The sequence below is a fragment of the Alnus glutinosa genome, chromosome 13, assembly GCF_958979055.1.
Source record: "Alnus glutinosa chromosome 13, dhAlnGlut1.1, whole genome shotgun sequence".
Taxonomy (NCBI): Eukaryota; Viridiplantae; Streptophyta; class Magnoliopsida; order Fagales; family Betulaceae; genus Alnus; species Alnus glutinosa.
Window position 1 is genome coordinate 19,277,359 of NC_084898.1, and position 72,089 is coordinate 19,349,447.

The 72,089-nt window shown below is 35.6% G+C and overlaps 2 protein-coding genes across 6 annotated transcripts; one reads left to right on the plus strand and one right to left on the minus strand.

Moving 5' to 3' along the window:
• The first annotated feature begins 12,423 nt into the window (after positions 1-12,423).
• On the plus strand, positions 12,424-27,485 carry LOC133854347 (beta-amylase 8-like). The gene is made up of 10 exons (XM_062290502.1): positions 12,424-12,997; positions 13,896-14,120; positions 17,252-17,332; positions 17,625-17,828; positions 19,836-20,030; positions 20,312-20,476; positions 21,080-21,340; positions 25,542-25,754; positions 25,974-26,193; positions 26,963-27,485. Exons 1-10 carry the CDS (start codon positions 12,596-12,598, stop codon positions 26,989-26,991), a joined length of 1,995 nt encoding a protein of 664 aa, XP_062146486.1. The 5' UTR covers positions 12,424-12,595; the 3' UTR covers positions 26,992-27,485.
• Positions 27,486-28,440: 955 nt separating this feature from the next.
• LOC133853647 (alkylated DNA repair protein ALKBH8 homolog) lies at positions 28,441-39,259 on the minus strand. Of its 5 annotated transcripts, XR_009896695.1 has the most exons (9): positions 39,137-39,259; positions 38,054-38,385; positions 37,475-37,576; positions 37,242-37,328; positions 35,465-35,590; positions 34,968-35,258; positions 33,689-33,754; positions 28,956-29,369; positions 28,441-28,727 (listed from the first exon to the last, which is right to left on the minus strand). XR_009896695.1 is itself a non-coding variant. In XM_062289641.1 (8 exons), the coding sequence occupies exons 2-8, from the start codon at positions 38,354-38,356 to the stop codon at positions 29,313-29,315; spliced, it is 1,032 nt and encodes a 343-aa protein (XP_062145625.1). In that variant the 5' UTR covers positions 38,357-38,385; positions 39,137-39,259; the 3' UTR covers positions 28,763-29,312. The 5 variants fall into 5 exon arrangements, 4 of the variants coding, with proteins under 4 accessions (XP_062145625.1, XP_062145626.1, XP_062145628.1 ...); XM_062289641.1 differs by lacking the exon at positions 28,441-28,727 and having other exon boundaries at positions 28,763-29,369; XM_062289642.1 differs by lacking the exon at positions 28,441-28,727 and having other exon boundaries at positions 28,763-29,369; positions 39,186-39,253.
• Positions 39,260-72,089: the final 32,830 nt, after the last annotated feature.

Consider the following 72,089-nt stretch of genomic DNA (forward strand, 5'->3'; position numbering starts at 1 on the left):
CTCACAAAAAGAATAAACAAACATTAAAATTACTCTTTTCTCTCTCCTCTCTCTCCACTCACACCACTCACTGCACGTAGTCTTCTTGATTGATTCACTATTCCCTTGTGTTTTCCTTGTATTCTTCATTTTTTATAAAATATTTTGACGAGCTCTCCACGTAGACCAAGTCAAAGCCTTGTTTAACACTTTCTAAACAACAAATCCCAAAACCAAGACATGCCAAATTTTGAAATAGAAATACCTTAACATAAGACAAAAATTTAAACAAAAATTTAAAAATATGATCATTAGAGTAAGACAAATATTTAAAAATATTACTGTTAGAAAATTACAAACATTCAAAAAAATAAAGAGATAATTGCACCATTAGTCCCTGTGGTATACCATAATTACAAATCACTCTCTATGGTTTAAAAAGTTTATGGGAGGTTCTTGTGGTAAACTATAATTACAAATCGATCCATGGAGTCAAATCCGTTAAAATTTTTAACAGATTCTGTTAAATGCCACATCAGCGCCACGTCAAACCAATAAAATGGCGACATGTGTCCATCTTAATAAAAAAAATAAATTTATTAAAAAAATAAATAAATATACTTATTTAAAAAAAAAAAAAGAAAAAAAGAAAAAAGGGAAGGGCAAAGTGGTGGCTGGGCCACCCCTGGACCTTCATCGGGCCACCCCCAGCCTCTAGGGCGGCCGCGGCCCACCCCCAGAGGTGGTCGGGGGTGGTGCACGACAGCCATCGGGTCACCCCTAGTAGGTCCTTCGGGCCACCCCTCCCCATTTTTGTTTTTTGTTTTGTTTTGTTTTTTTTAAAAAAATAAGTTTATTTATTTATTTTTTAATAAATTTATATTTTTTTATTCAGATAAACACGTGTCGCCATCTTATTGGTTTAACGTGGTGCTGATGTGGCATTAACAAAATCTGTCAAAAATTTTAACGAAATTTGACTCTAGGAATCAATTTGTAATTATTACTTACCACAAGGACCTCCCATGAACTTTTTGAACCATAGGGAGTGAAAAATAATTATGGCACACCACAAGGACCAATGATGCAATTATCCAAAAAATAAATGTTATCATAGGGAAAGAATAAATAAATATTTGAAAAATATTATTTAAATGAGATAGTGATAGTGGATAGCTAAAATGGTGAGGCTACTAGGGGTGTTTTAAAAAAGTGGGTGGCTAAAATAGAGAAAAGTGATTTTAGCTATTTTGGCTAGTAAAATTTGGTGAGGCTATTAGGAATGCTATGAGAAAAAAAATTTTAATTTTTTTTTTTGAGCATAAGTCATGAGGTATTAGTATAGTAAGTGCATATGAATCCAAACTAGTAAGTCAAGTGGTCTTTTGTCTTATATGTGCCTGAGACATAGACATACATTGACAACATAACATAGATGCAACAAAAGTAAATTAAGTGAATGTCATGATTCCTCTAGAAAACCTAGCATCCTGGACACCTATATCAACTGTCTTGAGACCTGGAAAGGGGAAGAAAGTAAGGGGTGAGCGAAAAACTCAGTAAGTAATATTCCCAACCAAATTAAAATTGTTGAGGTTGGGACCTTTTGAAATAAAGTAACATTAAGATTGAAGTTAAGACTTAAGCATATAACATAAAGCAATTACTTGAGTTAAACTCAATTTTCTGCCCTCAAAACATTTTTCTTAATCTTACTAAGCAATACATATATTCAAAAATATTTCATAATCCAACTTCTTTCATCAAACTTGATATAAAGACGTGATTCCTGAACGAGTAAGAGATTCACTTTTCATTTGTTATTTATGGCCTCACATACTATTACACCCTATATACATGGGGTTGTGCGATCCAACCTTTGAGGATCTGGCAACACCCGTGGCCGCGGATGTGCCATGGCCAGCTGATTAACTTCTTGGTGCACTTAGCACGCCAATTTAGTGATGGTCACACCTTCACGTAACCGTAACTTCAGTTTGGTGCACTCTATCCTAGCCCCGTACCGTGCTACTAGTTTTTCCTTAGGCCAAACGTCTTAAAACCTTCATTTACATAGTATGATTCCACCGCACACATACTTATTCTTTGTTTTCTTAAAATTTCAATAATCATATAAATTAGCATGTGTAGAGGGGTACCATTTCCTTACATGAAACTTTCCTTAAATTGAAACTTTTCTTACTTTGGAAAATTTCCTAAAATAGAAGCTTTCTTGATTTTTGGAAACCTCATTTCATAAACGAACATTTGTACCCATGTTTGAGTATTGTAAAACATTTTGGTACTTTGAGCTTTTAAATAAAGTTGTAACATTTTTTTTTTTAAAAAAATGAAGTGTTGACAACATGTAATAAAAAAAATGACAATATGTAACATTTAAGCATTTTAAGACAAAACATGTTATCATAATCATTGAGAATTAAATACATCACAGGAGATAGAAATTACTACTTATTATAGTAAACAATATTTTTCAAGATAATTAAAACGCTAAAGGAAATTTTACCATAAGTTGCATAATATAAAAGTGTTAATTATTTAAATTGAAATGCCCTTAGAATGTGCAATGAGTACCACTTACATCAATACTGCACTAAAAGATACGTTGCAACTGCTAAAACCTGGACAATAAGGTTCAGCTAAGTTAGCCCTATGCTAGGCACACAAATTTAGATTAGAAGTCGGTGTTAATTTACCTGACATTTTTCTAACTAGGTTATCAAACGAAGACCCACAACTCACTAAATGGGCCTAACTAGAGCTTTACACCTAGTCACTTGGCCCATTCTCCAAAACACATTCACTTAATAAATTTTGGATCAAACACTCACTCAAACATGCCATGGAAATAAAATTTTCAGATTTAAATCAAAGTCTTTCTTGATTCCGTATATGAGAAATAATATATTTTTAAAAAAATAATTTTAACATCACTTTAAATATTAATGTTTATAAATATTTTATCATTCAAAAGAACCATACTACATGATCTTTTTGTTATAGAAGTTTATGACATAGTCTAAAATTCATACTCATTACTTATTTTTAAAATCAATTTTCACATCATTATACAACTATGGACTTTTGATATGAGATCCTAGGTCATTTTCATGAAGAACATTATTAAATGATCATTATAAAGTTTTCATTTTTAAGAAAAATTATTTTCTACAAAGAGAGAAACATATTTTGTAAACATAAACTTAAGAAATTTCTTTTTAGGTTATAAACTCACATCTTACAAAATCATGTATTTTGGTTACTAAGTACTTCACAAGTTTTTATAAGAAAATTGTGCAGTTTATGAACACTTACTTTTGGCAACCTAACAAAACATATGATTATTTAATAAAAACATCCAAGTCATACTTTTATGGCTCACATGGATTTCTTTCAATACTTATGTAAAAGTATCACATATAGGTTAAAGCATAGTTTGTTGTAATATGTGTGCTACAAACGTTATTTCATTTTTAGCCATCTTTAAATGTTTTACCATTTGGTATTAAAATATATTCATGAGTTTTGATGGCAAAGAAAAAAAATTGATTTATTAAAATATATATTTATGAGTTTTTATTCTGTAACCGTTGGTTATTAAAAGTTGTTTTTATGGCTTTTTGATCTTCAAACATTTTGTCATTATTAAAGTTTATTATTTGATTTGTAGCGGTTAATAATTATGAGTCTTATGACCGTTTGTCATTCACGAGCCTTAAAAGAAAAATCTGTAGTGTTTACATTTTTTGACTGTTTATATAAATTGAGTTCCCAATGCATTTGAGAACTATCTTCTTCTTTGGCTAAAACCTCTAACATATTTTTCTAGCGTGCATTCATATATTCTAATGTGAATTTGGTTTTTAAGCCATAAAACTATTTGTTATACTATTAGCTATTTTAAAAGAAAAATTATTCTCAAGTCCCCTATCTACTTTGATCAAAGGGTTGTTCTATTTGATCTTCATTCTTGGAAGTATGTCCTTAAAGAAGATAGACGCTATTGTCTAATCCTGGGAGGTTGCGTGTCAAGAGATTCGATCACACCGAGTTATACACTCCGGGAGGCACGAATCAACCTTTAAGGACAACGCTCTTGCGTGATTCTATAGCATTGTGAGATATTTCCTTACTTTAATTTTAATCTCTTGTACTATGTTAATTTTATTATTATTACTTCAGATTAATATGGTCTAGTATCAACAATAATATTTTCAACCCATTATTTGTGTAACAATTATTAATTTAATTGTTAATTTTCATATTTGTATTATTTTATTTCAACAATAATTTTGTGCACCATGCAAAATTATTTCCAACATAGTTTACATGTTTTCCATGGAATAGGTTAGTACCTAATATCATGAGTTTCTATAGATTTAATGTTACATGAAATTATTAGCCTATTTAGTAATAACAACAAAATCATTATCTTATGTGTTTAAATTGATTCTGCAATATTTAAATAAAACTTTCATAAAACGTTTTAAGCATATCATATAATGGAGATTTCAAAAGAGAAAAAATTGATGATTTACTTACAATGATGTGATTTTAAGAAATATGAGAACTTGATGAAGACCCCCCCTTGTAAAGTAGTGTGGTAAATTACGGAGAAATGAGTTGGTAATATGTGTTTTTGCCCCATAATTTTTTTTTTTCAATTTACCCCCGCCCCCCTCCCAATTTATCAATATTGAGTCCGCCACTGCCTAAAAGTTATAGTGTTTGAAGGGGTTTAGAAAAAGTTTGAGAGGAATTAGGAGAAGAAATGAGAAATGGAAGAATGAATGGTTGGTCGTGCATATGGGGTAATTGGAGAATAATAGATAAGGTTGCTTTCTTGAGGAGCAAAGAAAGCAACCATGGCCCTCCCAAAAAGGAAAAGTCCCATCTATTAGCTAGTTCTTAGTGTGAAAGGTTTGCTTTTTTCCTTACCAAGGTGGTCTTAAAATGCATGGATTTATGTTTTCAAAGCTAATTAATTAGCAAGAGCTCTACTTACTACTTATGATTAAAGTCCTGTTTAGTAATCCTTTCCCCCTCCCCCTCCCCCTTCTTTGACGCGCACTGGCTTTTGGCAGGAGGGCTGAAAAAATTCAACCATTTTCCAAGATGGGACTGCCCCCCCCCTTTTTTTTTTTTTCTTTTTTTCTTTTTTTTTTTTCCTTTTTTTTCCCATTTTACCCCTGGCATGGAAAAAAATTCAGCAGCTTAAACAGTCGTATACAGGGGTTGAATGGGTAAAAAAAAGCCTGTTTTGTTTTACCCATTCTACCCCTGGCAGGAAAAAAAATTGTGCAATATAAACGGTTGTGTACAGGGGTAAAACGGGAAAAAAGCTTGTCCTATCATGAAAAAGTTGGCTGAATTTTTTCAGCCCTCCTACCAAAAGCCTGTCTTGTCAGTGCGCGTCAGGGAAGGGATTACTAAACAGGGCCTAAGAATGGGTAAAATACCTAACTAATAAAATTTATGCTAATTTAAAAATCATAAGGTTCTATTGCCCATTATCTTATAAAACATGTGCTATGAATGAAATATTAAATCCTGTACACCATTAGGGATAAGGCTATGCCATGAATTAGACCATTATATTAATCAATTAATTGTCCCTTATAATCTCTTTTAGGGGCTTTAATCCATTTTTACTAAGTTCACTAGGTCCATATACATTGGTTCACATATCTAACCCCAAGACTTTGGGATAGAACTCACACTAACTTATATCAAATACGAGGGTATTACAAAATGTGTCACATACAACACATGAACATAAGCAAAAGTGCTACACAAGAAGAGGACTATCAACAAGTCCAACACAAATAGCCTCAATGGTAATAAGATCATCCTTCATTTAGTGAGTTGTCTTTCCTAAGTTGGTGCATACGTTGCTTTTGATAGAGGATTGTTGCTTAACATTGGATTTCTCTTTTGGACGTATGCTTCATGTAAGGCTATTTTTGGGATGGCGATCCAATGGGCTAGTGGGAGTGTGGGCTTTCATTCTAGTAGTCTCCCATTCCCTTGGGCTACGTGTGTAGGCCAATGAGAATTAAGTTGAAGATAATAGCTTCCATTTTAGTAGTCTCCCGTTCCCTCGAGCTACTTGTGTAGGCAAATGTGAATTTAGTTTGAGATTCCTCCATTCCAATACTAATTGAGCAAATTAATCTTTGAGTCCCTTTAGATATCTTGGGGGAGGATTCAATCTTTATAGGCTTGAGCTTTTTGGGAAACCTTATTGGCGGGAGAGTGGATGAAGTTGTATAAATTTGTGCACTAGATGAGGAACCAAGAGATGGCCTCATAGATTATTTGCCATGGGCACGGCAATGCTGAATGCAATGAGAAAGAGAAGACAACAATAATGTTTAAAAAAGAAGAAGAATAGAAATAAGAAATGCTTTGATCATGTTTATGTCAATTATTTCAAGAATTTAGAGGAATGAACCTGAAGTAGTAATCATGTTTACTTTTCCTTTTTACTTTCTTTGTTTTCTTTTATTTTTTTGGAAAACTACTGGCTCCTTAATGTACCACCCTATTTATAATATTTTTTAATTTAATTAATGTACCTTACTAATCTACCGTGAGATTGCAATGTTCTCCTTTACCCAAAAAAAAAAAAAAAAAACTAATGTTATTTAGTGGATTATTATACGACTGTCAAATAACTAAGATGATGTGAGTCGAAAATCAGTCTTTTATTTTTTTATAATTGGCGATCTAATGGTTGATTTTCATTGCTACATCATCAAGTTGTATGCAGTGGTATAATAATCTATTAAAAGTATTATTCAAACAAAAATACTCATAATTTTTTTTTAATAGTTTTTAAATATTTTAGTTTTTTTTTTTCTTTTTGTTTTGATTTTTAGAAGTATTTTTTTTTGCCTTTAATGAGTAGGGCATATTAACCAAATTAAAAAATTGAGGCGACATTACAATATGGGTGTAATACCCCAAATTTTTATTAGACAACATATTTTTTTAAAACCAATAAAAATACCTATGTTTATTAATTAGTTTTTATTAAAAAGTAACTCTAGTTAATTTAACTAGATAAAAGTTAACTATGGGTTAACTAGATTTTTTTTAAAAGATTAACTTAGGTTAATCTAACTAGGATAAAAAGTAACCTTAGTTAAAAAAAAAAAATAATAATAAAAATGAAAGAAGAACTTGCATGGCAAGTTGTTCTTTTCCTTTAATAATTCTTCTCCTCTTTCTTTTCGTCAACTTCTCCCTTCTTCATTACTTTTTCTTTTTATTCTTCTTCTTTTCTCTCTTCTTCCTTCTTCGTTTCTGTACCCGACGAGGCAGAGAGAAAAAGAGAGTGAGACTGAGAGAGAGATCAGAGAGAACTGAGAGATCGGGAGAGATAGAAAGAGAGACCGAGATGCAGAGAGGGAGAGATGGGAGTCGGGAGTAGCGTTGTTCGGAGCCGGGGCCAGAGCTGGAGAACCGGGGAAGATCCGACCAACCGGAGTCCGTTTTTCCGGTGGGTTACTGGGGGTCGTTGTCGGTGAGCCCTGCAGCTGATGACATGTTAGCCTCGATCGTGCGACCCGCAACCCGCATCATCTTCTTCTCCTTCCTCTAAATTCTCTCGATATGCAGCACCCCTTATCTTCTCTACAGAAAATCTTTATGTTTCCTCAGTTCTTCTTTCATTCCAGAAAATACCCACAAAAAAATAGAAGTCCTCTTCCTCTTTCGTTTTCGACTAACAGCAAAGGCAAGAAGAAGATAGCACTCAAACCATTTCCTTCCCATTCGGACAGCAGCAAAGCTGCAGTACGACTTTCCATTCCTTACCGCCTCTTCATCTTCTTCTGCAGAAAAACAGAACAGAAAAGGGGAAGAAAATCCCTTCTCTCTGCCACGGCCAGTAGCCATAGAAGCCTCTCTCCTTTTCTTTCTCAGTCGGTCTACACCCAAAATAGAGCAACAGCTCCTTCCTTCTTGAAGCTGCAGAAAAATCCTCAAAGCAAAATCAAACCTTTTGCTCTCTCTCTCACACCGTAAATCTCTCCCTCAAGTCCCTTGTTTTCCTTTCCCTGGGTGTGTGCGTGTATGTGTAAGAAAACAAAAGAAAGGAGAAGAAGTGTGTGTTCGGTGGGTGTAAGGAAAAGATAAAAGAAAAGAGACTAAGGCCTTGTTTGATTCCCACCTTCCCCCTCCCCCCAAATTTTCCCCCCACCCCCGGGCCCACACTCAGCAGACCAAAGGACAAGGCAAATGACCAAAGGACCCCAAATTTTAAAAGCCCCTGCATCGTTCATCACTTCATCCAGCTTTTCTTGAAGACTTGTCCAATCCAACGCTGCCTTGTACAGGTGTGTCTAAAAGACCAATTTTCCCTCCATCTACATCGCATCCCCATACCAGCATTCCGGATGGGTTCGTCTTTCTCCAGATTTGAACCTTCTTCGTCTTTCTCCAGAAGAAATCATCCACCTTCATCTTTCCTCTTCCATTTTCACCCACCTGAACCTGTGCAACGGCCGTACTCCTTCCACTTTCAAGGAGACCCCGCGGCCACCGGCAACCACTGACGCCACCGACGGCCAACCGGACCCAGCAACGCCACCACCGAACGCTACCACCGGCTACAAAGGTAACTTTTCTCTCTTTTTTCCTTTTGATTTCTTCTGGTAGTGTGACCCACAGATTTGGCTTTTTCTTATTTTTAAAAAACATCTTATTTCTAAAAATGGTTTTCAGATTTGGATTTTTGTTGGTGAATCAGAATGGGTATGATTTTTTTTTTTTGGTTGGCTGTCTTTGTTGTTCTTGGCCGAATCAGAGTGGGTTTTCGGGTGATGGCCGTTTAGGTGCGAGTTCTTTGTAAGACTTAGATATTGATTCACGGTTGGGAGAAAGGCTCATATGGTTGTGATCTTGAAGTCTAGTTTTGGTTAAATCAATGATCAAACCATTATTCCAAGTTTTCCTTCATTTCCTTTTCATTCCCAGATTGTGTGAAGTTTTATTTCACTTGTGCCCTTCTCTCCCAATTCAACACACATTATCAATATTTTTAACCTGTATAGTTTTGTCCCTCATCCTATGCATATATCCTAATTTCAACGTGGCATGTGGTTTGCTTTGTGAAATAATATAACAAAATTTTCATCACTCACACACTTACAACCCGCATCATCTTCTTCTCCTTCCTCTAAATTCTCTCGATATGCAGCACCCCTTATCTTCTCTGCAGAAAATCTTTATGTTTCCTCAGTTCTTCTTTCATTCTAGCAAATACCCACAAAAAAATAGAAGTCCTCTTCCTCTTTCGTTTTCGGCTAACAGCAAAGGCAAGAAGAAGATAGCACTCAAACCATTTCCTTCCCATTCGGACAGCAGCAAAGCTGCAGTACGACTTTCCATTCCTTACCGCCTCTTCATCTTCTTCTGCAGAAAAACAGAACAGAAAAGGGGAAGAAAATCCCTTCTCTCTGCCACGGCCAGTAGCCATAGAAGCCTCTCTCCTTTTCTTTCTCAGTCGGTCTACACCCAAAATAGAGCAACAGCTCCTTCCTTCTTGAAGCTGCAGAAAAATCCTCAAAGCAAAATCAAACCTTTTGCTCTCTCTCTCACACCGTAAATCTCTCCCTCAAGTCCCTTGTTTTCCTTTCCCTGGGTGTGTGCGTGTATGTGTAAGAAAACAAAAGAAAGGAGAAGAAGTGTGTGTTCGGTGGGTGTAAGGAAAAGATAAAAGAAAAGAGACTAAAGGAGAAAAGAAAAAGACAAGAAGAAGAGCACTTTAGATGGACCCACTTTCCTCTCTCTCCCGTAAGTTACTTATGCTCCCCTTTTTGGTTTATTTCTTCTTTTAAGGCTCATGGTTTATATATATATATATGAGAGAAGAGAGAAAGAATAAAGAAAAGGTAGAAAAAGAAATAGGACTTAATGACCACTCACTGTCTATGGGTGTGTTTTACAAAATATTTCAATGATAATTTCTTTGTTAAGTTTTAAATAAACTTTGTTTTAATGTTTTAAGATTATTTGTTATCAAGTTATCTAACGCTTTTGATGTTGCTTGTTAAATATGGTTTTTCAAAGTGGGGTGTAAGATATATTGGTTAAATGTTTTAATCTTTAGATAGAAATTTTGGTTATAAATATATATAAGATAATTAATTTAAGTCTTAAAACTAAAATATCAGAACGCTCCTCTAAATTTATCTTTGTGTTTTAATTAGGTAAAAGCTCGACTCTGATACTAATGGAAAGTCCAGGTAAGGGGATACAACACCGAAAAACCCCCAACAAGATTTTGTTATAAATCTTTTGAAAAAGTGTTGAGGAATTTTACAAAGCGTTGCTCATGTGATTTTTAATGCCAAGCTTTATTTCTCATATGACATTGTTTAAGACTTTTGAGCATAAATCACAGTTTTGGTTAAGAGCATTTTTAAAGTTTTGATTTATGCATATATGATCAAAGGTAGTTCAAAGTTATGAATTATGCATACTTACAATGATGAAAAAGAGAGCATTTGAAAGATATGATTACAGAAAATTCCAAAGTATATGATTCTATTCAAGAATACAGTTTTGAAAGAAAAGAGATTCTAAAGTTAAATTCTGCACATGACTACAGTTATGAAAACGGCTCTTACAGTTTTGAAATAAAGTATACAGATAAAGCAGAGCCCACAGTATTACAGAAAATCGTTCATGTGCAGTAACTGTTTAACCCTGAGGCACTATTACAGCTAGGATTGGTACCCATAGGGTAGCATGGCAAGCATACCATGTGTTGGTGTGTGCTACCAGCCGATGTTGGCCTTCACCTAGGGAAGATCCCCAACTCGGAACCGGCTCTCCCCTGTGACGACAGGCTGAGTCCATAGGTCTGTGTGACAAAAGCCAACGTGCTCCGCTCACGGGTAACAGCGGTTTAGAGTCTATAAAGGGTTAAACCACAGAGAAAGGATTAAAGAGAAAACTGATAAAAAGAATATACTGGATCATAATAAACTGTCATTCTCATTTATAAACTGTCATTCTTATATCATTATTCATATTCTACAAATTCTTTTTAATTGTTCATATGCTATGCCACCTGTCCTAAAACAATACATTTCATTTATGAATCATGCTTTAATATGTGTTTTCTTATAAAACATAAACAGTCTAGCATATCACTTCTCAGACAATTTTTCATAACTTGAATCTCTAACTTATACTCAATCTAAAATCACATATTCATACTTCTAAACATCATCGTAATCTTAATATATTCAAAAACACTTAAATCATCTAAAATAAATTAAAATCAATATACTATTGGTTTAGGTTGTAATTCAATTTACTTTATGCAATTCATCATATGTGAAATTAATTCTTAATAGTGAGTAGAATAAATCTGTCATTATGAAAATGACTAAAGATTATGGCATAAAGGTTTATAGCATGTTTTATTTCCCCTGGTGTTGTATTTTCCTTACTGAGTTGTCGAACTCACCCCTTCTTCCTCCACCCCTCTCCAGATGACAACCGTAAGACGAAGTCTTTTTCTTGTAAGGGCGTAGACCTCGCTGAGAGCGATTGTTCGTGATGAACCAGCCAAACCCTAATATTGTATAGTATGATTTGTTCCTTTTGGAGTTCATGATTTTGTATAGATTTATAAATAGAAAGGTTTAAGAGAGTAGAAGTTTTAAATTTTTAGTTGTAAATGCACGCTTTTATTTAAAATGTTTGTTTTTAGCACTTAAACTCACGTTTCCCTTATATCCCAAAACGGGGGCGTGACAATGGGTGATACCGAGATAGACTGAGGAGGGCAAATATAGTTTATTATTATTATTATTAGAAAAAAATATAAAAAAGCCTCGTGAACTAGCAATCGATTTTAAAATAGTTTATTGAATTTCGAAGCGTACTAATGTGACCCATCAAACTAGCAAAGTATGCCAAAAATGCCACTTTTGTTGAAACATTCCTATAATACATCTATTATCTTAAAAACTAAGAAAAAAAAAACTTAACTAAACTATTTTTTTTTTTTTAAAAAAAAAAAACGTAAAAAAAGAAAAAATATAAAATCAATCCATGTGGTCGGCCTAAATTACAAATCGCTCACTGCGAAATAAAAAATAATTCAAAGGTCTTCATGGTAGGCAAAAAATAACAATTTAGTCATTGAAATCAAATTCCATTAAAATACTTGATGGATTATGTTATTGTCAACGTTAATACCAACAAAATAATGGCATGTGTCACTCTTACTAAAAGAATTTAATTAATTATTTTTAAAAAAATTAAAATCTTTTAATCTTTTAATTTATTTTAATTTTTTAGTTTTATATTAATAGTTTTTTAAATTTCTTTATTTTTTAAAAGTTTTTTTTATCACCCATACAACCATATATGCTAGTTACTTTTACAGGTTTGAGAAAAAAACCAAGTAGATAAGAGTAGAGGGTAGAGCCACCTTGCGGAAACGAAGAAATTGTGAATTGCTTGCTTCTATTGGTGCTACCAAAGTAAAGCAATCAGCAGTGTCAGTATGTATATCTCCAATGCAAATGCCAATGCAAATGTAAGAAAGTGACGACCACCAAAGAGCAAGATGAGCAGCATCAACAACAGCGTCGACGACGACCACCACGCCCTCAGACGACAACACCCCCGAGATCTCGACCCCGGCTCCGACTACCTCCCTACCCCTCAGCCTCAGCCGCGCAGGCCCCGCGGCTTCGCGGCCACGGCGGCGGCGGCCACAACGGGGCCCAGCGCAGGGGCAAAGGGGAAGAAGGAGAGGGAGAAGGAGAAGGAGCGGACGAAGCTCAGGGAGCGCCACCGCCGAGCTATCACCAGCCGGATGCTCGCCGGGCTCAGGCAATACGGTAATTTCCCTCTGCCCGCGCGTGCGGATATGAATGATGTACTCGCTGCCCTCGCGCGTGAGGCCGGCTGGATAGTCGATACCGACGGGTCCACCTACAGACAGTCGCCCCCTCCTTCACATTTGGTTTGTGTCACAAATTTCGGACTTGTATTCTCATTTTTCCTCTTAAGCTTTTTTCTTTGGCTCTGCTTCACCTGTGGCATGTTTGGTTGCCGAGAAAATGGAAAAAAGTTCCAAGTTTTTGAATTCCTTTTCCTACGGAAAAATGTTAAGTGGAGGGTCCAAGTTCTCAGCTCTAAAATCATGTTGTAATCATCATCTTGTTATCCGTAACCGATGATTCGGAAAAGAAAAGAACAAGGTAAATTAAACGAAAATGGTGTTGAGAGTATCTCTAAAATCAAGTTGCGGGCTTGAGTCGGTTGATTCCGGGTGTGAACACTTGGTTGTTGCTAAATTTTTGAGAAAGAGGAACGGGCAAATTTCTGTGAGAACGTTTAAGGGGAAGATTGTCAGGCAGCTAGCCGGTTATATTTTCGTTTTAAAAGATTATGTTCCTTTTTCTTTGTGAGAATTCGGTAAATGTTGGACCTGTCATATACTTCTTCACATAATTCTGGTTTCTTGTTATTCTGCAAATACCATTTAGTTGAATGATTTCCGAACGAGACTATATAAAACATGGACATGTAATGTTTTCTGCCTTGGTGTCTCCCAGTTTCTGGGCTACACCCAAAAAGTAAAGTTGTGTTGTCTTAAACAATCCCTGTTTTTTTTTTATTTTTCTGGAGAACCTTTTGTGCCTTGTGCGGGCCTGACACATATTGTTGATGTTGAAATGAGTTTGAGACGCTTGAAGACATCTTTTTTTCCCTTTGTTTGTAGGAAGTGAATTTGAAACTGACCCCCGAAGGAAGTTTGTAGGAAGTGCATGCATCATAATTATTATTTCTGTATCTACAAGTTAGATACATATTATTGTACATGATTGCATCATAAGTGAGTTTGTTTGCATTGGCAGGCGGCATTTCCTGTGAGGTCGGTTGAAAGCCCACTATCTGCTAGTTCTTTGAGAAATTGCTCTGTCAAAGCAACGATGGACTGTCAGCCATCAGTTCTTAGAATCGATGAGAGCTTGTCTCCGGCGTCTCTTGATTCTGTTGTACTTGCAGAGAGGGACACTAAGAGTGAGAAATATGCTAGTGCCAGTCCCATCAATTCAGTTGAATGCCTGGAGGCCGATCAGGTTAACTTATGAACTAATTCATGTGACTACGCATCGTTTAAGTAAAGTCCACCTTATTTAATAATGTGGTCTAAATACCTATACTTTTTTTTCTGCATGACTCAGTTGCACTTGAGTAATTGATTAGAGAGCATTAGCCTGAGTAAGGATCCTTAGTACTATTCTTGAATGTCATCCTTTTTGGTTTCACGGTGACTTGTCACTGCTCTCTTTCCATATATATATATATATATATATATATTTTAATAACATCTTTGCCTATAGTTAAATTTTTTGGTAGTTACCAAAGTACTGAGACTTATGCTTAATTAATTCAGCCTGTGAATGTTGCAACCTTTTCCTCATCTTTGCACTTGAATGAATTAGGTGGATACAAATGTGTATTTATCAAATCATTGATATGGAACTAAATATATGGGCCTTTATAAAAAAAAAATGTATCTGGGAGAGGTCAAAACCATTTCATTGTTATTTGTATTTCCTTTTGTAGTGAAAATGATAGAAATAGAGATGACTCTGCTAACCCTCTTCTTTTCCTCGATGCTTATCGATGGAAACGTGGAGGACTCTAGACGTGGGTAGTTGGACAACTGCAGTTCATGGCCACGTGAAGGACTATCTAGACATGGGTAGTGGTGTGCTGCAGTTATTCATGGGTAGTTATTTAGTGCATGGGTAGTTTAATATTTTAGCGGGTAGTTTTATTCTCAGTGACGTAGCTCTAGTATAAGATGGGTTCTAGAATGTGGAAAAGAGATATTGAATATTGTATTGACATTTGTCATTGTGGTTTATATCCAGCCCTAATTGGATTCATTTGTGGTTTCTCCTACCCGAAAGGAGTCATTATCTATCTATTCTATTCAATTAGTCGTGGGTTCCTATTAACTTGGTATCAGAGCTGTTCCACCATTTAGAGCATGGCTACCAACAAGGATTGCATTGAGAAATTGGAATTAGAAATTCAGGAGCTGAAAGAAGTAATGCAGAAGATGAATACAGAATCACAGTCCAAGTTTGCGGAGCTTAAGGAACTCTTCTTCAAGGTTTTTGAACATGGTGAATCATTTGCAAACAAAGGAAACAGATCATTTATGGGTCACAGAAATCATTCTTCCGGGCACTTGAATGGTTCTAAAGGATCGAGTAATTTCACTAAGTTGGAGTTTCCTCGGTACTCGGGAGACGACCCCAACGTGTGGCTGAACTGGGTAGTTCAGTACTTTAATTATAAGCAGATACCGGAGGAGCAAAAGATATCCCTGGTAGCCTTTCATCTCGAAAGTGAAGCCAATCAATGGTGGCAATGGGTTCAAAAGTTGTACAAGGAAGAACAAGTACCCATCACATGGGAAGGCTTCGAACAGGAGTTGCTGATTCGATTCGGTCCTACCGAAGTTGAAGATTATGACGAGGCACTTTCAAGAATCCAACAAGAAGGGACATTGCGGAATTATCAACAAGAATTTGAGCGTTTGGCAAATCGGGTGGTTGGGTGGCCTCAAAAGGCTCTCGTGGGAACATTCCTTGGAGGGTTGAAACAGGATATTGTATCTGCTGTGCGAATGTTCAAACCGAAGACCCTCCATGACGCCATTGAGCTAGCACGCATGAGAGATGATAATCTCTCTAGAGACTGGAAGATTGCAAGCGGTGAAGGGCGAACTGTGTCGACAAATTCAGCCGGGTACTCAATACACACTACACGCCCATATTCATCGGGTGCTGCCAAGAAACTGTCGTGGGAAGAGATGCAGAAAAGAAGGGAGAAAGGCCTGTGTTTCGGTTGCAATGAAAAGTTCACACCAGGACATCGTTGCCAAACACCTCAAGCACTCTCTATTGAGGTTTCTGCAACGGAGGAAAGGTTTGAGGAGTTCGAAAATGGCGACACCAAAATTGTGAGTGGTAAGCGCGGAACCGAAGAGGTTGAACCTCTCATCAATTTCTCCACATGAACCTTGAGGACAAGGTTCTTCTTCAAGGCGGGGCGATTGATGGAAACGTGGAGGACTCTAGATGTGGGTAGTTGGACAGCTGCAGTTCATGGCCACATGAAGGACTATCTAGACATGGGTAGTGGTGTGCTGCAGTTATTCATGGGTAGTTATTTAGTGCATGGGTAGTTTAATATGTTAGTGGGTAGTTTTATTCTCAGTTACGTAGCTCTAGTATAAGATGGGTTCTAGAATGTGGAGAAGAGATGTTGAATATTGTATTGACATTTGTCATTGTAGTTTCTATCCAGCCCTAATTGGATTCATTTGTGGTCTCTCCTGCCCGGAAGGAGTCATTATCTATCTATTTCTATTCAATTAGTCGTGGGTTCCTATCACTTACACTGGAAGTTACGGAATTGCCTGACTTAGATGGACTTCCTTTTATTTGTCAATTACAGCTAATGTAATTACAAGTCACGCACATGCACAGGATTGAATCCCTGACCTTACCCTCCACCCATTGTATATGTGGGGGAGGAGATGCCACTCGGTCCAATGACTGTTGGTGCCTGACTTAGCTGTACTTTCCGCTGCATAATTAGGTGCTAGTAATGTGATGGTAGCTAGGCAATGTTGAGTCAATGAAATTTGACTATCAAGAATGATAATGATATGCACGTACATGCGCACAAAAAAGGACACACTCACACGCATGCTTGTACATCCACACACCTGGAGTTGTATGGTGGCTGTGGACCTTGTCATCTACAATTTAGCCTCAGTATCAAATTGATCAGATGATAATAGGTGATACAATTTGCCAGGTTTGAGAAGCACTAGTAGTAAACACAAATTGAACTTCTTATCAAATAATATAAGGAAGTATTATATATTAGTAAATTGTTGTCCTTCTAAATAAACTCATGCAAAAAATTCTTAGTAAATCGTTATCCATTTTTTGGCAAAATACAATTATCCAAAAATGGGGACAATGCTAACTTTCATCTGGAAGTGGGGAGTTCAATATTACCCTGGTGTATGTGTCTGCATGTGCATCTGTTGCATGATTTTGGTTCATGTTCTACTGACTTTCTTGGGACGGTTGTTAAGTTCGGTGGCATTACTGTCTGGGGAGCTTCTTTGTGTTTTAAACTGTCAAGTATGGAAACGTCTGATTGTCTGGTTTTGCAGCTTATGCAAGATATTCGTTCTGGGGAGCATGAGAATGATTTTACTGGCACTCCAAAGGTCCCTGTTTATGTAAAACTTCCAGTAAGTATCTGCCATTTTGCTGCTATAATCTCTTGTATTGAGATTAATCTTCTGATAAGCAGTTATCAAAAAAAAAAAAAAAAAATCTTCTGATAAGCAGTTAGTTTTCTGCTTTGCTTTCAAAAAAAAGAATTTTGAAAAAAAGAAGAAGAAGTTTTCTGCTTTGCTTTCTTTCATCTTTTAGTTATGTTTTATATATTTTCTTCTACAGTCACAAGTTATATTATGAGTACTCTATTCAGATTTTGTAATTATTTCTATGAATTGTAAAATACTTAGACTTCTGTGGCAGGTTGGTTTTATCAACAATTTCTGCCAGTTGATTGATCCTGAAGGTGTTAGACAGGAGGTTAGTCATTTGAAGTCTCTAAACGTAGATGGCGTTGTAGTAGATTGTTGGTGGGGTATTATTGAAGGCTGGTCTCCACAGAAATACATGTGGTCTGGCTATAGGGAACTTTTTGGCATTGTCCGAGAATTCAAGCTGAAGTTGCAGGTAGCTTCTCTGGATTTATTTGAGCTGTACATATTTTTGTGTGTGTTTGCCATAAGTTCAAATGTTTTGTACTTGTAAAAATATGTGATATATGTATAGATACATGTATATACATATTTGATGATGAATTGTCACGGTAGATTGATAGGATTTCACCCATGTTTACATACAGTGTCTTTTTTCGTCCCATTTACAATATAGGGCTATGAACACCTTGTATCAGAAACATCAAGTAAAAAGATATAAATCTGATCATTATTTTCATAAAATGCCGACCACACTTCTTTGGTTCACAATTGGAATGCCATTTTTTTTGCTCCACTAATTCAGTCTAAATATAGAATATGTCCATCTTTGTTTTTTGTAGTTTAAGTTGAATGGTTTGGATCTATAAAATATTGCACTATTGCACCTATCAAAAAAAAATATTGCACTATTGTATGTGAAATGGGTGAGACCTCAGCCATATTTATCCCTATATATTTGTATGTATATGTTACGGACCTCCGTAACGGGGAATGAACGATGATGATTTGGATGGTGATGAGCGTGGGATAGTAGAGTATTCGAGGTACCCTGGGCCTCCTAAAATTAGGGTTATTCGAGAAACCCTAGAAAACTCCTAAAGCAACTACTAGAGTTGTTTTATAATTTTTCTTCTTGATATTATTCATTCTTCAATACCCCTATTTATAGGGTTACAAGCTAAGAATACGGAAACAATAAATAAATAAATATTACATAAATAATACTAAACCTAATGGGATAATTAATTCCCTTATTTCCTTCTTTAATAAAAAACCTAATATAATGGGATATAAATCCCTTAATCTTGGGATTCTTGCTTTATGAGCAAGACTCATTATTTTCCTAATTTATTATAAGAATAATACCATACTAATAAACCTATTATTCTCTTAAACGATAATACGACACTTACCTAATTTAAAACCTAATTCTAATTACCTTAGGTACGTAACAGTATATATATTGATGAATAAGTCATCACCTGAACATTTGGGTGTCTTGGATGTTTGGGGTTTTTGGGTGTTTTCTTTGCTTTTTTCAGCTTTTTCTGGTTTGGTTTCCTTTGTATACTTCCTGTATGCTTAGGGGCACCTTACACCTTTTTAATAATATTTCTATGCTTATCTTTAAAAAAAAAGTCATCACCAGATCCTTTTGTCAGAGTGATGCCTAGATCCAACATCTTCCTAGGTTATATGAAGCAAAATGATATGTATCTTTCTTGTTAACTCATTCTTTTTTATTTTGGTGAAATTGTGAGCGTCTTTAATGAGATAGAGCTATCAAAAGTCAAAAATATTTTAAAAATGTCTAGATGGCATAAACTCTAATGTCATCTATCAATTTAGTGGATGGAATTATGTAGGACTCATGATACACACTCCATTTGTTTTTTCATGATGTCTCCTCCATTAAGTGTCAGGTGGTGATGCTGATAAAGTGTACAATTTGCTTAATATGTTGTATATCACATCAATCAAGATTTTATGAAAGAAATGTAAGTCAATATTTAGAAGAGTTTCAGTTTATGGAATTTTCATCACATCTTGTTCAACATTTGAGTCTTCTTATAAGGACAAGTGTATAGGGCTCTTAATTTTTTCTTTATCATCTACTGGATTTATATTTGTATGAATTTGCTTTCATTGTTTGCAAACATTTCCATGTTTTCCGAGTTTTTTACATTTTCTTAATTTTCATTTTGTTCTTGTCGCTGTTTTGTGCCTTTCTTTGGTCTCTGAGCTTCTGAGTGATTTCTTGAACCAGACCGAGCAAAGAAGCTCAATATGCATTAATACCTAAAATTTTCATGTCATAAATTGTAATCTTTTCTTGTAAGTAAGAATGTAGGGCTATTTTAAGAAACATATATATGACTGCTTTTTATGAGGGTTTCTCTACTCAATGGTCTTTTGTTATAATCTATGCATTTCTCACACTTTTTAAGTAGTTTTTGATGTCTCTTTTAAAACTCTGAAGGTTGTAATGGCATTTCATGAGTATGGAGGAAATGACTCTGGTGACACATTGATTACCCTCCCACAATGGGTTATGGAAATTGGAAAAGAAAATGGGGATATATTCTTCACAGATCGTGAAGGAAGGAGAAATACTGAATGTCTATCTTGGGGTATTGATAAAGAACGAGTTCTAAAAGGAAGAACTGGCATTGAGGTATGAAATCTGTAAGTTGTATCGATACTTTTCTATCTTGCCTTTGTTATGGAAAATGAAGCTGTAACAAATTTATGCACAGTTTTTTAATCAAACTTTTACTGAGACTTTGTTGCTTGCTCTGTTGTATCAATCTTTGTTGGTGTTCATTTCTTCTAGTTAGCTAAGCACAAAAAGGTTGTGCATTGCATAGTCTTCTATGCATAGGACCTATTGTTTAAACTCATTTATGCTTTGTCTATTGGATTTTTGTGGCTTATTAGCAGTCCCAATATATGCAGGTCTATTTTGATTTCATGAGAAGCTTCCGGACCGAGTTTGATGACTTGTTTGCAGAGGGTCTCATTTCTGCTGTAGAAATTGGACTTGGAGCATCTGGGGAACTGAAGTATCCATCCTTTTCGGAAAGGATGGGTTGGAGGTATCCTGGTATCGGTGAATTTCAGGTAACTATTAAACCTAATTACCCCCTAGATACATACACAAATACATTCATACGCGCATGCATCTATCCCTTCACTTTTATATACTTTTCCTCCATTGTAGACCTTTTATTCTGTATATTGTAGATTTCTATTTTTAATGAAAAAGGAATACATTCCAATCTTCCCAGTGCTTTGCTATCCTAGTTCTTTTTATGTGTGGGAAAGGAATGTACCCTAGTCTCCCTGCTATTTGTTGGATCCTCATTTCTAATGATTATTTTCAGGACGTAAAGTATTGAACATATTTATATACAAACAGAAATTATTATGATATATACATTACATATGTAAAAGTAATGCATGCATACATCACAAAAGCACACAAAAAAACATGCTAATATATTCATGGAATATAGGCTGTTGTTTAGAGAACTCTTCTTATGGCTGGAAATTTTTTGCTTTACCTGTTATATTCCAGTTAGTGAGGACCGTGAGGTCAAGATATGCATGTTGTAGTTCTATACATGTTTTTATACCAAAGCTATCATGGCTTCTTGTTATTTTAAAATTAAAATTATGCTCATTATAACTCCATTCAACTTATACTGGTCACATTTATGGCAGTGCTATGATAAATATTTGCAACAAAGTCTGTGCAGAGCGGCTAAATTGCGAGGGCACTCATTCTGGGCTAAGGGTCCTGATAATGCTGGTGAATACAATTCTAGGCCAAATGAAACTGGGTTCTTTTGTGAACGAGGTGATTATGATAGCTACTATGGCCGCTTTTTCCTCCATTGGTATGCGCAGTCACTAATAGACCATGCAGATAATGTTTTGTCTCTTGCAACCCTTGCATTTGAGGAAACGAAAATAATTGTTAAGGTATGTATTGGTGCATCTCATGTCATCTATACAAAATTTAGTATGCTAAGCTGTATTTTCTTCTCTCTGTTGGTGTTGCTTATCAATTATAGTAAATAACCATTTAGATATGCCATTGAAATCCTAAAGTGAAACCTGTGATATATTACTGATATTTGAGGCACTGCCTGTCTTTTCACCCCAAGCTTCTCTACAACTCATGACTTCTCTCTAAAGTGACCTCCACTTAAATGATCACTATTATCACCTCCATAACAAATCCAAGTGTGCTTGGGTTTTGGCTTAGCTGGTGAACTTAATATGGGGAGTTATATTTTGATTTTAAATTTCATTCAGGTCAATGAATTGCATAGTAATCACTACTGTCATACAGTTGGACTTGTTTTATGATTTGCTTTGTCCTTGGTCCTCACTGATTTAATATTCAAACTTGCATGCAGATGCAAGTTTAACGTGAAAAAGTAAAGTTAGAATATTTGTAAATTTCACATTAGAGTCTTTGGGCTCGTTGTAGAAATGTGCTTAATATGTTATATCTTTGGGTGTCGGCGCATAGCCCGGGTAGAATGTCGTTCGCTGATTTTTTACTTTTTTGTTCGTTTCTTTCCTCTGATTAGGGGCACTTTTGTATACTTCCTGTGTACTAGGGGTGCGCCCCTTTGCGCTTTTTATTGAATTATTACTTATAAAAAAAAAAATGATATCATTACATGCAACGGTGATGCACTTTTTCACTTTTGATTTGAAGGTGTAGTATTTGGTAACATGGGAGAAGTAGGTGTGAAAGTATGGAAGGGCTGGATTATCATACAACCTGTCTCCACCTACCTCTACCTCTTTCATTGTCAAAAAATGATTCAAACAACCACCAAAAAGCCTTTGCAATCATTATTTAAAAAATTTAAAAGTTATGATTTACTAAGTATTTCTTGACATTGAAATTTAGAATGTGTGAAACCGAACATGTGACAATGGGTTGTGCCAATCTCGTGGTCCTTCATACTATTAGAATTTGCTTAATATAAATGATGTGGTGGAAATGGCTGAGTGGTTCTTTGATAGAAAAGTATGTTGGAGGCAAGGTGGACAAAATTTTAGAGAAAAAAAGATGGCAATCTGTTTTATTTATTCTTTTTTCTTTTCTTCTACTTTTTTTTTTTCAAGGAAGAGAGCTGGAAAGTAAAAGGGACTAGAATAGAGCAAGTGAACATATCTTTTGTTGGCATGTTAGTTTGGTTCTTCTACTTGAGCTGCATAATGGGTTGAGAAATATTTGCTCTCATCTAATCTAGTTGCTCACAAGTACCATAAGTCACATAAAATTGGCCACCAAAACCTTCCCTCAAATTATTGAAACTCGCTTGGCTCTTTCAGCTTTTCTACCTCTCCAATCACCATAGCAATTGTTTAGTGGTACCTCTCTTGCTTCACCCGTCTTTGTTCCTAAGATCTTGAAATTGGTATTCACAATTTTGTTTTTTTGGTCCAAGTTAAATTTTTGGAATAATTACCTTTTCCCTCATCTATTACTGGCCATTGTCAATATGCTACCACGAACTTACACTTCAACCAAAAGAGAGCATTGAACTACAATTTATGAGAAATGCTAGACATCCCAAATTTTTTTCCCAAAAGCTAGTTCCCAAATGATGTGTCACAATCCCATGAAATTGTGGCACATTTCCCAAAATGATAGATCACATGAGATTGTGACACCTCATTTGGGAATTAACTTTTAGGAAAAAAATTTGGGATGTCTTGCATTACCCACAATTTATATACCCAAGCCCCCCTTCAGTCAATCACATTTGTGAAAAGACTCAAATACCCTGACTCAATTCTTAAATTTACATATAATACCTTAAAATTAAACAATTAAAATAATAATAATAAAATAAAATAAAAGGAAAAGAGGGGGTGGCTAGCATTGAGGTGTCAGTTTGTGGTGGCATATTGATAATGGCCGGTAGTTGATGGGTGAAAAATGTAATTACCCCTAAATTATTTTTGATGATTTTTTCAATGCTTCTAAAAATATTATGGAAATTCAAGTGTATTATTGTAAATTTGATGCGTAATTGGAAATTGATTGAATTGATACATGATGGTTATATTTGACTTTTGGTTTTTGCTTTGATTGAGAGAATGAAAAGGCTTTTTTAGCTTTGGAGCAGAGTAGGAGGATGTTTGAGAAGTCTGTAATTTTAGAATGGAATTGGAAAAAAGAACAGTCACAATGGGTTTTGCAGCTTTCTTTTCTTTTCAAACCATTTTATTAGTGCAGTTGATCAAAGTTCAAACCTTTCTTAGTGAGCATAGTAGACAATAAGATGTGGGATGTGGGAAAATAAAATAATTTTTAGATGTTTTGTTTGAATGCTTGACAGAGAGAATTTGGAAAGTCTAGGAAAAACAAAAAATGTCAACGTCAAACAAGGATGTGAAACTAGGAGTTTTGCACATTGATACTCTTCACACACATGCACACTGATATTGGACACTTCGGGGTTAATTTGGGCCAAGTTTGTGCACTGGAATTAAAGAAAAAAAAACAGGATTTGAGCGATTGAAAACCCAGTCGACCAACCCTTCGACCGGTAATACATCATACAAAAACCTGAGAGAATTGGTTGAAGATTTGTTGAAGCTAGGTCTATCTAAGCGCACCAGTTGATAGGGTGGTTGATCGCCACTTTGACCGGCACACCAGAGTATGACGGCTAGGGTTTTTCATGCGTATTTTATGTGTTTTTGCTTGTTTTTAGAGGTTTTAGTAATAATTAGTCATTAGGGTGTTTTATGCCTGTGGCCTATAAAAAGGTGTGTTATGAACTTGTTTTCATAATTGTTTGTTATTGAACAAATTTTTTTTTTTTTTAGAGTTTTCTCTTATTTTCCTGGTGGATTCCACTTTGTCTTTGGTGGATTCTAGAACCCTCTTGAGTGATGTAATTAACTCTCGAGCCCACCACCTTCTCATTGCATCACGCAACACAACTTGCGTAATTTACTGGATGGGCTAATTCAGTAAACGTTTGATTCTTCCTGACCTGCAATTTATGGCTAATTCAAATCCCGTCACGTCCAGGTTTGGACGTGGTCCATTTATTTATATGTGAAATGATTGACCTGTACTCTCTGCCCTTGACGAGGAACATACGCGATGGGATATGATTGAAGATTGTGAGCTTTAGGGGCTTAGGGGTTTAGGGGATTAGGGTTGGGTGGTTTCGTGGACTGTTTTTAATGGGGGCTGTTTCTATTTTGGGTTTTGGGGCTCTCGAGGGTTTTGGGTGGTGTTGGGTTATGGGGTTTTTGAGGGTCTTGTTGGGTTCTGCTTTATGGGCTAGCTGGGCTCTTCCTTTGTATACTCCCTGTGTACTAAGGGGCGCCTTACGCTTTTTTTAATAAAATTTCTACTTACTTATAAAAAAAAGAAAAGGTTTGGACGTGGTCCATTTATTTATATGTGAAATGATTGATTTTGCTTACATTATTCTACTCACATATACTTGAGAATGTTACAACCATTTTAGTAAGGTATGATAATGTTTACTTTAATAGATAAAATATGCACATTTAAGCAATTGTCATTAAACTAGGTATCTGACTTGATGGGACCAAATTCCTTGTTATCTTCATGTTTCTTCAAAGGTGGATAAAATATGCACATTTAAGCTATTGTCATTAAACTAGGTATCTGACTTGATGGGACCAAATTCCTTGTTATCTTCATGTTTCTTCAAAAAAGTGGTTATTTATTTATTTACCCTATTATCCCTGGTCCTATGGATGAATTACTTCTATATAGAACCACTTAGTATACTCATTAACCGCTACATTTTGAAATAAAATGTACACAAAGCACTCTAAACAGCTCTCGACCAAGTTAGGTAACAAATTGCAACTTTTACTTCTCCCACTTCCACTCATGCCCTGACTCTACTGGTGAACTAGTGTGCTTGTCTTTGTCCCTGGAATAACTTTAAAAGAAAAAAGACACAAAAGGAGGACCCTGGATTTCTTCAAACATTGCACATTACTCCTACCAATGGATAGGCTCTGTCTATATACCAATTTGATGGTGTGATAGTGTTTGATTATGGATGCAGCTAGTATATGCTTTGTGGTAGCATTTCCTAATATCTTATTATGGAGTTCTTGTACATTAAATAAATAAACAAAAGATGCTGATGTGCAGGTTCCTGCAGTTCATTGGTGGTATAAGACTACTAGTCATGCAGCAGAGTTAACGGCAGGATTCTATAACCCTACAAACCAAGATGGATACTCTCCAGTTTTTGAGGTTCTGAGAAAACACTCAGTGACGTTGAAGTTTGTTTGCTTGAGATTTCACGTTTCTGGTCAGGAATATGATGAAGCAATGGCTGACCCAGAAGGTTTGAGTTGGCAGGTGATAGTTATTTCTAATGTCTTTCAACTTCCCATTTACTCTCTCTCTAGGCTATATTGGGTTTCTCCTGCCGGGAAATACTAGCAGCCTTTGGCACACAATCTTTTATTGATGTTGATACAATGCTGGTTAAGTCAAAATGTTTTAATATCACTTAAATATATGGATGGAATAATGTCTTTGGTATAGGTGATAGATGATACTCATTTATTCTTATAGGTTTTAAACTCTGCCTGGGATCGAGGATTGACTGTGGTTGGTGAGAATGCACTTCCATGTTATGATAGAGAAGGGTACATGAGCATGGTTGAGATGGCCAAGCCCAGAAATGATCCTGATCGCCGCCACTTTTCATTCTTTGTGTATCAACAGCTAACCCCTTTGGTTCAGGGAACAATTTGCTTCCCAGAGTTGGATTACTTCATCAAATCCATGCATGGTAAGGAGTCTTATAACTCAATTGTATTTGTTTGGAAATATTTTGTGGGGTTGTCTGGACAAATCATGAAACAAGTTGTTCCACCATATGCTTTCAATTGTGCAACTTAATATTCCTTATAAAAAAAATAAAAATAAAAATAAAATTGTGCGACTTATTATTCTGAAAAGGGTAAGTTGTTCTCATTTAACTCATTTGAATTGTTTGTAATGCAATATGAGATGTAATGTCGTCTTTACAGTCTCCCTTGTTTATAGAATATTACTGAAGATATCAAGATGACCGCTCCAGAGCCGTTGTCATCTATGGATCAAAAAAGAAAAGAGTCCTCTCACGAAACAATCTCTTGAACTTTTGAGATCAAATTACGGAACGTTAGTGTGGTGACGTCAAAGCATAATTATATTCCTCTTCTGGTTTGTTCTTTTTTGTTTTTTTTTTCTTTGGGCGGTATTGATGCATTACTGTGATTGAAATGAAATGTATCCAACAAATGAGTCTGGTGCAGATTCCAGAAAACAAAAGTTAAAATAGGGTTAGTCCCTTGCATGCTTTGAGCGTGAATTTACTTGTTTGTGTATGATCAGATGAAATGAGAATGTTAGTAAATCCTTCTAGCGACAGTGTTCTCATTCCACAATTTTTCCATCACCCAATATATGTAATGCTAGAAGCTGCCTTCTCGTTATGTTAATTCTCATGAAAATATGCTTGGTTTACCATTTTTTTTTTCTCCTGTTAAATGTTTATTGTTAATCATTTTTTGCAGGTGAGATAGCAGGTGATCTAGTACCCTGATAAGATCAAGCCATCAAGGTGTGTACTTTGTTCTTTTGTGAAGGATATTAAGAAAACATGTGCTGGTTTCAACTGAAGGCCATTTAAGGTGCAAGTGACATGAAAGCTAAGGATTTTATGGGGGCTTAAACTTAAAGCACCTGAGCAGCTTAATAATCTAATTAGTTCGACGTCTTAGGTTAAGTTATGTTTTTGACTTGTGGTTACTGTATTCCATATTGTAATTTAATCGATTTAATGTCTGCTTACTGAAGCTAGGGCAGAGGTAAATAGGTGTTTCAAAAGCCTAAATTTAAGGAGTTTCAATGTTCAGTAATTGAGGATATTGTATATTATGTATTAATTAGCAAGGGTAGTTTGGTGTAGACATGAGGAGCCACAACGAGGAAGGCATGATGTATTAGCTCTTGAAGCAAACTTGTGATCAATATGTAAGGTGTAAATTCTATCTTGTTTGGGCATGAGGAATTAATGCATCCACCAACTCTTTTTTATTCCTGTATACTTAGAAAAAATAAAGGAAAAATCTGAAACCACCACATTCCCCCACCCCCCTCTTGATAACGCACTACCACATTACTTGTATGTATGTTCCAGGACATAGCAGTCTAGCAGATGTCTCTCTCGGGTAAGGATCTTCAGCAATTTGGTTAATAATTGTGAGACAGTTCATATGTAATCTACCTACCTAGGTAGGTGTGGGCCGTGTGGCTGGGCAGCCCAAAATTCTTTTCTTCTAAAAGTAGCTTTAAAGGCAACAGGTTAACAAAATTTCATTTTGTACAATCTTCATACATTTTTTCTAACAGTCCTTGCTAAATCAATTCTAGAAAAAAAAGAAAAAAATGCTAAAATTTAGGTGTTGGTTAGAATTTAACAGAATTTGTAAAAATATTTATGTTTAAATTTATGAAAATTTTTATAAATTTTTTTTAAAAAATAAATACAAATGCATTTTGAAATTTTGGCATAATTTAGCCCAAAGATGACAGAATACCCTTATTTGAGGATTTTTAATAGTTTAATATCCCAGTTCGAAAAAATTGATAGTTTAGTATCCTTTCGTCAAAATACGTGATAGTTAAGTACATTTTTGTAAAGTTACATATATATATATATATATATATATATATATATAAAACTCGGCCATCCCCAATCCCACGTAAAAGTAGCAAGTTTCTTTAGGCCTATTCAGCCACACCTTTAGAGGGTGGTTTAGTTGGATAAAAATTCACCATCCGAATTGCTAGCAATTTGAACAGGTAATATAAGAGAGTTCATATGAGACTCATTTGTCTAAGTGACTGAGTAATCCAAAATTTATTTGAGCAGGTAAATTTCATATAGGACTTCTTACATTACCTACTCAAATTGCTAACAATTCAGACAAATAATTGCTGTGAATCCTAATCCAGTTTGCCTATCCTCAAAAATTTCTTTTGAGGTGGTTGAACCACTTTTTGAGAGCGGCTAAACCATTCTCAAATTATCTCCTTCTATTTTTTTCTTCCCCCCTTTTTTATTTTTTGTTTAAGCTACCTCAGCCAACATTCCGAATTTGGTTTGACTACCCCCAAAAGGCGTATTGGTAGGTAAGTATTGCATTTTCAGGGGTTTCCAAGCCATAAACATGTTGATTTGGCATGTACAAATATGAGCCTCTATGAGCCTGAACCAGAACCTGGAAAATTTTGTATGCTTTCCCAACTCTAGTAGGGAGCCTCATTTAGCTACCACTGAAAAAAAAAAAAATTAATAATAAACATAATAATAATTCTGGAGAAAATGAACTTGCTGACAAAAAAAATTAGCAGGTGCAACATCAAGCTAACATTAGAGCCCACTTCCTTGAAATCACTCCATTATCCAATCACGGGGCAAGAATGTAATTTGAGAAAAGAAAATATTTTATAAAAGAAAATCACTGAATTCCATGATTTCCTGTCACAACAAAAGCTTTGTACCTTGAAATCTTTGTGACCGTAAAGCTTTGTTTCCTTCTCCACTACTCATTCCATTGTAAGACCAGCAACGAACACAAGTTAGCAACAAGAACTTCCTGTTTGGAGATCCAGGAAATAGAGATGCCTGATCTTGCTGTGCAAGACAAAAGAACCTACTATCTATTGTCAAGGGAAGGAATCATCTGTATGATCATAGGAAAACAAGAGAAGGAATCATCTTGGAAAATAAGTCCAACTCATGATTGTATTGCTCTATACTAACCATCTCCTACAAACAATTATAATTGCTGTTATAACAGAGCGTTGAATAATCAGCCTGCATCTTCAATCAGAATGAAAAGTTGAAAACCAGTCCTCTTATCTATGAGAATCACAGTATTGGGGAAATTCACATTGGCAAGGATCTGTTTTAGCCTGAAAAAAGTTGAAGTAATTAGTTCATACAGGAGAAATGGGGAGAAAGGAAGAAACAACTGTGAAAACACCGAACTTGTATCACAAATTAGTACAGAACTTAACTAAAAACACACTAGTATTCAAGTATGGCCAAGAACAAATTGAAGATATTCTATGAAAATAACATGATTCATATTTTTCCTTTTTTTTTTTTTTTTGTATTGATAAATGACGTTAATCAGCAACTAGTTTCTTCACAAAAAGCCTGTGTACAAAGCACAAAGCTAAATTGAATTGTGTGGCCTGTTATACTATACAGAGAGGTTTCCCACTATACAATTACTTACAACTTTATCTTTTTTGTAGAGACCAGAAAAAGGAAAAGAAAATCTAGCTCTTTAGTAACTTTTTTTTATTGTAAGTAATTTAATCTCATTGAAAAGCGCAAATGGGTGCAACCCTAGCACACAAAGTATACAAGAGAATCCCCTATTCAATAGAAAAAGAACAACAAAGTTCAAAAAGTCAGAAAAACTAGAGAAGAGAAAACTATCATGGGTTGCTATCCATGTGTAAAGGGAGTTGAATATATTCTTTTTTCAGCTCTATCATTGGATTCTCTCTATCTTCAAAGCTTCATTCATTCCGTTTTCTTCAAATACACCACATTAAACATAAAGGACCCAACCTCCAAGCTTCCAAAATTTTACGACGCCCCACCTAACCTTCCTAACTCATCAAGAACTCTTTCACCCTTCTAGGCATAACCCAATTCACACCAAACAAATTAAATGACGAGCTTCATAAATCTCTTGCTACTTGACAATGAAGAAGAAGGCAATCAATAGATTCCCCACTCCTCTTACACATACAACACCAATCCACCACAATGATGTTCCGCTTCCTCGGGTTGTCTAACATCAATAGGGTTATCTAACATCAATATTTTTTCTAATTCTACCATTCACAAAAAGAACGCCATTCTCAAAGGGGCCTTAACTCTCCAAATACTCTTCCAAGGAAACAGGACACCTGTAGATATAGTTAACACATGACAATATGACTTCACTTCAAACTTGTGCCTCTTGGAAGGGATCCAACATATTCTATCCACATCTCCTTGTCTTACTCTTAGAGAACATCTCAAAGAAGGAGTAGACTAAATCCACCTCCCAATCCAGAACAGGTCTAGTAAAAATTATATTCCATTGAATCCTTCCATTTCGGAACTGCAAATGAACCGCCACCCACACGTCCTTGCAATGTGCGATACTAAACAAATACGTATAAGATATCTTCAACGGTTGTTCCCCATGCTACACATCATGCCAAAAATTGATTTGTGACCCATCACCCACCTCAAATATAACAAATTTTGAAAAAGTTTCCCACCCCCTACTTATATATTTCCACACGCACTCCAAATGGCCATGTTACCTCTTTGGAACACCTCCCCTTGAACTATCATATTTAGTATCTATCACCAATATCTAGAAAGCCTCATTCTCCGTAGCATAACGCCACGACCATTAACCCAATAAGGCTTGATCAAACTGAATCAGATTTCTAAGCCCCAAACCACCTAATTTCATTGGAGTACAAATTCTCGACCAATTCACTAAAGGAAACGTAAACTCATCACCTATCCACCGGCTAAAAAGTCTCTCTTAAGTTTTTCAAGCCTATTAGTCACACCCATTGGAATAGGGAAAAGAGACAAGTAGGCAAACTGGAAAGAGTTTTATTTATTTTATATCAAAGTCAATCTACCTCCCTCAGATAAAATAAAGCCTTGTTTCATCCAGCCAACCAACATTCCACTTTTTCAATTATCCCATTCCAAATGGATGTAGCCTTGTAAGACACACCCAATGGCAAACCCAAGTACTTCATCGACAAAGATGATACACTCTACAGCCAAGAATACGAGCCAAACCTTTTACATCTCCCACATTGCCAAGTTCATAATTTGCCTCACAAAATCTGCAAACAATATGTGGTACACTAGAGTCATTATTCCTTGACCCCACCAAAAAACCAAACATAAGTGTTGTATCCATTGTAGCAGTCATCATCCCGCACATCGCCTTAATAACAACCACAAACAATAATGGCTATAACAGGTTCCCTTGTTTCAATCCACAAGAACTAAAGAATCTAGACGGTGAACCATTAATAAAATAGAAAATCACACCAAAGAAATACAATGCGCTATCCAATCCCTCAATTTCTCCCCAAATCCACATCTCTTCAACAAATATAACAATAATTCCCAATTAACATGATCATACACATTGTCTAAGTCCAACTTACACAACACTTCTGGTTCCCCAGATCTAATCCATCTATCCAAACATTCATTAGAAACCAAAACTGAATCCAAATAACTATGCATGTATAGGTGTACATGCGAATGCGGTTATTTGTAATATCCGCAGCTGCATCCATATCCGCAAAGTGCGGATATTAATTTTAGATATTCGTATCCGCGCCCGCATCATGTTAAATTAATTGCATATTAGGTGATGGGCCTTTTGGGCTTTCTTTGGGTCTCTATTAGAGTTTATTTTAAACGATTTTACAAATAATTTAAGCCATTTTTTAGTGTTTTGGGCTTGTTTAATTTTTTTTTTTTAAGCCCTAATCTTTTGAAAATATATTGATTTCACATTACTTTTGCATTTTTGACCAAGTGTTGCACGAAAAAGCAACACAACCAACCAAACCAATATAAACATAACCTATACTAATCCAAAACGACATCATTTTAGTATTAAAAAGAATTTAATAAATATAATATATATATATAAGAAATATATAAAATATATATCATATAAAAAGGGTTTGCGGATGCGGTTAATAACCGCATTCACGTACCCTAAAACCGCTATTTGCATATGCGAATAGTGATTTTTGCTAACTGCATCCGCATGTGCGAATGGCGGATGCGGGCGGTTAATATCCACCTGCATGTACACTTCTATATGCATGTCTTTGGATGGTTTACTTGGAATTGTCTAGCTTAAAGCGTGGAGTGATGATACTATAGTGAGGGTGATTAAGTTGAAATTGTACAATGGAAAGGTTTCCAATTAAGAAACATTCATGTTTGGGTGCCCTCCTCTGTTGTCGTCTTCCTTAGAGGTGGATGAATCTTTGAAGGGAGGTGATTTTGAAAGGGTTGGTGGTTTTCCTGAGGCAGTGAGAGATGTTAGGTTCTATTTTCAAACTCTGGGGGTTTCCCACGAGGGGAATGTGAAGGGCTTTTTGGACTTAATGGCTCAAGTTGATGAGGAGCAACGCCAAGAGGTTTCAGTCTCTACTCCTAAGATTAAAGGGAGTAGAGAGTTGAAGAACTTAGAGTGCTCGATTAATTTTGATGCTAAGGGTTTTGGTTCTAGCTGGGGTAAAGGCAAGAGGGGCCTGTTGTGATGTAATGTTTTCTGGGTTTTGTGGGCTGATTCCTGTTGGGGTGTTTGGGTTTCCGCTCGTTTTTGGGTTTTGCAACTCTCTCTCTCTCTCTCTCTCTCTCTCTCTCTCTCTCTCTCTTTGATATTCTTTTTGTATACTTCCTGTATGCTTATGAGCGCCTTTACACTTTTAATAAATTTCCCTATTTACCTATAAATAAAAAAAGATTTTATTTGTGGTTCTTTTGTAGAGAAATTTATAAGGTAATACAAGTACAACTAGGAGTAGAAATAAGGGAGTAACCAAGATAAAAATCTTAAAAAGATCCAAGGGCATGTATACAATTTTTGCTTGGTTGGTCTCAAGGAGATCTCGAACCATATTCCCTCAATGTATTAGAGCTTAAAAATGACAAAAATATGCTCTAGATGCTTAGTAGTAAGATATCCAGTCAGCGGAACTGAGAATGTTCAAAGACATCTATGAGAAGTAAACGAAGTAACAAATGCCACAAGTTTGAATAAAAGAGTTCATGAGAAGGTAAAACAACTGGAAAAAGATAACATGTTTGCACAACTGGGCTTAATTGCAGATTTGACGCCTGGGTGGTGATGGTGGGGGTTAGTTAAATTAATAGCATTGACCAAACATAAGCATTTCTAATTCAGTAAGTCACTAGATTTTGCAGATTTGACGCCTGTAGGCCATCTGCCAAATCATTGTCAACAAAGATGGCATATAGATGATCACACAATTGAAAGTGCAGGTACTGACTTCTCGGAATGTGTACAATGAGCAACCAACTTAATTGATCCATGCTATAGAGTACATCCAGAAATGCATTCAAATATAGAATTTATTACTGCTAGAATGTGAAGGTCAATGCATCTGGCAGCCAACAAATTTAAAACTAAAATCTCAATCACCTTACGAAAAGTGAAAGACACTCTCCTTGAACCCCTTCTAACAACGCTGTCCTTCACCAAATCAATCTGTAAAACAAGAATCATTGACATATGCCTTTGGTAATGAAAATAACAATGCTAAAGCATAATTACACACACACACACACAATATGTTTTTTTTTTTTTTATAAGTAAGAAGATTTTATAAAAAGCGTAAGGCGCTCCTAAGTACACCGGGAGTATACACAGGAACAGCCAAAGCCAGCCCACAAAAAGAAAATACAAATAAACCCACAAGGAACAACCCTAAAACCCAAAGAAGCCCCCAGCAAACACCCAAACCTGCCCCGAGAGCACCCCAACCCAACAAAACCCTCAAAACTCACAAGAAAACCTGATCAACCCACCCAGCCCTACACCATGTGCGCTTTGCCTTTCTTGCGTCGGGAGGAAGCACAAGAATCCCCGTAGTTGATGGAGCTTGCCAAATTCAAAACTTCCCTCCTACCCTTAGACTTTGGGCGCGTTGCCTTAACTCCCCGGTGGAAGTAAATTCAATGGCATCCAAAATCGCCAAGGACTGGTCCAAACCCTCATCACTTTCCAACTCCCAATCTAAAGCCCAATCGGGAGGAAAAACACCCAAAGGGAGAGGGAAATCGCCATCCTCCCCATCCCATAACTCGTCGCCCTGCTCCCGCACAACCACCTCCCTCTAGATTGGGTCAAACTAACCTCTCCCTTAATGGTGGTAGAAGAACTCAAAGCTGCCACACCTTCTATGACAGTCAGAATCGACGCAGTGCTCGGATTGAGAAATATGTTAATCATAATAAAAGCAATTTCATATAAATTTAATTGAAATAGAAAACATATATCATGTCGTTAACTAACATAAAAATCATTGTTTCATTAGAAACAATTAAGAAGACTCCACATGGAAAGCAACTCATTAGAACGGATTAAACATTATAATAGCAACTCTAAAATAAAGTACTCCATCAATATAACTAAACAGATACATTATAAAAGGTCAGGAAATTCATGTACTCAATCTGCCCTTAAACCACTAACCCCCTGGATAAGAGAAATGGAATGCTATGATTGGAAGGTTTCTCCAGATAAAATACTTTCGCCTGTTTTTCTGGCCTTCCAACATATTTTATCACTATATTTCACATTATTGCAGCATCCTAAAATTTTTCAAATTACAATTTACAAATTGTTTTCAGAAGCATTCCTCAATTTGAACAAATTTCAGTATAGAAACAGTTGATGACCCAAGGATAATATGATATACCTTGTGGTGTGGAATGTAATGATGCCAAGCATAACGAGCTTCCCCAGATAAAAGGAGCATGGACCGAGGGGGAAGATAGATAGCCCTCCTTAAGAAATTTGGGCCATTTTCAGGAGTTTGCACCATTGTACTAGTACTTGAGGTATCCTTCGGAAGCCAAGCACCTTCTGTGTATCTCCTGAACTCCATTATGCAAGGCCCAGCTAACGAAAGGCTGAAAATAAATCCCTCAAATGCAGAATGGGTGTCTATATGGGGAGATAATCCCACCCCACGTGGGTACTCATTAACCTGTAACATAATCATTGATCTTCAGTCTTAATTATGAAACATGAATACAAGTACCCATCATCTTAAAAAAATCTAAAGCCATTATATAGTGACAAGGATCAATACATAACAGCTATGAAAGAAATAATAATAATATAAAGATAAAATTGTCAATTCAGAGAATACAATTACAAACAATTTATGTACAGAAAAACATTACCACATACCGTCAGTTGGTCCAAAACTATATTTGCATGATTATCAAGGTTCGGAAACAATGAGATCCTTTCAAGAATGGGAGAAACAAATGACGGAAGTTCACCTAAGTGCTGTCTCGTATTAACATTCCTTGTCTGTACCACCAAAAGAGTGGAGAAGGAATCAGGAAAAAGCAAAAAAAAAAAAAAAAAGGAAAGGCAGAACACCGAGTATTTGACATTCCTACAACACATTTTTTTTTTAAGATAAGATCTAACTCTAATTTAGAAAAGAGATCTAACAGTAATAAGCAACAATTACCATCAGAAGAAGGAAACAAGAAAAAGAACAATGGAATATTATTCTGAATAAGCAACAATATTGTACAACAGATCTGTACAACATTTACAGTTGCTTCTATCCCATTTAAGAAAAGTCAGACCACCACAAGGTCACAATTCAATGAATTCACGGTTTCCAAACAAAAGAGACCAGCAATATGAGACTTCCCATAAATGCCCAAAGAACACACACCCATGCTGCAAGTACCAAACTCCAAGTGGCAACCGATCTAGCATTTCTCATTCCAGCAATGACTTCTCTAATTCAATCATTTAAACATGATTGCCTTGCTTTATAATCTTTTTCTACACCAATATAAAATCCTCAAGTCCTTAGTGACCGTTATGTAAATTCTGCTACAATCTTGCTTATAAAACATATTCAAAACAATACCAAAGAGCCCTAATGCGTACGCAACCACTACCTTGCACCACTGCATATTGGCTAGAGAAGTTCTTGTTGGTCATTTAGACTTTGTGAAGGCTAGATTGTTTTCCAATGTATTTGGATATGGAAAAATAATACATGCATACAAGTATATCCATCTACTTTGACAAAGGTCAGACCACCCGAGGTTTGTGAAACATATATTATAAGTCCTTAATCTTAGGTGGAAAAATATGGAAAAGCTAAAAGATACATAGAATGAAGCTTAGGTCAAGGTGTCAAAAAGAATGGATAGAGGCAGCATGTGCAGCAAGGTCAACATATTTAATCATAAGATCAAAGTTGTTTTTTATTTTTTTATTTTTTTTATTTTTTATTTTTTTTTTATTTTTTATATATAAGTAATTCAATATTAATTTTTTTATTTATAATTAATTGAGATATCATTAAAAGCGTAAGGCGCTTCCATGTACATAGGAAGTATACAAGATAAGCCACCTAAGAAGTAGGGGCAAAAAGAAAAGTAATTCAATGTTATTAGAAAGCTCAAAGAGACGCAATCCAAGTACACATGAAGTATACAAAAGAGACATCTACTTGGGGAGAAAAAAAAGAAAAAAAAAATTCTAGAAAATAAGAAAAGTGAAAACTACCGGTAGCAACCATCTACCCATAAAGGGTTTTGAACAAAATATCTTTTAACTCTACCACTGTTCTCACATGAGATCAACATTGTAGAACTAAAGTCATTCCTCAGTAATCTATTAGAGTTCTTCCTCTAATGACTTAAGCCAAAAAATAGTTTAAAAAATAAATACATAGGATAAAATAAAAACAAAGAAAGATATGAAAGAAATGCTGCCAAGAAATCTTCTAGAGCTGCTATGACAGGGATAGCAAAGAAAATTAATTACTATTTTTACAATACAAAATCCCAGAAAGTCTAGCTAATAATATATGCTGACTTGTATACATATCATCTCTAATATACATGTACACATGCATGCATGCATACATACATACATACATAAGTATCAAAGTGGCAGGAGGAGGCTAGTTCTTTATCATGTGGCATACTTCGTAGCAAAATTCATAGCCATAATGCTGAACCCTTCTTTTGGCAAGACTTTTCCAAGGCTTATCATCAACTGCTGCGAGCAATTCCTGAAAAACCAGGAAAAGTCACAGATAGAATATAGTGAAGGTCAAAAAATTTCAAGTGCCATTTAATTAGACAGGACTCAAAACTTAAATGCAAAAGACGAAATAAAGCAAAGACAAAGTACTGCTATAGATGACAAATGGCCTACCTCCTCTTCTTTGGGGCTGACAAAGTCATGCAATAAGTAAAGGCCTGGAATGTTCAAATCCAAAGCCACCAAAGACACTGGAACTGAGTCATTAACCTTACCCTGAAGTAATTATCAAAGAATAAGAGAGATATAAAACAACTGGAGATTGCAGCAAATGTATAATAAAAGGTTATGAATCTTGTTGAGTCATTAACATATCTATTTGCAAATTATGTGGGAAGATCTACTAACTACATTTGAAGAGATACTTCCAACGCAAGAATCAAAACATTCATGGAATAATCTATTGAAATTTGAATATCTATTAGGCACAAATAAAGGAGTTCGTTGAGAATTAATCAAGCAATCGCCAACCAAATCGTAAGGAGTCTGTGTTGAGAAAATATCAGTTATCACATCTATCACTCTCAATTAGTTTTAGTATGAATTCACCTATTACATTAGTAATTCATTACAAGAAGCCAAATAAACAATGCAAACAATGCAAACCTTGCAGAAAGTGAACCAAGAACCAGCATGATAAAGTCTGAGCTCAAGCATTTAAAACTCTCAAGCAAGTCAGGAGACGTCTTATACCTGCGAAGTAGGTTGAAGTACTGAATACCGAATGTGCAAAGAACGGCCTCCAAGGTCAGGACAAGGGTGTCCATCTAATGCTTCCAAGGCAACTCTGGCAGAACTCTCATCACAATAAGAAACAATGACACGGGCACCGCTCTCATCGGCAGCACAGACTCCTTTCACTTCCCCAAAAGCACTGAACACTGAGGCAATGGTGTCATGAGAATACCCCACCGCCGGCCCACAATTGGCCACAAAAAGGTTGGGACTCAACTCGCCTTCCACACCCTTTGGACGCCCAAATCTTGGCAATCCCATTACTGATATTATCCCAAGTTCTAGTCCAACTATAAAGTCACTTTGTTAAAACCTTCGTATAACTTACAGCACAAGTGTATACATATATATACATATAAAAGTAATTGGCTCTAAGGGTAGGGAAGAGGGAATTCGAACAAGTGTCGTCTACTTCATAAGGTGTGAGGTTAACATACAGCACAAACAACCATATAAGAAAATCTTCGGAAACAAAAAAAAAAACACATTCGTAAAAAATAAACAATAACTGACATGAACGAAATTCAGCAAATCCAAACAATAACTGCGTTTGGACGATCCCTGAAGAAGGATTATCATATTTTTCTTTAACAATGAGTAAATAGTAATGCTAAATGTAACAACAAACTATACTACAATTGGTGCAACTGTAAAGAATGGTATCCATCAGTTAACCACCAAATTCATGGTGGGTGAGATCCTGTGGTATACACGGATTGACAATGTAGCAGCAACAGATATTTGTGAAGTCCATTGAGCAAAAACACCAAATACTAACTCTAAATGAAATCTTAACACTTAGGATTAATTGGGCTCTAATAGGTTCATTGAAGCAGACGATGTTTGTTTCAACATATTGAACAGACTCTCTTTTCTCTTTTTGCCATCAATGCTTTAGCGGAAGGCACAAAAGTTACAAACTTCGCCGAAATTACAGAGAACGGGTAATCCAAACACGCCCTGAACTACACCCTTTTGAGAATACAATCCATCACACGAGAGAGAGAGAGAGAGAGAGAGAGAGAGAGAGAGAGAGCTTACTTGTAGGAAGCCGTGTATTCGATGCTAAAAGGATTTGGGAGGAGCTTACCAGATGGGGGTATTGATCTTAGTGTGCCCAGGGTTCTTACCCAAAAGGTCCGAAACCAAACTGCCCGGGGTGGGTTTTTCAAGGACAATTATGTGTCGGGTTTAGTCCAATCTAATTAAATATTCAGATTTTTTAATCTTAATTCGTTAATTTTGTAGGAAATTTATATATAATTTGCAGATCGTATAAAAAATTATCAGCTTTAAATATTATGTGTTGAGTTTAGATCATGTCGAGACATAGATATAAGACTACATTAGGTCAACCATAATCTGATCTATTTAATTACAACTCAGACTCCTCAATCCTAATCCACTAATTTTACATTGAATTCGTATCAAATTTACGAACCGTGTAAAAAATTGACGATCATAAATTCTTGTGAGGTTGAACCAAAGTGGCTTGTAGAGACCCTGGCTGGTCCTGGTCCTCCATATACTCTTCAAAGCTTCCATATTGGCATGTTTAATTGCATAGCAACAATAGCAAGAAAAATTTGGCTACATAAAAATACAGTAGTCTTTGGAGGGGAACTCATCCACCCTTCCCAGTTAATCAAAAGCGCTCTGGAGGCCATGGAGGATTTTAAGGTAGGAGCACAAAAGGCGCAAACTAATGGAGTGTATGCTCAAAATACAGAAGTTTTGAAGTGGATGGATCCGCCACAAATAAGAGTTATTGTTTGAGACCAAGCGGAAAATGTATTGGTAAACAAGTGGTTGCAGTTAACACTTATTGTCTCTAACCGCCTTAGGCGGTTATCTAGCTTTAGTAATTGCAACCGCTTTGCCTTAGGCAGTTAGCGGTTTTAAAATAACCGCCGGTTAGCGGTTATTAAAACTTATAATCATTTTTTAGAAATAGGGCTATTTTGGTGTTTTGGACCTTCGTTAAGCATATTTTTAGAACCTAATTTAGATGATTTTGGATCTTTTTTTTTCTTTTTTCTTTTTTTTTTTAAATAAGTAGAAGGCTTCAAAATATAACAAAGCTCATGAATATTATTATTATTATTATTAGTTTTACAAATAAAGATCAATTTCATTAAACTCAAAACTAAAACCCTATATCAAATGTATCAAAACGACGTCGTTTTGCATTATATTATTATTATTATTATTATTATTATATAATATATATGAGTAGACAATTAGCAGTTATTAATCACCCCCGCCTATCTTTAAAAGGACATAAATTTCCTACAAACCGGTTGGTAGAAAATTTTCTAAAAACCACATATAAAAGTGACATGTGTCTTTTAAGCATGTGAGAAGCACATGCCTTTTTAATAGCACTAATAAAAAAAATATGTAAGAAACACATGCTATTAAAATAACATTTGCTTCTCACATGCCAAGAGACACGTGTAACTTTTATAGATGGGTTGTAAAATATTTCCTACAAACCGGTTTGTAGAAAATTTATGTCCTCCTTATAAATGCAATTCGCCTCGCCCTAGGTCGTTAGCAGTTAGCAGTTAGCGATTATTAGGCAATTAATAACTATCCACTTGTTTACCAATCCATAGAAAAAATAGAAAGAAAAAAACTGAATTCATAAGCAAAGAAAAATGGAAACCACAACAAAATTGAAGACACGCACGTAAAACTTTGATGAATATTCAAACACAACACATGGGTTTTGTTGAAGCAGATTATTTGGACGGTTGGAACTTCGATCACGGCTGTTGCCAAAAAAAAAAAAAAAAAAAAGAAAAAAAAAAGAAAAGAAAAAAAAGCTATTGGTGTAACACTAGTGAGAGAAGGGCCGACGGAGAACTTCCGATGTGTAAGTTAGTAGGTTGTATTAGAGAAGCTGAATGAAAAGAGTACATAGGGCGATCAAAGAATGTGTGTACCTGTGGTGAGGTCATTTTACCTTTATATAGTCATCGGGAAATGATGCATACACTCATAGTGCATGTGCACTACCAAAAGGCACAATAAAATAAGCCCCACTGATTGGTAGGTGGGCTCAACAAGGCAAGCGCCGAAGGTCAGGGGCCAAAACGGAATACGACCCATCTCCATTAATTGCTTTCCTTATGTAAGAGATGCTATTTCCTTGTGTATGAATGGTTGATTATTTAGTGTATCACCTAAATAATCACCAGTTGCCCCGTCCTCGTAGCTGACTTGTCCAAAAAATCTACTTCAACTAGTTCAATATATTGAGAAGCAACGTACCAAATGTGGTTGGATGAGTAATACCAAAAGAGATCTGGAGAAACATAATTCACCTTTGAAGGTAAATGAAAATTTAGGAATTAGGAAATAACTCTACCAAAGATGCGAATCACAAAATTTGGTTTAAGTGCCGTAAAAAAAATATGATGACATATCTTTTGTAAAATCATTAGTTTCAAGTTTTTTATAAAAAGAGAATAAAATTAAATATGAATTACCGTTGAAAAAACTTCGAAGAGATGTGCTCCGATCCTTTAATTTCTTTAACAACACATAAATGCCAAATCCAGGACGAGGCATGTGTCTTCTTCTTTTACTACTCTAAGAGTACTAGCAGCAATTTTTCTTAAAAAAAATTTCAATTTAGAGAACTAAACTACTTTTTACTTTTCTATTTAAATGCACTCCACAATATTTCCCTCTATCATTTTCCTATACCACTAATTTTTTTTTAAAAAAAATAATTGTTAAGGGAAAGAGAGAGGAAAGATAAATAATTTAAATAGTGTTTCAAATAAAGGCTAGCGGAATTAGAGAGAATCTTAAAAAAAAAAAAAAAAAAAAAAAAAAATGAGAGATAAAATATAAAGGTTTTCACTACAAAAAATTAGCAATTTAGTGATGTGGCTACAATAACTCACTTTATGACACCCCACTAATTAGTGAGGTTTCATTTTATGAAACGTCACTAAATAATTTAGTGATGTGCTAAATATACCACCTCACAAATTAGTAGCATGTTGATACTGACACGCCTCTATTTAGTGGCATGGTACATTTAGCACGCCACTAATTTTTTTTTTTTTCGCTTTCCCCCCCTTTTTTCCCCTTTTTTTTCTTCCTACTCCCGCTCAACCCCTATTTATTTTTCATTTTCCCCCCTCCCCCTTTTCTCCTTCTAGAAGATCTTCTCTCTTCTCCCCTATACATGTACGATTCTTTCTTCCTTTAATTTCTTCTTTCTTGTCTTTCTTTCTTCTTTTTTGCCTCCTCCTCTTTTTTTTTTTTTTTTTTTTTTTTTTTTTTTTTTTCTTTTTTCTTTTTATATTAAAATAATGTTAAAGGAGTCACTTTTGCTTCTATCGATTTATAGTACAACTTTTGGTTTCCTTAGTTTAGGGAACAACAAGTCCAAAGAATCTGATTAAAGAGGTTTTTTTTTTTTAAATTTTCCCTACATTTAAGGAAAAGAATGATCAGATTTATAGCAGCGGATGTTAGTGCTTTAAAAATACCAAGTGTTGAATACTCAAAACACTTCATCGATCTTCCAACGAGCAAGGGTGGTCGAGACATATCCCTTCCTGGCTTCCTCTTTGGTCTCTGTCAATTTGGATTCTAAATGATTTTTTTTCCTCCTCATATCATTCTTCCATCCTTCCACTTTTGAAAATTATCATATATTGGATCTGTGAGGTCCATGTGGGTCCTTCATATGGGCCACACAGATCTAGTGGTGATTTTGAAAAGTGGAAAGATGAGAAAAGGACATGAGTAGGATGTATAACACATCTCTTTTTCGGATAGAGAAATGATTCTTTTCCTGTGGGCCACACTGATCTAATGGTAATTTTTAAAAGTGGGAGGATGGGAGAAGGACAAGAGAAAGATGTATTGCACATGTCTTTTAGATAAAGACTTCGGGATGTGTTATTCCTACATCACATTATCCTACATCAATCCTACACCAAGACACATAGGTGTGAGACCCATGTATATGAGACTCATATGCATGGGTCCCACACCCTATGTGTCTTGGTGTAGGATTGATGTAGGGTACTGTGATATAGAAAAATCATTTCTCAAAGACTTCTCCCATCCGTCCACTTTTGAAAATCATTACTGGATCTGTGGGATCCATGTGTGTCCCTTCATATATATGGGCCCTACATATGTAATGATGATTTTAAAAAATGGGAGAAGGACATGAGAAGAATTTATAATACATCTTTTTCACATATACCACAAAGAGTAATTACCCAAGGTCCTCCAAGAGCTATTTTCGAAGAGAAAAATTTCAATTTTACGGTCAAGGTTGAAGGAATATCATCTATGTTAGAGCACTATCAGGAGCTTCCCTATTTAAATGCACTCTACAATAGCTTCCCTTAGCACTTTCCTATACCATTTAAATATTCTTAAATTAAATACTAGGAGAAAGAGAGAGGAAAAATAAATAATTTAAATATTGTTTTAAATAAATGCTACATGAATGAAAGAGGAAAGATAAAAAGTTTTTTTTTTTTTTTTTTTTTTTTTTTTTTTTTTTTATATTAAAATAATGTTAAGGGAACTATGTTTGCTTCCCTAGATATAGGATACAACTTTTGGTTCATTTGATGTTTCCTTAGTTTAGGGAATAACAAAAAAAAAATTAATTTAAGATGATATTTTTAGGAGTTTTCCCGGTATCTAAAGAAATGAATGAGATTTAGGTAAGCTATGATACTACGTGCTCTTACCATATAAGGTGCAACACATTAATTAACCTCTAAACAATGACAATTTTGCAGCAAGCGACTTATTAAAAGAAAGAAAATGATGTTGTTGCTTACTAAATAGAATGCAGGCCCTTATTGAGGGGAGAAAATCCCGTTACACAAGGATGTCTACCCAACAACATAAACCCTAAAACTCGTTCCTCCTTGACATGGTCTTTGAAACAATAATTAACGTGAGGGCAGGCTAGAGTCGGGGAAGGAGAGAACAGAAATATGCTACACACATTCCCACTCCCACACTTTCAAATGCATGTTTTTTGACGTGGCAATAAAAATCACCATTAAATTTTGTCACGATAAAGAACGTGAATTTTAGAATGCGAGAGTACGTAGGAGTAAGTGTAGCGTTTTTTGGGAGAGAACGAGGGTCGGCTATGGCATCAATAACGTACGCTGATATGTGCGGTGGTCGAGACAGTGACAGGCGCCGGTGGGGAGAGCTGGACAAGGATTTATTAACGCTGATATTCCTACGAGTCCCAGATTATGATATATCCAGATCAGTGCGACTCGTTTGCAAGTCTTGGCTGGCCGTTGTGGAAGATCCATTCTTTAAGATCATGATTGTTATGGATATTGTGGAAAAGCTTCGAGTGGAATACAATGATATATAGTAGTACTTCAGCCATACATATATGCATACAACAACTTTTTCTTTATTATTTTTAGCACGTCTATTTAAAGAAAATTGTATTTTGGATCGATATATATCGATCTTGCGATTATGTACGTAATTGAGATTTACTGACATTTTAATTTGTGATCATATATGCATGCTTTTTCGTCGTCGTTTTGTTCTGATTAATTACAAAATTGTTGCGCTAAGGAGATCAGAAGTTCAACAGTTGCATATGCCTGGTTTTATTTCCTTCCATGAATTAAGTAAGAATCGAACAAATTAATACATCAGATCGATCCTCACTGCATTGTTAAATATACTGAAAGAGGTTTTCAAGAGATTAACCGATGTGGGACTGACTTGATGGAAAATGCACTACATTTTTTACTATAATTTTCTTATAAACAATCTCATTTGGCAGTCAACGTTTTATTAAAATGAGTTTTACGTGTACTGTTACGTAACAATTTACATTTTAATTGTTGATGTGATAAATGTTACATGAACTGCAACGTGAGTTAATTTGTAAATGTGATAAGTGATATGTGAATTGTTATGTGACATATCACATTTTACTAGTTGACATGATAAGTGTTACGTGAACTACCGCTTTAATTTGCAAGGGATTTGTAGTAAAAATTTTAGTTTCCTAATTATAGCTAGTACTCCTAATACCATGATTTCTTCCATTAATTAAAATATCTTTTATATGTTCTCATATCCTTAGTTAGAATTACTCTTTTCATATACAGGTGCTCTCATATACAATTAAAGAAAAAAAGAAAAAGAAAAAAGAGGAAACTATCAATAAAAGAAGAGGAATGCTAGGCATCCAAATATTATTTTTTTTAAAATTTGGTTTCAACCTAATGTGTTATAATCCTGTGAAATCTATTATTTTGGAAAATGTGTCACAATCTTATGTCAGGTTGGAATCAAATTCTAGAAAAAAGTGTTAAAATATTTAGCATTTCTCATAAAAGAAGATAGTCCTTTTGGGCATTTTGTTTGTGGGTGTAGTTTTGTTGATTTTTCCTCTAATTCTTCTTCGTCTTTAATAGACACATTAGCATCCCATGAGGTTTTAAATGATATTGTTTGTTAACTCTTTTCCTTTTTTTACTCAATAAAGTAAAAATATTAACAAACAATTTTCCTCACAAAACATTCACAAAAAAACTCAACTCGATGATTTCACCTTTATATCATATCAAAAACATTTTTTCCAACCAAAAAAATCTTAAAAGGGGCTATCAAACACCATCGTAACTCTTTGATCATGTTGTTCATGGAGGTATAGGACATGGCCCGTGTCACATAAATTTGTATTTTTTTTTCAAGACTTTGACAGAGTCAGGGGTGGGCGAGAGAGCAAATGACCTCTGGCTAGCTCCCTCCATGACAATACTTTAAATTCAAGTTAGAAAAAAAAAGGGGGAGGGGGGGAGGTTAGAAAAAAGGTAGATAGACATAAAAAACAGAGAGAGACTTGAGGGGGTCAAAGAATCATGAAATGTACTGGTTAGAGCATTCACATTAGAGCCAACAAATTTGTTCTCAATTTTAATTAAAAAAAAACTACAAAAAATGGGTCTTTTCGGGGTTTGAAGAAAACAACGCTAAGTCTTAATTATATCTGACGACTTTTTTTTTTCTTTATTATTTATTATTTATTATTTTTTAATGTTGTAAAATTGTCTTCATTTTTACACAAATGATGATAAATGTATGAATTACCACTTTTTTTAGAAAAACGAATATAAAATTGCCTTATATTCTCCTGGTTTTTTTTTTTTAATAAAAAAAGGGCGACAATTTTTAAAAAATTGTTGTCGTTTTTACACAAATGAGGGTAACGGACGTAAAGGTTGTCGATTGCTATTGTTATCCTTAGTCGTTATCTTGTTATCTTTGCTTTCTATGTGGGTAGTTAACATTCAGTGTGATCATGTTATATTACGGCTAGTTATGTGTCAACATGTGTTGTGGGTGGTTTCATGTTACGCGGTGAGACCTGAGAGGTAGTTATGTTTGTAAGCTTAGTATAAGACAAGTGGTCGAGAGGAGCTAGGATTGGGTATTGAGAATTGTAAGTAGACATTTATCTTGTGGTTTGTCTCCGGCTTAAATCGGATTCACTTATGATCTTTCCTACCCAAAAGGAGTTCATTATCTATCTATTTTTATTCCATTAGTTGTGGGTTCTGATCAACTTGGTATCGGAGCATGGCTATTAACAAGAACCATATCAAAAAATTGGACTTGAAACTGCACGAGCTAAAAAAAGGAATGCAGAAGATGAGTGCGGAGTCACAGTCCAATTTTCGTGAGATGAGAGAATTATTCTCCAAGTCTCTCAAGGAGGGTGAGTCATCATCTGCAGCAAAGGAGAAGGGGCCAATTCAGATGCTAGGGGAAAATCCTCCAGGCATTCGAGTGGATGCAAGGACAGGTGGTTTTGCTAAGCTGGATTTTTCGCTGTTATTTGGGAGATGATTCCACAATTTGGTTGGACTGGGCAGTTCAATATTTTGACTACAAATAGACACTAGAGGATCAAAAGGTATTACTGGGCCGCCTTTCATTTAGAAAGTGAAGCCACTTAATAGTGGCAGTGGATGAAGAAGGTGTATAAGGAGGACCAATTGCCCATTAAGTGAGAGGTGTTTGAAAGAGATTTATTGATCTGATTCAGTCCTACCGAAGTTGGATGGGTGGCCTCAAAAGGCACTCGTGGTAGCAATCCTGGGAGGGTTAAAAAAAGAAATTGTGTTTGCCGTTAGGATGTTCAAGGCAAAGACACTTCATGACGCCACTGAGCTATCACGGATGAGAGATGATAATTTCTCTAAAGACCGGAGGATTGCATGAGGTGAAGGGACAAAGCAACTACAAGCCGACACCATGCAACAACGAATGTCTAGTCCACCTGCTACAAGGACGTATTCATCTCGGGATGCTAATAAACTCTCATGGGAATAGATGCAGAAACAAAGAGAGAAAAGCTTGTGCTTCGGGTGTCGCAAGAAGCTTACGTTGGGACACCAGTGCCAAGAACCTCAAGAATTGATGATTTTGAAGAGATAATGTAGAAACGATGGGGGGCAAGAACGGGTATAAAAAGGAAGAACTGCTCATCTCGTTGAACTAACAAGAGCGGTTTTTCAACCAACAACCTTGCGGACGAGTAATATTTCTTGTACAACTTTTACACAACTCTAACAACTTTCTTTTAAGATCAACCATTAAATATTTATGGCCCACATGTAGGAAAACAAATCCAATGGTTGATCAAAAAAAAAAAAAAGGTAGTTAGAGTTGTGCAAAAGTTGTGCAAGAAACATTACTCGTTAATTAAATGTGTTATGGGTGGTTTCATGTTACGTGGTGTGAGTAGTTATGTTTGTAAGCGTAGTATAAGACAAGTGATTGAGAGGAGGGTTGGGTATTGAGAATTGTACTTAGACATTTCTCTTGTAGTTTGTCTCCGGCCCAAATTATTCACTCGTCGTCTCTCCTACTCGAAAGGAGTTCATTAATTATCTATTTATTCCTAGTCAATTAGTTGTTGGTTCCTATCACCGATGCAGAGTGAAACAATAATAAATTTGTCATTTTAGTTTATTTAAATTATTAGTTTTATTTGAATTTAATTATGGGCTTAGCCCAAAGTTCTAAATTATTTGTTGTTCAATAATGGGCTTAGCCTAAAAGAGAGTCACATTAGCTTAGGTTATTTGTTATTTAATAATGGGCTTGGCCCTTAGCCCAAAGTGAGTGACATTAGGGTTAGGGTTAGGGTTTAGTTTATGAGCCTATTTAAGCATATTATTCTATTGTAAAAGACAGATTATAATATTATGAAAAACAGCTTTGTTACTTTGAGGTGTGACTCCTCTCTTCTTTCTTGGTAGTGAGACGCTGCCAAGGCCAGTGAGACGCTGGTTTGTTCTTTCATCTTCGTTAATTTGGTGAGACTTTGAATTAACGTAGATTTATTTTAATTTTCTGTTTGTTTTGAATTCCTGCTGCGTCAATCACTCATTCTCAAGTTGAATCGGCAGGATTGTTTCACTAGAGCATCTCTCCCCGTCTTCACCTCCCACCTTCTCTTTGGCTTTCCTCTTTGCAAGACCCCATGGTAAGCTCCGTCTTTTTAGGTTTAATAGGTATGTCTTCGATCTTCATCTTTGTTGAGCCTTTTTTTTTTTTTTTTTTAATTTTTAATTTTTTATGAGATGGCTTTGCTGGGTATTGTTTCTGTAAATGTGATTGGTTGAATTTTTAAATGTTTGAATGCAAACTAGATTGTGACAAAATAATTTTAAGATCCCAAAAGAAGAAGAAAAAAAAAAAAACCCAATCACAAAGACACCAAGATTTAATATGGTTTGGCTTAACAATCCTACATCCAAAGGTGGAGATGACCAAGAAAAATTTCCCTATCAAAAGATGGAGTACAAATAATAACAAGAAGAAAACAACTCAAAACCCAAAGCTCAATATGCTTAAATATCACTCTCACATACACAAAATAGAATTAATGACAAAAGAGAAAATAATCTTAATTCTTTAAGCCACCATGCGGCAACACAAACGTGAGAAACTGAGGCTAAGCTGCTGTTTTCTTCTCTGTCACTGTGCTCAAAGATGCCAAATATATGTGCACTCTATAGATGATAAAAGTCAGCAAAACACTACAAGTCTCCAAATCCAAATCCAAATCAAAGAAGGACACAACACATCGGCTAGTAAAATGAACTCCAATTTGGAGTAGAAAATCTTTTCCCTGTGAGTACTCTGCTATTCCAAATCCAATCCAAGAGAGAAAAGAAGTGATGACCCCACACTTATGTTGACTTAAGTCAATTCAAGTCACTCAGGACAAATTAATCTCCATATTAACTTGAATTTCATCAAGTTCTCAACTCAAATCTACTCATGACTTTTCTTCCAATACCTATAAGGATGATTACAAACTACACACACCAAAATCAAGTCCAAGCTTAGTCAACATATCTGCTAGATTTTTCGTTGTGACAATTTTCTTCACTATGATATCACCCTATGTCACAACATCCCGAAGAATATCTCACATTAATGTACTTGGTCCTCTCATGATACATTTGATTTTTGGTCAAATGTTTCACCCCTTTCTATCACTAAACACAACAATCTCATTCTGCTGCAAATCCAGATCACTCTCCAAACCTCTCAGCCAAATTTGTTCTTTCACTGCCTCTACCGTTGTTATATACTTTACTTCTGTGGTAGAAAAAAGAAATTGTTGACTTGTAATGTCGCCTTCCAACTATGGCACACCTTGAGAGAGTGAAAACATAAATCGTTAGAGATTTCCTCTTGTCTAGACCACCAGCATAATTTGAATTAGCATACGCAATGACACTAGTATTGATACCACTACCTTTTTCATAGACTCAACCAACATCTATAGTGCCCTGTAAATACTAGACTATCCATTTTCACTGCCTCCCAGTGAACCTTGCCATGATTGGCCATGTAGCGACTAACGATCTTCTCTCTGATTATATCGAGCACTTTGCCACCAAACGTGCTTTGAACCTAGTATCCTCAACTCCTGAGATCCCTTCATTTTTCTTGACGACCCATTTGAAACTGAAAATCTTAGTGCCCTTATGCTATTTCACCAATTCCCATGTTTAGTTCTTATGAAGAAACTCAATCTCCTCTTTCATGTCAACACTCCATTTTGTAGACTCATTACTTGTAATAGCTTCTAAATAAGTGAAAGGCTCTTGGACTGTAGTGTTCTTCGCCAAAGTAAGTGCATATGCTACTAAATATGCAAAACCATATCTCTGAGGTGGCCTAATTTGCCTCCCCTGTCTATTAGTCACAATATTAGTCTCTTGCTCTTCTTGTGGATCATCATCATCAGAATTGGAACCATGACCATTTACAACGGGCTGATCTCGAGTGCTATTTTGCACCCTTTGTGAAGCTTCCACTAGAAAGCTTCACCTCCTTGCTATGACCTTTCTTGTAGAAACAATAGACTCCTTTCCTAAGTGAAGCATGATAGATTCATCAATACAACATCCCTATTGAATATAAACTTAGGTGATTTAGGAACAGAACACCACAATATATATCCTTTGATCCCATCAGCATAGCCAAGAAATATACACACTACAAGAAATCTGTTCATTAGCATCGACATAAAAGTCGACACTAATAGTCGATGCTAATTCTATGTCGATGCTAATTCACAAAAAAAATTTACTATTAGCGTCGATAACAAAGTCGACGCTAATATGTCGTTGCTAATAACCTGGTGGGAAATTTTGCCGCGCGGGTTGAGGTGGGAAAGCAAATGGCAGTGATATTTCAATTTTAGCATTGACGCTAATAAATACCCATCAGTGTCGACTCATATGAGTAGACACTGATAATTGGTTAAAAGCGTCGACTTTGCGGTTGACGCTATTAAACTTGTATTAAATTTTTTTTTTTTTTTTAAAAAAAAAAAATTGAAAATTATCAGTGTCAACACCAATGTCGATGCTGATGTGGTACCTAAAGAACCAATAAGCTTCGACACTTGGAGGTCGACGCTGATAACCTATTATCAATGTCGACTAATTGGTGTCAACGCTGATAATCGGTTACTATTAAAAAAAATATGATATAAACCTATTAATTTTTTTTTTTTTTTTTTAAAAAAATTGGGATCGAGCGCACTTCCAGTTGAGCTCAAGCACATATAGCATAGGAATCTAGGATCGAGCTCACTTTTAGCTTGGCTCGATCTTACAATTGCGCTTGAGTACATCACTGAGCCCACAAAAAAAGAATTAAAAAACAAATCAAGAAGGGGTGGCAAAAAAAAAAAAAAAAATCCACAAAAAAATTAATTATTTTTATAGTATTAGTAAATTTTTCTATTTTTTATATTTTCTAATCTTATGAATTAATATTTCCTATTTCTATTTTTTTTTTAATCTATCATTGTGCATTAGTTCGATCAATAATGATAAGATCAATTTGATCGATCCTTCAAAATTAGTTTGATCAATTGTGATACAATCGAATGATTGATTGAACTTGACACAATTGAAGGTTCAATCGAAAATCCGATTGATCCTAATGCATTAGTTTGATCAATCGGACTATATGGATATTTTATTATCTATGCTTGTGTATTAGCCCGATCGATCGTATTTTATTAGTTCGATCGATCGAACATGACACGACTAAAGGTTTGATCGAACATCCAATCGATACTAATGCATTAGTCTGATCATTATAAGATCGAATAAACCATGATCTTATTTAGGATCGATTGAACTTGACATAATTCAAGGTTCGATCGAATGTCCAATAGATCCTAGTGCATTAGTTCGATCGATCAAACTCCTTGGATTTTTTATTATCCTTATGCATTATTATGATCAATCAAAGGATCGATCATTAGTCCGATCGATAATGATAAGATCAATCTGATCGATCCTTACACATTTGTTTGATCAATTGTGATACAATCGAATGATCGATTGAACTTGACACAATTGAAGGTTCGATCGAAAATCCGATTGATCCTAGTGCATTAGTTTGATCAATCGAACTATATGAATTTTTTTATTATCTATGCTTGTGTATTAGCTTGATCGATCCTATTGTATTAGTTCAATCAATCGAACATGACACGACTAAAGGTTTGATCAAATAAACCATGATCTTTTTTAGGATCGATCGAACTTGACATAATTCAAGGTTTGATCGAACGTCTGATCAATCCTAGTGCATTAGTCTGATCAATCGGACTATATGGATTTTTTATTATCTATGTTTGTGTATTAGCCCTATCGATCCTATTGCATTAGTTCGATCGGTCAAACATGACACGACTAAAGGTTTGATCGAACATCCAATCAATACTAATGCATGAGTTCGATCATTGTAAGATCGAATAAACCATGATCTTATTTAGGATCGATCGAACGTCCGATCGATCCTAGTGCATTAGTCTGATCGATCAAACTATTTGGATTTTGTATTATTCTTATGCATTAGTATGATCGATCGAAGGATTGATAATTAGTCCGATCGATAATGATAAGATCAATCTGATCGATCCTTACACATTAGTTTGATCAATTGTGATATAATTGAATGATCAATTGAACTTGACACAATTAAAGGTTCGATTGAAAATCCGATTGATCCTAGTGAATAAGTCCGATCATTTGTGGTATGGTCAATTATTCGTTGGCCGGATAATGTCTTCCCTTTGTGGATTTCTGTTTTGGTTGATAATTTTCAGAATTGGGTTCAATTTTAGGCGTAATTTTGATGGGATTTTGATGGTGTTTATGGTTGAGATATAGGGCTTTGATTGGTGTATTTTGGTTGTTGAAATTTCTTGAGTATTGATAACTTAGTCCTATTAAGGTTGATGTTGTATTTTAGGGCTTTGCTTGGTAATTTTAGCTTGCGTTTAGTGTTCTAAAATGGAATTGTTGGATTTTTGGTTCGGCTTCCATGGTGTAGTTTTATGGTAGTCGAATGGGTTGTAGGGGAGTTCCTAGTGATGGCCGGATGATGTATGTATGTGGTTGTTGATTTCTTGTTGAGGTTATCCTCTTGTTTGGGCATATTGTGTTGTATTCACCTTGAAGGGTTATTGCCTATGTTAGTCTTGTTAGGTTTTGTGGTGTTAGGCCTTGGTGAAAATTGGGTTATGAGGTATATAGAGTCTTGAAAGTAAATTGTGGTTTATTGATGATAGATGTTATGAGATTTTGGTAGAAGATATGAGGTTATTTCCACTTGAGAGAGAAGTTGGCCTTGATATGTAAATGAGGGTTTTGAGTATATGTTGGATAAGGTTGAATCGACTAAAGTTGGGTTCTTTGTTATGATTCATTTAGATGTTCAGGGAATGTGTTCTCAATTAATGATTAAAGTCATCATCTTGGCAGTAAGTGGGGGATGAGAAATAAGATAAGGAAATAAGTAATTAAAAAGCTAATGTGTTTAGATCCTTTAGTGTAAACGTCTAATGCGGTTAGAATAGAGAATGAAATTTTATGTAGGTGTATTTGGTTATGTTTATGAGCTTTGGTTGGTTTGGAATTTAGAACAGGCACGAGAAAGAATTAAGGTGTAAGAGTGTAATAAATGAATAACTTGATATAAAGAAAATAAGAGAACCAATAAATGAGTAAGATATAAATATAGATAACAATGTAAATATCGTAATGGACATAATTAATATAGGAATAAAATTTATAAGAGTTATAAGCTAATAGAAAGTTGATTCTAAGTGTAATGCTTGGCTTTGAGGTTTATGTATATGCCTCAAGCTTTAATAAACAAATATTTTACAATATGTGATTATAACCCAATTTAATAAGAGTTATTAGATTGATATATCAAATAAGATTAAGGTCTTATAGTCCAAACTACTTAGATGATTAATAACTAGTATGTGTAAAGCATTAAATGTAATGGTAAATTATCTATGTAACCCTTAGACAACATGTATAAATTGACAAGGTAGTAGAAGTACATAAATGTACTTGGAATCCAATGTGAGACAGCTAAGTAATTGATCCACCTATCCATATACACATAGTATTTTTGTGTATCATCGGATTAGGTTTAAGTCTATTAAGTGTGGTATGTATATATTTATATACATACATGAACATGTACATGAGTTCAATATATAATGTTAACTTAGTAAATAAATAACAAGCCAAAAATGGATTAATAATAATAATGCGATGTAATAATAATAAATAGACGAATAAAATAGTAAATGTGTCTTAAAGATAATAAGCGATATAATGTTAACCTATAACCAATGTTAACCTAAAAATAGTTTAGGATACTTAGATAGACTTAGAAGCGGGTAATGTGATGTGTGAGCACGCAGGTAATAATTGTGTCATAGAGTATAGAGTTAGTCTAATGTCATAAATGTTTGCAGGCATGTGTCGTGATTGGAGACTTTAATTGGTTCTCTAATGTAGAATGCAAGTAACTAGAACACGGGAGAAATGTTGGAGTCAAGAGTCCGATGTAGCCAATGTGAGTATTCTACTTATTAAGAAGTACTATTTTTATATATGATGAATTGCAAAATATATATTGTTTTACAAACTTGAACCAACTGTATGTTGATTATGAACTGTTTTGGATGATTTGAATATTTTTGAGTATATTGAAATTATGATGATGTTTTGAAGTATGAATATGATATGTGGAGTTTAAATGAATGGAGTCACTATATGTTATGGTTGAGAGTTTTGAAAACTGTGATTGCAATGGAACGTGAATATGATTTTAGAGTGAGTTAAGTTATGCAAATTGTTTAAGAAATGACATGTTGAACTGTTTATATTTTATAAAGAAAGCATGTGTTAAAAGCATGATTCATAAAATGAAATGTATTGATTTAAGGCATGAGGCATAAGCATATGAACGCTAAACATGCATCGAAGTGAGGTTTATAGCCCACGGAAAACTATGCTTGGGGTAACTCCCATGATACTTGGATTAATTTCCATAATGTACTTGGGTTAATTCCCATGATGTTCTTGGGGTAATTCCCTTGAGGAAAAACAATGAGCATATGCATTGCACGATTATGTATAGCATGGTTTTGATGAGTGTGATGTTTTTATACTATGAGTAGTTTTGCTAAACGTATTAGTATGCATAAAAGTCTCAATGGAAAAGAGCTTATGTATATTTCTTTCGGATGGTTGCATGATTTAAATGCCATTGTTTTCTAAGTCTCATTGAAAAGAAAAGTAATATAATAGGTGATGATGTATGTAGTTGTTTCCAACAATGAAACTTCTACGTATAAGCTCAGTTGCATAGTATGCTTAAAATGTTTTCTATTAGTTGGTGTTTACTATATCAGCTATGGGGGTTTTCAAACAAAAGCTTATAAAATTGGTGGCTTTTATAGTGTACGCATGACTAAAAAGGAAAAGTTGGTTCTTTGCGAAAACTCAGTGAATAGTATACCTCAGAGATCTTAGTGTATTTATTTATGTTAAGACGGTGGGCTCATAATTCCACCTATACGGATGTGGCAAACCCCCACAACCGTATAAATGATGTTCATTTGGCTGCAGATACTCCGGTCGTAGTTGATGGTGTTGTAGATGTGCACTTGGGATATTATGACCGAAGCTCGCTGCAATGGTCGTAATTATGGGACCATGGGCTTCTTTTGTTTTATGGATTTTGTTTATGGCTTGTGATGCCTGTGTCACTTGTCATGGTATAAAGTCATTTATGTCATATATTTAATTTGATGAAAGACTTAAATAGATAGATGTAATATTGGCTTTTGATTATGATTAATTTATGATAGATGTTTAAGATGTGATTTCCGCTATTAGGTTTATGTTTCTATGCATAGTAGATAGATGTTATACTCTGATTTACCAAGAACATATTATGGGGTATATACCATATGTTGGCTCTGCGACATATCGTTGTGCCACTATAAAGATCCGTTTATATTTTAAGAGATTAATGTTTATGTAAATGTTTTGTATATATAAAAAAAAAAGGGTCGTCACAGATCAATCATAATGCATTTTCTGATCGATCAAACGAGTTCATAAGGATAATGCAAGATCTATAGAGTTTGATCCAAAAATAAATAAAAGAAGGAAGTATATATATTTTATATTTTTCCCTATATATGGTCTATGTATATTAATCAAATATGATTTCTTTATAGGTTTTAGTTTTCTAAAATTTTAATAGGATTCTATTATTAAATATATATTAATATTTTTTATTTAAAAATTTTTTAAATCGCATAAATGAACAAATATAAAAATTACTATTAGCGTTAACTTATACTAGTCAATGCTGATAGTATGAGTAGAAGCGTCGACTTTTGAGAGTCAACATTGATATATAAATTACATTGACTTTAGTCAACGCTGAATTGGAAGTAGTTTTGTACAAGTTGCAAGAGCTCTAGAATTTCATTCTAGCCTGAAATTTCATTTTCATGGGAATTGTTGCACCTTATAGAATTTGAGATTGATTTAGCTTAGTTTAGATTTTGGTAACCCTAGCGTCGGGACATTATGTCATGCCCCTATTTTGGGATATAAGGGGATACGTGAACTTGAGTGTTAAAACATTTAAATGAAAGTGTAAATTTACAAAATATAGATTGTAACTTCCTATTTTATTATTCATTCCTATCAATAATACTTTACAATGCCATGAATTCCAAAAGAGACATACTATACAATATAAAGGTTAGGTCGATTCACAACGATCTACTGCTCTTAGCGAGGTTTATGCCAATACATAGAAATGACTTCGTCTTACTGGGTCATTTGAAAAGATTTGGGGGAAAATGGGTAAGTTTGACAACTCAGTAAGGAAATCACAACACTAGGGAAATAAAACATGCCAAATATAAATAGCAATTAAAATAGAAATTAAAAATAAATGAACAAGGAACATGAATAATGGCATAAGAAATTTATAAATAATCAAGTAAATTCTTTTCTTTTATTTCCCCTTAAAAACTGTAGTTTCCCCCTTTATAAATTGTACACCACTATTACTCGTGAGCGGAGCACGTCGACTTTTGTCCCAAAGATTAAATATTTGCTAGAAATATAATGATGGGTTTAATTTATCAAAGAGTTTTAAATAAAAGAAAATTCAGATGAATAGTATGTCGATTGATCCACCAAAACTGTTGATCGATCCACTTACTATTCATGTCGATCGATCCACCAAAATAGTCTATTGATCGACGGTGAACAATGTGTAGATTGATCCACTAAAAAAGTAGATCGATTGACTTCTACAGGAAACAGATTCATGCATCAAAACTTCGAAAATTCAATTTTTAATGCCAAATCTTCCCAAATCTTCTTCCTAGCCATTGGATACGATCTTTTTTGGACGATCTTGGCCGTCCAAACCACTATATAAGGAACCCAATCCTTTCCTTTCATTACATCTCAATTCTCTCCCAAAACTCTTTCAATTTCTCTCCCAATCTCTCTCTCTTGGGTTAGTCCAACAAAGGAGAAGAAGAAATTAAGAGGATCCTTACTGTAAGTCTCTTTCTCTCCCTCTCTATTTCTCTATATCTATCACGGTTCACCTACTGCAAAGGAAGAGGAAGAAGAAGAAACTAAGAAGAGAAGAAGAAGATAAATAGAAAAAGAAAAGAAAAAGGATATTTAGTTTTTAATTAAAGTTTTGTTTTAATATTGATTTTATGAGTTATTTATTAAGTAATCTAATGTTTTTAAGATGTGTTTTAAACAGGGTATTTCAAACGGAGTATTGAAATATAAAAATATGTCGTTATGATGCCTGAGTGAAAAATACATTATTTTACATAAACGTCGTTATTCCACCCAAATTTTATAAGATTAAAATAAGAATTATTTATACCATACCACTTGTGTACTTTTAAAATATAAAACTCATTAATTATATTAATGGAGTCACTATGTCGATTTGATACAAAAGTAGATAAGCTTTTAAATGTCATCTTACTTAAAGGGGTATTGTGGATGTCAATTAATAAATGCAGTAATAATAAACTATGTGATAATATAATTTTACGCCGTTATAATGTCTAAGCGACATTAGGCATGTTCGTCCTCAGTGCTCCCTCTTGAAAGCACAAAAGGCCAAAGCCAAGAAAGAAGTGCCCAGACAAGCTCATCATGGCACTAGACCTGCAGCCCAGCATCAGACTCCATGGCATCAAGCACCATGGAGACAAGCACCAAGGCATCAAGCTCATCAATATCAAGCACCTTGGTTTCATGCTCCTAGGGTTTAGATATCTCAGCATAAGCGGCCTTAGCAACGGTTTGCACCTGCCAAGCCCCTTAGAAGGCCTCAGAAGGTGGAAGCGGATCATCACCACAATGAGCCACCTATATGGATGCAGAATATGATGGAGTGGATGATGAAGTCATACCAGCAACCACTCACATGGAGACAGGCTTGGGTCGAGAAGGACAGCTACCCCATGAGGGGAAACAGACGCACTTAGCAGTTTCAGGTGTCCTTGCCTAGGATTCAGTTCCTAATTCTAAGGCATCGGGTTTGATTGCTTGCACACTTACTTGTTATATTTGTGTACTTACTATGCAATCTAGGAACTAGTGTTTTGGCTTTGCCCCCTATTTCTCTTATGAGAACTTTGCAGGTACTTGTTTGGGGAAGACAGAAAAAGCAGGTCGAACGACTGTTTTTCTGTATTGGCATCATCAAGTTTGATCTTGCCTTGCATATGATGTCATTTCCATATTGCATTTTTTTTAATAAAAAAAAAATTGGGGAGAATTTTGCAGGATTCCTTTCTCTTGGCATATTAGATATTGTATGTGTTTTCACCTGATATCTCAATTTTGTGTCCATTAATCTACTTTACTTAGATATAATTGAGAGTTTATGACTTTATCTGCCAAGTGTTTTCCTGTTTATGCAAAAGTGAGATAGCTTCTTTCCTTATACGATGAAAATGTGCACTATCCATGACTCCCCTAAAAGGTACATCTTTCCTTTTCTAACTTTTTGTTTCTAGAGAAGAGGTACTTGATAAGATGACCACATTGACCACAAGCTAGTTGAACCTAGAACCTAAAAACTCTGGCATTCTCTCTAGGTTGCAGCACCATAAGAATCAAGCAGTTCTCCATATGAATTTTGTGCTTTAAATTGTCTATTCACTGCTTTTGTGCTGAATTTGTAATATGCCTTGCCCTTTATGCGCAAGTAAAATTTACCTTGTCCTTTGTGGTACAAATAAAACAATTAGGTGCTGCATCTCAGGGGGAGTGTATCATATGAGGGTGGCTAGGCCCTAGTAAGTTATAAGGTTTGACTTTTGGCTAATCTGTCACATTTTTTCTCTCTTATCTAGGAAATCTGGTTGCTTTCTTGTTATGTCATAGAAAGTTATACCTCGTGGGTAAAGTCTTCACACACACATTGCATGAGTTGAGTTGGATGTTTGAATTTTAAAATGTTCAGCAACAATTTTGTGCTGGTTATATTCTCAACTCTCTTTTATATCTCTGTTTAGTTTTGAGATGCTCTCTGATTGTGCTATCAGTGGATTATACATGTGTGTTCTGAAAACTGACATGAGAAAAATTAAATTCTGCTAATTTTTTAGTTTTCTACTTGTTCAGTGTGGAGCGTTTGGACGGTCTTTCTTGATGTCTGGACGGATCAATGGTCCGGACGGTACTCTCTTGGAATCTGGACGGGAATGGAGCCTAAACGTCCGGACAAGACCAACTTACGTCCAGACGCGCGCGACAACCATTGGGCAGATGGGTTAATTAAGTCGTCCGGACGCACGCGATCAGTCTGCTACTTTCCGAGGCAGCGCGCGTTCGGACGACGTTAATACACCGTCCGGACGAGGACCCCACAAAGGCTATAAATACCTTAGACTGCCGCACACTTCTTCCTACCACACAAAATCCTCTCTTTGGCATCTTGTGAGTTATTTCTTGTGTGCTTTTGGCTTTAGCTCATTTCTTTTGGGTATTTGTGCATCACTTCATTTTTCCAGATATTCTTTTTAAACCTTATTCTCTTCAATTTCTTTTAATTGCTAGAATGTTGGGTTCTTTAAGGATGCTTTTGAGTTTCTTTTTGATGCATATATTTGCCATATTGGAATTATTTGTGATGATATTATTGGACTAGATTGTGATATTTTCTGGTTTTTGTACTGTTGTTACTCTGCCCAAATTTTTATGATCTGACAAGCATATTTTTGGATTATTTTTGGGAAAATCTTGTGGGATTTTTTGGTGCAGAATCATGTCTACAGTCAGTTCCCAACGCAGGGTACGCCAGAGGACAGAGGAAGAGAAGAGCGCACTCCAAGCTAAGATCATGGACCGCACAGTAATTGCTAAGCGCAATGTGGTCCAACTCAGACATTATGGTGCCTCTGCTGGATAGTATTTATGAGACTATCCGGACTTACAACTGGGGATATCTGTACACCTGTGCCTGCATTGTCCTCACCAGGCTAGTCAGACTCTTCTATGCCAACCTAGAGGTGGTACAGGAAGACGATCGTGGGATAGTTCTTTAGTCCATTGTTGACGGACATATCATCACTGTTGATCCCCAGATCATCAGTCATTTTATCGGGGTACCAGTCCTTGAGTTGCCCAACAGTCCGTATAATGAGGTGGTGCTACCTCCCTCTCTGGACGATCTCCGAGGGTTCTTCCATGCGATTCCACAGGGTGAGGAGCGTCCTACCACCATCAGAATCGGTGCTTTATCTCCCTCTCATCGTTTGCTTGCCAAGATAGTCCAGCACAACCTATGGCCAGTTGTCAGGCGCAGTGACCTGATCCTGAAGAAGGCCCAGTTGGTCTATGCCATCTTTCTCCGCTTGCCTTTTTGCTTGTGCAAGCATATTTTGAGTGTCATGCTTGAGGCCCGTGATGAGAACAATACCAGACTTCCTTTTGGCTGCCTACTTACTTAGATCATTTTTCAGTTTGGCATCAACATCAATGGAGAGCCCAAGATGAAGATTCAGCAGCCCATCAGCAAGTAGACTTTGATGAAGTCAAATGCTCAGCTGCGGAGAGATGATTCCGATGATGAGGAGCCCATACCTGCTGCTATGCATGTTGGCTTTCCAGATATGGCTTCCTCCTCCCAGACTGTCCCGCCATCCGAGCCGGAGATCAATTATTCTCGGATTATGGAGGCATTGAGTACTCTCCAGGGAGGGATGAACAATATGCAGCAATCCATCTCCTTTATACAGCAAGAAATGCGCTCTATTAGGAAGCGGGTGGAGCAGAATCAACTGGACCTCCAAGAGTGCCTTAAGTTTCATCATCCTTCCAGCAGTGATGATGAGGATGTTGCGCCTGGGGATGTACCCATGGTTGAGGATGTTTGATTTTATTCCCTCTTGTGTTGTTTTGTTGTCTTTTTTGTTTGAGACATTTGTTTTATCATTGCTATGTTAAAACACTTTGACTTATATTACTCTGTTTACCCGGATCCTTCTGAGACCGTTAGGGGGAGTAATTATTTTTTTTTATTATTTTATTTATTTATTTATTTATTTTTTACTGTTGGATTTTTACTACTCTGTTTTACCCTTTGTCCTTTTTGTAACAAAAAGGGGGAGTAACTTTTATTTTGGACCGGGAATGTATTTCCAAACCGGTCAAGTGATTTTTGTCCCAGAATGACCAAAGGGGGAGTTTGTTAGTATGTGATTGGGCTCATTCTGTGTTTGGACAAAATCTCTTGTTTGTAAAAATGCTTTATCATAGAGATTCTACTATTCAGAAGTGCTTCAGAGTCAGAAGATTTTCGGTTCCCTGTCAGCCGTCCGGACGACCGAGCCATCCCATCCGGACGCCCTTCTATCCACTACTCCATCCGTCCAGACGACGTGCCATACCGTCCGGACGCCAGACAGACCAAGCATCATCCGTCCGGACAAGGTACATTTCTGTCCGGACCCTCCACTGCATCGAGAAGCTTCTGTCCAGCTTGCATCCGTCCGGACGCCTCTTGCTACTCGATCAGTCACTGATTCTTTCCAAGTTCCAATTAAGGGAAGATCAATTCGACCTTCCGGACAATGTGGTATCCCGTCCGGACGCGCGTCTCCTTAAGGCAAGAATCACAATTCAAATGTATCCGTCCAGACATCAGCCAGCATAGGTCCGGACGCGCGTTCATCAATTAAGGAAATTGCCAATTCGACTTCTACCATCCGGATGACTACCTTTCATGGTCCGGTTGTGCGCACAGTAGATATGGAAATTGCGTGTAGAAGTTTAGTCGTCTAGACGCTCATCCCCCATGGTCTGGACGCGTGAAGCCTTAATAAGGAAATTACTTGCAGGGGACGTGCGACCGTCTGGACGACTGTACCTTATCGTTCGGACGCAGCTCTTAAACAGTAAAGATTTTCAGCAAAGTTTTTGAAAAATCCTGTCGCACAGTTGTCCATCCAGACGGCCCTTGTCCACCGTCCAGACAGCACCCGTATATTTCACAACAGTCGCTCATTTGAAGTTTCTGTGACTTGTATGAGACATGAAGTTTTTGTGACTTGTGTTCGGACAGGTCTGGAGGTTGTCCGGACATGCTGCAGGGAATTTAGAAATTTAGGAGCATTTAATTCTTCAGAATACCTTCTACATCACTTCTCTTGCATTTCTTGATTTATATTTTGTAAAACTTTCCTTGATCAGCTCTTTCCTTTCTTGAACTATATTCCTGCAATATTTCAGAAAAACTTCTAAGTGATCAGTGTCCCAGTTTCGACAACAATACAATAACCTTTTTTCCCAACAGAATCTAGCCAACAATAAAAAAAAATAAAAAAATAAAATAAAAAAAAAAAACCAACAAACTTCCCTTTTGGCCATTCTGGGACAAAAATGGTTACATCCCAAAAATATAAAAAATACTCACCATTTTTGTGATAGAAGGAAAAAGGGTAAACAAAGTAATTTAAACTAGAGAAATATAAGTCACAATTATCCACAAAAAATTAAGGTCCAGAATATCCCAAAATTAATGCAATCCGAAAAACTAAAAACATTTTTTTTTTTTTTTAACTATTACAAAATAAAAAAAAATGAAATGGCACTTGATCCTGCTGTTCTTCTGGAATGAGATGACGGAGAGTGTTTCGTACATTGATCTTGATCTGGGCCACGTCTACTTCCATAGTCTGAATGCGCTGATCGATGGTCAGGAATCGATCATCTAAGGAAAGAAATCGGTTATCCATGGATCGAAACTGATCAGTCATTCGGGTATCCATAGATTGCAGCCGATCAGTTATTTGAGTTTGAATACCCAAAACAGCAGCATTTAGTGGCTCAGCATAAGAAGAGGAAACTAAAGGAGTGGAAAGAGCTGGATTATCCTATTCCTAAAACTGATAAAGCTGAGAATTTGACTTCGTTACGGTTTGCTTCCCTAAATTTCCCTCACACATATCCACTGGCTCATTGACTGAGATGTTTGTCAACTTCTTCTTGAGGATCTTCGTGATGAGTCCTCTAAAAGGCAATGCAATCTGATTATCTTCCTGCATCTCTATCATCGTCATTATCATGTGCTTGCACATGCAAAAAGGAATCTTGTTGATGATGGCAAAGATCATACGAGCCCTGTTAAGTGGAATGTCACTGTTGCGGGAAATAGGCCAGATATTCTGTATGACTATCCTAGCCAATAGACTCTAAGGAGACTGAAGAAAGCCAATGGGAATACTATTTGTGCTTTCCTCCCAAACATTTGCTCCTCTAGCATTAAAACAGCCCATAAGCTCCTCCCTTGAAGGCTGAGTCACTAAGTGAGGAAAAGGTGTGCTGATGGCATGAAAGAGTGGGATGCCGGTGCTTCACTGATGAAATTGGCACAAATGGTTAGTGTAGTGCCGCGCACTTTTGTCTCAAAGCAAGGAGTCTGCTTGTGTATACTCACAGCTTCGAAGTTCCTGTAAAACTCATACACGAGTCTTGGATAGATGTTCACTGCATTGATTGCTTTTTTAGATCATCGTTTATTGTTGATTTGTGAATTCCCCTCTCCGCAAGAGACGCTTCTTCTACCAAATCTGGCGTAGTCCTTAATCTCGTGGCATAAGACTCATTCTTTGCTTTGAGCGTTGAGACCGTTCTCAAAGCACTCCAATTTCGACTCCTCGTCCGTAATTAGGTTAGCGGAGAACCTAGCTAGTTCCATGCATCTGGCGGAGTATTGTTCCATTGTCATGCTACTTGGACCAAGTTTTGGAGTTCAACGGCTCTCAGTTGCCTTTGTACTCTACTTTGAAAAGCTCCCAAGTAAATTCAGTTTCGTTCCCAGGTTCTGAAAGCAATACATTCCTAGAGGTCCACCAGCTTTAGTCCAATATAACGAACCTTCTATTCGTTGGTACAACCAAGAGTGTCGAATAATACCTCAATATTCGTAAGCAACGCTTCTGCTACGTTAGGTCCTTCTATACCTTCAAATAGTTGGAAGTGGTGACTAGAGAAGTCATGAATTGAGCAACCTTGATGCACAGTTTGCTTGTTAGGTTGTGGGATTCGTGCTATCGCTTCGGCAAATTGCCTATTGGTGTGAGCCATGAACTGGGCCAAGGCTAGGTGTACTCCATCGTGGAACGGTGGAGGTGGAGGTGGTAGTTTGTCATCACTACTTTCTTAGTGAGGTGGTTCTTGGTTCTTACCACGAAGTGAATTATGTTGAGGTGGCATATTTCTGTGCCACATCATTTCGTTATCAATATTTAGACAATAATATAATTTATCCAGACATAGCAAAGATCGGCTATATATAATGTTGATTCATTCATTTCTAGTCTTGTAATGGAATAATAAACCTATTATGGGCACTGATGAGTGTCAAATATTGCATATGTGGACCCTTTAATTTGTATTTACTAAACTTTTAGTTTTGTTATTTTCTAATGTTTTTTTGTTAGTTTTGGTATTTTAGTATTTTAGTATTTTGCATGACATTGAGAGAAAATAATAGCTTTAAGGTAAAAGAAAGAACACTTTGAGAAGACCTAGATGATGTGGTTATGTTCAATCAAATCAAGAAGAGGACTAAATCGAAATTTCTCTAATTGGAATCAAAATCGGATTAGAATTCAGATTCTTACATGTCATAGTATTTTCGCCATAACTTTCAGCTCCAATATTCGATTGAAGTGAATCAAGCAGTGTTGGAAAGCTAGCTCAATTTTATACAAATCCTTATGAAATATGATTTTATTAATTCGGACATCTACTATGCTAAAAGTGTCCCGCAATAAAAAACCGCAAATCTGGATGGATTTGGAGTCCTTTTCCTTCTTGGATTGTGTTTTGAGTTTCCTACTCAAGCTAGGAGACTAACCTCCGATTTTAATAGAAATTATAGGGCTTCTAGGGTTTGTTTTCTCCCTATAAATAGACCTTTAAGCCTCAAGAAAAAGGGAGAGAAGCTAGAGACCGAATATATTCTTTTCTTTTAGTTTTTCTTTAGTTTAGAATTTATTTTTCATAGTCATGTGTAGCTAGTTTTTCAACTAAGGTTGAGGATGAAGCCTCACCATTGAAGAAAAACAATATTTTCATGTAAGTTTATACTATTCGATTTTATTTGGTTTAATTTTTCCTATGTTTTACTTCTTTTCAATTTGTGGAATGATTCTTGGATATCTATTGTGATTTACGAATACATGCGATGATTTAAGATAGTTTCACATAATTGATTGCTTGGGTTTTTATTTATCAAAACGTTGGATATTCATTGTGTTTCGTTCTACGGATACATTTGACGATTTGGTTTAAACCGGATATCTTTTGTGATTTGTACAAAGAACGGATTCATTGAATGATTTAATGATTTTTTGAAGCATAGTAAAACATACATAAGATTTATATGGTGAGAACTTCGGATGTGTATTGATGAACATGAGAATATGTTGCTATGATTTGGTGGGTGTGGATTCCAAAACCTTAGTAACTTTTCTTTTGTTTTATTTTACTTTATTTAGTTTATGTTTTTTTTTATTATTTATTAAAATCAAATCTTTTTTGGAACTAGGTTAAGATTTAATTAGTTTAGAAACAAAATTGTTTTTCAAGAACACAATTCCCTGTGGGATCGACCTCGCACTTGCAAAACCCTTTATTGCAAACTATTCGTGTACTTGCGAGTACATTTAAAATATCACATCAGGCACATAAAAGATTTTCTTATGAAGTTGCTCTATTAGCGGTCTTATTATTTCTTCTTACTAAGGAGGAGGCACTACAAAAAAATGACTAATTCTTGATGGTTTTTTTTTTTTTTAGACGGTTTTAAAACCGTCAGTAAAAAAAGAAATCACAATGGTTTCTTTTAAAACTGTAGTGAAATTTGTTGACGTTTTCGAACAAACCGTCTAGAAAGGTAAATTTGCAAACGATTTGGTCCAAAACCGTTTGTAAATTTTATAGATTGTTTGTCCCAAACCATCTACAAATTTCACAGGAATTTTATTGTCTCTCTCTGCATGTCAGTGAAGTACTTGACGTTTTTACGCCTCACCCTTTTCTTCTTTTCCTCTTCTTTCTCTCCTTTTCTCCCCTGCTTTTTTTTTTTTTCTTCTTCTTTCTCATTCTTTTCTTTCCTTTTCATCCGAGCAAACAAGACAGGGAGATCAGAGAGACCGAGAGAGAGACCCATCCATGGAAGAGAGAGAAACAGAGAGCTTGTGGTGACGGGACGACATAATCAACCACGAGCACATTGTCAACGAAATCCCTAACCTTTTCTTTCTGCGAGTTCTCCAATTCCAGGTTGGAATCCATGGCCTCCATTTTTCTCACTCCAGAGAAAACCGCGAGCGATTCCATCGAGAAGTTTGTTTTTGGTTTGAAAACAAACCCCTTGGCTCTCGCCGCCGAGAAGTTTTCCCCACCAGTAATCTGATCGATTTGCGAGAATTGTGATGTCATCGACAATGGGGAGAACTAAGTCATTGACGACGCTGACGTGGAAGGGGTGGGCCGAGTAGGCAGCGAGGTTGTCCTTGGTTTTGAAGTAGTTGTGGAGCATGCGGGTGATGGAGATTGGGCGTAAACATGGATGAAAGGAAGAACCTAGAATATTCATAAAAAAAAAAAAAAAAAAAAAAAAAAAAAAAAAAAAAAAACAAAAACAAAAACAAAAGAAAAAAGGAAAAAAGTGAAGAAGAGAAGAAGAACCTAGAAGTTAAGACTACTTAACAAAAACTCATGCATGGATTAAAAAAATAATAATAATAATTAATGATTTTGGACGGTTTTGCCCAAACTGTTCAGAATTAATTTTTTTGACTCTATAATCCGGACGGTTTCAAACCGTCAAGAACAAACCGTCAGGAATTGATTCTTGACGATTTTTCACTTGTTCTGCATGGTTTAAAACTGTCAAAAATAGAGGAATTTTTGTAGTGAGGTCTTCCTGCACTAAAACATCTAAATTTTGTTAATCTTGGAAATGATTATTTATTCAACTCTATACTAATTCATTATCAAATGATAATTCAGTCATTTATCTAATGATTGTAAAGATAGTAAATGCATACAATTATTAATAACTAAACTCAAAGATCATACATATTTTGACTAAAGATGTTTATTTAATAAAGTATCATCTCATGCAAATCTGCTCAAGTACAACACTATTTTGCATATCTTAATACAGATGTATTATTTTCATATAACATTTATTTCTAAAATAATTTTATCGCATCTAAACATTTGATGTTTAAAAGCTTATATTTAAAAATATTTCCCTTATTTCAAATTATTCTTTAGTCAACTTATTTCGTACTACAATCTATATTTAACACGCAAATCATATCAATATCTTTCCTAATATGCATAGCAAAGAAACACGTAGTTATTCTAAAAAAAAAAAAAAAAAAGAATAAAGAAAAAAAGCATCTAGTGCATATATTCATGAAAACATAGATAATTAGATTTCAAAAATCCTAACCGTAACTCACAGTTAAGAATCTTATGAAAATTCATACAAAGTCTTTTATAAATTTTATAAAGCTTTTATTACCTATAACTCTTGTGTTATTCCTGAATTTCTAACTTAGTAGGATTAAGTCTTAGGGTTCCGAGAGCAAATTGCTTTGATACCATTCTGTAAAGCCCCGCCATATACAAAAAGGCGTAAGTGAAAATTTTCTAATTTCCACGTGACATTACGACATCTTCAAAAATGAGATCTGGCAATGGAATATATATATATAATAGTAACATATATGCCACATACGACATTGTTACTATATACTAAATACCAAGCATAGTGTATTAAATATTACATACCAAAGGAAATGTATAAAGATAGGTTCTGTTAAAGACATAAAAATGGATAGACTAAGCCGGGTAGTCCAATACACAAAAAAGGCGATAGTAATTAGCCTCGTCCACACTCATTAGCATAAGCATCCTGGTAATCTTGAAACTCATTTTCTTCCATTCTTGCATAATCATTAATGTGATTATGGTTATCACCACAATCTCATACTGGTAATTGAATGAGTCAACTGTTTCAATAATATAATGGTTACTGATTTATTTAAAGCGCATAATGTAATGATATGATATAATGACAATTTTATATGCAAATCTTATTTATTTTCTTCTTGCACTATTTTCCTTTAGAGATGTGACTCCGTGTCATATTTATCTTCTAAGTCGCTGATCCCATTCATTTAGAGACATTACTCTAGCTAACGGGTTCTATGAGACGTAACTCCCGTTTAACGCATTACCTTAGAGCCTTGTGCTTTTTTAACTAAAATGCTTATTTGTTTTTAGCATAGGCAGACGTCATTCCCAACTCTTTTATTTATTAATGTTTTTGGCACAAGTGGACGTCACTCCCTGGTCTGTTGGCAGATGTCACTCCCAACTCTTTTATTAATAAATTCATTAATCAAATCAGAAAAATATGTAAGGTTCCATTCACACGCATATAATTAAATAAATATGCAATCATAATATTATGAAAATCAACATCACTCTCAGTAAGTATTTTATACTTACAGACCTTGTTATTTGGCAAAAGTGGCCATTTATTTTGGCCCATTCTCGACCCAATTCTCCATCCATCGTCCAGTTGCCATCGCCTGCCACTGTCCGGCCGCCACTTTCGGCCTAGCCCACTGTTATCGTCGTACTCGACGACTGTATTCTACTATCTCTTATAGCGTTATCAAATTCACTTTTTGTGATAGTAGTAACTGTGATGGTTTGAGGAGGGCCTGGTGTGGTTCTGTCAACATAAGCGTAAAGTTGTTGATCACGCAAATTAATACGATACAAATTGAGTTTTCCAACAAAGTTAATTATCTCTGGTTAGCTTGATTGTGATTACAAGATCAAGATTGATAGGCTTGCATGGATTTTGAATCAATGGCATGTAATTGACATGTGTTGGTCTGTGTTTGGCAAATAGAAGTTGAAGTTGAGTTAGTGGGGCCACCCGGTAGAGGAGACACGTTAATCGTTAATACTCTTAACACTATTTCCAACGATATTGTATCCCAGTACTCCGTCAAATATAATGATATTAACAAATAATATATGTTAAGCTCTTACATATTTCTAAGAAAAGTTTCCTAAAATCATTTCCATGATGAAATGTACAGAAACGAATCTAGTTGGAAGCAATCTAATCTATGTGAATCTAGTTAGAAGTTGACGTAGCGTAGCAACAAGAAGATTGAAAATCTCTCTCACGAACCCAGTTGAAAAGAGAAAATAGAATCCTCTAGAAGAAATGACAGAACAGACACACAAATTTTAATAATCAATGGAGATCCACCATTGATGCGAGAAATCCATCTCTAAGGAATTAAAATAACATAATTCATCATTCAATAATCTGCCCTTATTCGATTACAAGAGAAGTTTAAATAGCCAATGATAAAACCCTAAACATAGGTGCTGTTGGGCTAAGCCCATTTATTGAGAACAAACATAACACATATAACATAACCGACTAAAAATATTATTACTATGGCATCACGTAAGTAAGTTGACTCCATCAATTTCCCCCTACGGAAAAGAACTCGACTCCGACGAGTTACGAGAAATATAAGCGTCATAGAGGTCGGGATGAAGGCGTTGGACTTCTTCAGTTTGTAGCCAATAACAATCCAAGGGTGGACGGTTCTTCCACTTAACTAAGAATTTTTGATAACCCCCGCGTCTAGTGGAAACAATTTGATCCTCCAAAATATCTTCAATTTCATCCCGAGGCTTCACATAATCAGGCACTCGTAGAGAAGGGGAAGTAGAAGCAGGTTCTTCAAAATGGCCCACGTAGGTAGTAAGATCTTCCACATTGAAGATAGGACTGAAAGGGAGGTGGGCAGGAAGATCCACATGATAGGCATTGGGACCGAGCCGTTTGAGGATGGCAAATGGACCAGCAGAATGGTGATGAAGCTTTTGAACAACACCGTGAGGGTACCACTCCGGCCGGATATGGATCATTACAAGGTCCCCAACTTGAAATTCAACAAGTCGACGATGACGATCAACTGCAGTCTTATAAGACTGGGCACTAAGGGTGAGTTTGGGCTGGACTTCATCATGAAGTGTTTTGAACAGTTTGAATTTGTTTAGGAAAGAATATATGTATTTAGTATATAAATTTCTGTTCAAGCAAAGCCTTGTTATTGTATTCTTACAATCCTTTATTTAGTAAAAACTCAAATATTGTGTTTACTTACTAGTACAATCACTTGCAAAACATATTAACCTCAAAGATTAATTACAATGTGTTCTCAAATGTTGAAAATTATAAGCGGTTAGTTTCCATATCAATACCCTAGTACATTTATCATAACTCTGTTTGTCCCTCTTCATTGTCAACCACTTTGACGAAAATGATCCAAAAGCATCTTTGCTGGATGAACAGCTTGAGCCGCCGTTGTCCAAGGAGTCAGTTACACATTCATCCCCTCTGCTTGTTCTGCTTTCATTTTCATAAGATTGATTATTGAGAATGCCACTCTCAAGGCCATTGTATGTCATTATTCCTGAAAGATTCCATTATATATAGTTTTTATTCTGTCAGAGCTCAAATGGAAGGCGGAGAAGTTGTTTTAGTTTACAAAACAACAAAGACCAACAACATATATATAGAACAAATTTAATATAACAAGGTGAAAAGCTTTGGAACAGGACACAAAAATGCTCATTGGTCCTCAACATATAAATGATGCTCACGCAACTAAACAAGGCATACTCAAAAAGAAAATGATAATAGCAAAATAAAATGCTAACTGCCAACTACAAACGCTGCAATAAAAAAACTTGAATATACATATCAAAGCTACATTGTAGAGTTTCCCCAGTAAAACTGCAGGTAAATCACCCAAGGACTCCCACTTGATAGATTATTCGCAAGATTGATGAGTTTTAGCTGCAAAAGCTATACTCCGCGTCTAAAAATATATTTCCAAACTATTATGATCAACAAGTTCATTTTATTTTATTTTATCGATAAGTAAAAAGAAACCACAAGTCCATTTAAATTAATCCACTATCAATAACTTTTCATCAACCAAGGACCAAAACCATCGACTTCTATCTAGCAACACTTTGGATTATGTGTTAATAATCACATATTTTTTGACTAAGATTGTTTTTTTTTTTTTTTTTTTTGAAAAAAAAGAACATATATATATTTTCTTTATTTTGGCAGAAAAGCACATGACAAGTAGGGGTGTACAAGCGATTACGGTAGCGGTTATTTGCTCAAAACTGCTACCGCAACCGAGGTCTCCGGTTATGCCTATTTTAACAATCGCAACTGCAACCGGTAGGCCGGTTGCGGTTTTTACCAACTGCTGGTTATCCGATTATTTTAAACAGATTATTAATCAGATAACTGATTTTCTTTTATTGTTGCAATTTTTAATTTTTTTTAATAAAAAAAAACCAATATTTGGCTACTTTCCAACAACTTAAATTTTCAATTTGGCAATTTTCGTAACAATTTAACAAAT

Bases quoted from the DNA above. Each gene is read 5' to 3' on its own strand.
- LOC133854347 (XM_062290502.1), top strand. From the start codon at position 12,596: ATGAGCAGCATCAACAACAGCGTCGACGACGACCACCACGCCCTCAGA. The intron at 14,121-17,251 runs GTTAACTTATGA...CTGGTTTTGCAG, and splicing joins AATGCCTGGAGGCCGATCAG to CTTATGCAAGATATTCGTTC. The intron at 25,755-25,973 runs GTGATAGTTATT...TTATTCTTATAG, and splicing joins CAGAAGGTTTGAGTTGGCAG to GTTTTAAACTCTGCCTGGGA.
- LOC133853647 (XM_062289641.1), bottom strand. From the start codon at position 38,356: ATGGGATTGCCAAGATTTGGGCGTCCAAAGGGTGTGGAAGGCGAGTTG. The intron at 33,755-34,967 runs GTATATCATATT...CTTGTTTTACAG, and splicing joins ATTACATTCCACACCACAAG to ATTGATTTGGTGAAGGACAG. The intron at 29,370-33,688 runs GTGATTGAGATT...AACTTTTTTCAG, and splicing joins TGTCTTTCACTTTTCGTAAG to GCTAAAACAGATCCTTGCCA.